General features: G+C 38.6%; 4 protein-coding genes across 6 annotated transcripts; 2 read left to right on the top strand and 2 right to left on the bottom strand.

The window, feature by feature from the left end:
• Positions 1-29,008: 29,008 nt before the first annotated feature.
• Positions 29,009-30,679, top strand: LOC103366927 (alpha-1,3-mannosyl-glycoprotein 4-beta-N-acetylglucosaminyltransferase C-like). The gene is made up of 3 exons (XM_008294798.1): positions 29,009-29,137; positions 29,243-29,390; positions 29,511-30,679. The coding sequence occupies exons 1-3, from the start codon at positions 29,009-29,011 to the stop codon at positions 30,677-30,679; spliced, it is 1,446 nt and encodes a 481-aa protein (XP_008293020.1).
• Positions 30,680-34,902: 4,223 nt separating this feature from the next.
• rnf141 (ring finger protein 141) lies at positions 34,903-40,573 on the top strand. 2 transcript variants are annotated; one of them, XM_008294496.1, is made up of 6 exons: positions 34,903-35,007; positions 36,032-36,241; positions 36,881-36,989; positions 37,833-38,014; positions 38,818-38,925; positions 39,072-40,573. In XM_008294496.1, the coding sequence occupies exons 2-6, from the start codon at positions 36,105-36,107 to the stop codon at positions 39,220-39,222; spliced, it is 687 nt and encodes a 228-aa protein (XP_008292718.1). In that variant the 5' UTR covers positions 34,903-35,007; positions 36,032-36,104; the 3' UTR covers positions 39,223-40,573. The 2 variants fall into 2 exon arrangements, with proteins under 2 accessions (XP_008292718.1, XP_008292728.1); XM_008294506.1 differs by lacking the exon at positions 34,903-35,007 and adding an exon at positions 35,131-35,376.
• Positions 40,574-41,906: 1,333 nt separating this feature from the next.
• ampd3b (adenosine monophosphate deaminase 3b) lies at positions 41,907-64,537 on the bottom strand. Of its 2 annotated transcripts, XM_008294483.1 has the most exons (16): positions 64,317-64,537; positions 58,386-58,454; positions 54,174-54,396; positions 53,837-54,011; positions 53,008-53,173; positions 48,832-49,051; positions 48,514-48,643; positions 48,089-48,283; positions 47,684-47,815; positions 46,923-47,086; positions 46,328-46,454; positions 45,936-46,099; positions 45,325-45,445; positions 44,214-44,387; positions 43,820-43,930; positions 41,907-42,797 (listed from the first exon to the last, which is right to left on the bottom strand). In XM_008294483.1, the coding sequence occupies exons 2-16, from the start codon at positions 58,441-58,443 to the stop codon at positions 42,621-42,623; spliced, it is 2,337 nt and encodes a 778-aa protein (XP_008292705.1). In that variant the 5' UTR covers positions 58,444-58,454; positions 64,317-64,537; the 3' UTR covers positions 41,907-42,620. The 2 variants fall into 2 exon arrangements, with proteins under 2 accessions (XP_008292705.1, XP_008292711.1); XM_008294489.1 differs by lacking the exons at positions 58,386-58,454; positions 64,317-64,537 and adding an exon at positions 56,921-57,305.
• Positions 64,538-67,263: 2,726 nt separating this feature from the next.
• On the bottom strand, positions 67,264-70,584 carry admb (adrenomedullin b). The gene is made up of 4 exons (XM_008294471.1): positions 70,473-70,584; positions 69,986-70,101; positions 69,220-69,354; positions 67,264-68,773 (listed from the first exon to the last, which is right to left on the bottom strand). The coding sequence occupies exons 2-4, from the start codon at positions 70,087-70,089 to the stop codon at positions 68,503-68,505; spliced, it is 510 nt and encodes a 169-aa protein (XP_008292693.1). The 5' UTR covers positions 70,090-70,101; positions 70,473-70,584; the 3' UTR covers positions 67,264-68,502.
• Between the last annotated feature and the right edge of the window lie 904 nt (positions 70,585-71,488).

Below are 71,488 nucleotides of genomic sequence, written 5' to 3'. Positions count from 1 at the left end.
TCCCAGCAGGCAGCTACATACAGTACACAGCTCCAGTCATAATAAGCCCAGCCTGTCTCCTGTGAAGGTGGCAGGTTTGCCAGATATCACCACCTTTTGATGATTTACAGTTTTCTGACAGATTCTTTTGATTATCTTGGATGTCGGTAACATGAAACAAAAAACAAACACCTGAAAGTTATTTTCTACCAGCACAAAGTCTTTGGCTCACCTCATTCCCTGAGTAGCTTCAATATTCAAGATTCAAGTGTTTTTATTTGTCACATGCTCATGCAGCATTTGTGCAGTGAAATGCCAAGTGACTGTTTTCAAGGCTGTGCAATAACACTGAGACCTTATAAAAAAGGACAAATCTTCAAAACAAAAAAAAACAAGCGAAACAAGCGAAAAATAGAAAAATAAAGCCACAATGTCATAAATAATGAGGTAGACATCTTAAACTGTGCAGTTGTGTGTGTGTGCATGTGTGTGTTTGTGTGCGTGTTGTTATGCATTAGACATGGGTGTGTGTGTGTGTGTGTGTGTGAGTGTGCATAGACCTACATGTTATTTATATGCTTGCATTAGTTCAGTGTTTTGTAGTACAGAGGAAGTGCTATATTTTGAGGTTAGAGTTCACAGTCCAGACATCATGAGGAAAGAAGCTCTTGCTGAGTCTCTCTGTGTTCCCCTTGATGTTCCTCAGGCGTCGGCCAGAGTGTAGCCACTCAGACAGTTCATTGCTGGGGTGGAATATTTGAGAAAAAACATGAAACTCCCTGTACTCTAAAAGAGAATTGGTCTTAAAAATGTCTTTTTCTGTTGCCAAATCTGCCTGTGAGGGTCCAGTTGTCTTTAAGCCAAGGTCCCTGTAAAACATAAAAAGAAAATGTCGGCATCTAACCAATGTTAGACCTAAACAGTATGATGATATGGTATTTAAAACTGAACACAGTGACTCATTAAAACATTAAAAGTACGAAAGTCACTCTAGAAATGTTTTCCTATAAATCCACTCTTAATAATGACAAAGGGAAAAGATGCTTTTTTAAATTAATTAAAAATGTTATTTATTTTGTATATATATATCAGTGTATTGGTTTTGAAAAGGGCCTGAATACTTGCAAATCTTTATTGTTGCACCATAAATAGCAGCATTCCTCCAATGTAAAAAGGGTACCGGTCAAATGTCAGATGGTGAAAAACCATTGCCAAAGAGTAGCATTTTTATTTGGCATGTTTTCTTTCAACAGAAATGAGACCATTTATCAGAGGTAGAAAGTGTAAAAATGAAAGAAAAAAGAAGTTTTGTCAGATTTTCAATGTTGAGCCTGCAAACCAGGAAAAAATAACCAAAATTTAAGCTTAACATATTCAACAACTTGTCAAATGTACCTGTAGAAATCTAAAAATTCTGCATGCTTCAGGGTGATTGGAAAGCCATGATTCATGCACCAGCAACCAGGTGACGACACCTGTCAGGTGAACTGCAGGCAGTGTTTTCACAGAGCAAAGAGGAGACAACAAGAGAGACTGTGAGGAAAATGAAACCTACTGAATCAATAAAACAAACGCAGCATGGCACAAAAACAGTATATAGAGAAGCACGTTGTCAGAGAGCTATTGTAAAATAAATAGTTATCTTTTTCTTTTTCTTTTTTTTGTCTTTTCTGATGGTTTATGACACTATAACTTTGGTAGAATGCAGGTTCAGAGCAATAAGTCTGTTGTTCAAACTTCTCCATCTCAACTGAAAACTCAAAACAACTTTATGTTGGATAGTCTGACTCCTCTGTGTTTGATTTTGCAAACTCAAACTGTGCATAAAACCAGGGGGAGGTAAATGCACTCAGTTGTTGTCTCTTGTCTCTCCTGGCTTTCTCTGTGCAGTCTGCAGCAGGGTTTGTTAGCAGGTACTCCTGAAAGATTAGAGAAAAAATAGTATCACAGTGGACGAGACGAGCGCGCTGCATCACTGTCTGTTAACAAGAGAGGTGTCAACTCAAATCCCCAAATGAAAGTGCAAAGCTGCTTTTATGAAACAATGTACATCATACATTATGATCTCAGTCAGAAAATGAGATTTGATTTAACCTCCTACATGCACGCAAAGGTCCAATAAATAAGGTAGCAGAAGAAGAAGAGGGATATGAGAGGAGTATTGACTTCAGGAACAAAATTAGAATTGATCTTGTGAGCAGAGGGAAGATGGTTTACACTTCCTGCAGTGAATTGTTATGCTGGTAGTCGAAGTAAACCTCTGGCAGAGTCGGCCTCTCATTATTCTTCCAGGCAGGCATGCAGTCCTCAGATTGGAAATGAGAGTGACTTCAGATGGCCTAAAAATCTTAATTGATGAAGCTGAGGATGGTGTGGAGGTCCTTCTCTGTCACATTCTCTTCTCATCAAAACAGCTTCTCTGTGAAGAAAAACAGTCAGGGAGCGAGGAGCTGCTGCTGCTGCTGCTGCTGCTGCACTCAGCCAAGAGAGAAATTCAACAAAACAAAATGAAAAATGTTTTCTTCCAGCTCATCCATATCCCCACTTTAAAGGCTGAAAGATAAACTGTGAGACTGAGAGCTGTCCTCAGCTAATCCTTCACGGAAACCAAAAACAAAATCCAACCCCTACAAAAAGCAATGGTAATGTTGATGAAATCTTTAAGAACATGCAGGTTTACTGCAGATAGCTTTTTACTGACTAACTTTTTTTTTTTTTTAATCTCAGTGCTGGTGTTTTATGTTACCTGGCAGGTCATTTTCTAAAGCAGAGCTGTGAGAGGTGATGTGCATCCTGACAGTCTAATCTAGCATTTATTGTTTGTCTTTGAGGACCACAATGGAAACAATGTTTTTTTAATCCTCTTATATCAAATCTGGTTTCTTTTTTTTTTTTTTCTTTAGTTTTTAGGTAATATTTTAGTTTTTTCAGATCAAACTTAATTTAATATAGGTTAGTCCAATCTAATCCAATCCAGTCCACTCCAGCTCCATTTAATCTAAAATAATCCAATCCAATTCATTTCAGGCCTTTTCTATCAAAACAGAGTAAAGCCTCTGTGAGACATTGTCGCACATGTACATGCTCATTTTGCCTCAGAGAAACTGCGTTTACGGATGATTTTTCATGTCAGCATGATGAGAAGATCTGATGTCAGGCATGTTTTCAACAAGGTGACAGGAAGATGTCAAATATAATGACATGCAATGACTTCATTAGGAACGTTTTTCTCTGAGCATTTAAAGTTCAGTCTTGACAGTGGATTATCATAGTTTAAGGTCCAGTTACTAGCTTTTTGATTTTTGAAATTGAAAAGTCTTTTGTGGGGTTTTTGCAGAGATTACCAACAGTGGATGACAATAAAAGGAATTACAAGTAACTATCAGGAAAAAAACTATTGAATAAATGTATTAAAATGATTATTATTCATTTACAGTGCATTTACATTGACTAGAGCAGATGTAAACCTTGATATCTGAGATCTTGTATCCCCTCACTGTTTCTTCTCGTAGCTCTCCATGCCTGGTTGTACCTGGAAAAAATAGTCTCTGAAGTATAATAGAGCATCTCTCCAGAAATATGGGATCCTCCCTAAAATAAAGATGGACATATATGATGATGAAAAAATTTAAGATCTGGAGATTTTGTTGCATTAATGCCGACTAGGCTGCCTGTATTTTTTTTAGTATAGTCAATCTAATCTGTTAGATTATCTGTTTTAGTTTTACACAAGAGCAAATACCCCCCTACTGCTGTACTTAGAAGGGATACACTTACAAAATTTGGATTTATTTGAATGATATTGGGAGTTGCAAATTGTCTGTAGATGTGAATGTGAGTGTGCTTGGTTGTCTGTCTCTAAGTGTAGCCCTGTGATAGACTGGTTACCTGTCCAGGGTGTCCCCTGCCTTCACCCTGAGTCTGCTGGGATAGACTCCAGCCCCCCACGACCACAGTGAGGATTAAGCAGTGTATAGATAATGGATGGATGAATGATATTGCACAGGGGTGTTCTCACTTGGACCTGTTGTCTATCACATATTGCCCAAAGTTTGTACTTGCAATTCTAATAATTTAAAAAAGATTGTAACTTTGAACTGACCTACAAACTCATATTGTGATCTATTGGTGACGTTAAGGAAGTATTCACCTCTTGGCATCAGAGCTAATCTGTGTAGGATTTTCAAAAAAAGAAAAAGAAAAAGCAACCATGTGCCACTGAAACTGTATGTCTATTTATTGTGTTGTTTATTTATCAGTGGCAGGGTTCACTATAAATATTTTTTTATTTTAAAAAAAAGTAATTATCGGGAGCAGTGTCTTCCATAATCATGACAGTTATACTGGCGAAATGACAAAAGCAGCACCTGCTATGTGTCTCTTATTTCTGTTTTGTATGTTGGCCCATACAGTATCAGTGTTCAGTGCAGGTATTCAGATCATTTGCTCAAGTAAAAGTACAAATACAGCTATGTAAAAATTCTCCATTACAAGTAAAAGTCCTGCATTAAAGAGTACAGTAGTATTAGCGGCAAGATGTAGTCAAGTCGTGAAGTAAAATTTTTATATATATTTATCCCTATTTGTTTGATTTACTTTGACTTTGTTGCCTATCTTCACGTCATTGTTGCAGTGCCTGCTCTCGTGCCTTTTTAATTGCCCCCTGGGGGCAAATAAAGTTTTCTGAATCTGAATCTGAATCTAAAAGTACAGGGACGATCCCTCTGACTGATATTATCATGTATGAGAAAAAAAAACACACAAAAGTAATGATCCACAAATCAGTTTTCAGGTTTGGGATTTTTTTTTTCTCCCAAATTTAGATTTTTGGTGGGATATTGGATTATTTTAATATTTATTGAAATTAATCCATCTGAGACGTTTAGAGGGGGAAAAAATCTCTATTTGGTGGAGCTTATTCACCTGAAACATGATTCCAACTACATACTGATTTTTGTCAGATGCCAGAAATTAAAAAGGTTGAAAACTGCTGCATTAGTCTTTAATTATGTGTTATATTTTAAAAGCTTGTAATATTATCCATTGTGTCAAATCTCCATTTTTAAAGTAACTAAAGCTGTGAGATAAATGGCATGGAGTAGAAAATATAATCTTTGGCTTTGAATTCTACTGGAATGAAAGTATAGTTCTGTGGATTACACATATTGGTACTGACATTGACAAGTGTTTTCAAACCTGATGTAACTCACTGACTGTCTATCTAACTGTAAGGTTCCAGGACACTGATTGGTCAGAACTAAACTGGTCAGAAATTACACACAAAGACACGTAAACGGATTTATGCCTCAGGGCTGGTTAAATGAAGCTTCAAAATTATTTCACAAACTTCCCAGTCAGAATCAAAATCACGTGTTTTTCAGTGATATAATATTCCACGTATTTGAGCAACCCGGTCAGGATGACGATAAACAAACCCAAGTTTCTAATTACAACAAGGCAAAGCAGGACATGTCGGAGGAAAATGGGACAGTCTGAACAGCGACACGTTGGAGGAGGGACGTGCTGCCAGTCTGAGTAACAGTGAAGTGGTAAGAGATTGTAGCATTAGTCATCAAATGACAATTATTTACATCAAACTGAGATATTAGAGAAAAACACGAGTGTGGGCTGTACACTAGACGAAGCGAAGCGGTGCTGGAACAAGACGCTTTCCAAGAGCAAGTCAGCCTCTCGCTTGTCTGATTGATGAGCATTCTGGGAAACATCATTCTGAACTCCTGGTGATCTCCAGAGGATTTATTAGCATCCTATTATGTTCATCTTATAGTAGCAGCTTCCCTTGTACACTCTTGGCAGGCGACTGAGTAATGATGGTTTGCTGTTGCTCTGCACTCTCAGGCTACATTTACAATGTGGGTTTTTGGGCTGGGTTCCAAATTACTGCTGCTCCTATCTGATTTTTTGGATCACTGTTCTCGTCTGTGCTTGAATGTAATAAATATCTGATGCCGGTGTGAGTTGACAGCAATGTCAGGAAGTGCTCAGAGGGTAAGAAGAGCCACCACGTTTTCACTGCTGCCAAATTTACGCCCAACTTAGTGAAATCAAAATTATGTGTGCATGTCAAGCAGGAGATGGATGAATAACAGAGTCAAATGAGCACAAGCTCTGAGATGCAGAGTACATACTGAGGACAAATTTTGTCGAAACTGTGCCGCTCCGCTATTAAAGATGCTGGAGCTGCACATGTGTCAAGGTGTTTCACTGGGAAGAAAAACTGCATGCAAGAAGTCAGTTTAATACTTCTACAGTTTTGAGCTTTATCTGACAGAATGTTTACAACTCTGGAAAGTTATCATGCCGGCAACATCATTTTGAAACATTTGCAAAATGATCTGTAGATTTACATAGTTCAAGTTACAGAGTTATCTGCCAAAATGTGAATATCTTAGAATGCAGTGTGTCACTGGATGAAGTCAAGTTGTGTTAAAATATGAATAAAATTGAGAGTGTGGTGAGAGTGCCAATGTGGTCATTTTGTTGGGAAGGCATTGTGTGAAACTATTTTCACATGTTTGTCTGTGAATGTTACGTTATCACAAGCTTACCCTCAGATTCTTCATGAGCTGACCTCCTCCAGTTACTCTGGACTCCTGGTAATAAGCAGTCGAGTTTCTCTTTAAATATTCTTAGTACATATCTCCACAGTGCTATGTCAGCACTAGAGAATGGTCTGTCTTCACCTTAGTATCATTCTGGAAAAAAATGCTTTGGCATGATGCTCCTGCACAATAATGACAGGGGAATTGTTTTGGAGGAACATTTGCATCAAGGGAGGCAAGAAGCATCATTAAAATAGATACAGATGAGAGCCAAATCTTCAGAAAAACCTGCCATTTTTAGCACATAGGTTGCAGCTCGGAGGTTGTTGTTTTAAGTAGCAAAGGGGATTTTGGAAAGGGAAGGAAGGATGCAGGTAGCTGAAGAGGAGAGGAGGGTTGTGTAAAATGTACAGCAGAAATGGTAGGCTTACATTCAAATTCCCCATCGAATGAGTCAAACTGTCAATAAGAAGACAGTGACAGGTTTAACTTCAATCTAAACTGTTCCCAGTTGGAACTGCTATGAAAATAAAGGGTAATAACAACAGACAACCATACGATTATGGTTAGGTATTTTTTTTATGGTGGGAAACATATACTTTCTACCTAAAACTGTAGTGTGCTAATGACATTCTCAAAAACACAGATTCAGACTTCCAGGGTTTCATATGTCACAAACCTAAGGAACCAATCATGTCAACTGGCTGGGTGGGACTTTCTGTATCATTATTCTTTTTCAGAATTGGTTTCTAGTTCAGACATATATGGTTGAATTACTCCAATTTTATAACTTGCCATTGTGTAGTATAGAGTAGTTTTACAGACTCATAAGTGAGCTGGTGTGCTCCAGCTGCAGTGAGTGCAGAGGGGTGCATGGAAAAGGAGTAGGGGACTTCATAGAGCTGCACATTGCAGCTGAAGCAACAGTTATATCTATTTGATATGGAGATTATTGTCATGAAAAAAAAAACAACTAAATATGTAATTTTTTTATACACAGTGATGAGTTTTAAGGAGGTTAAATTAACGACCGAAGAGGGCCTTTAAAGTGGGTGTGTATAATGATAATGAAATCATTTTTGGTGGACTCATAATAATAAAACTTAATTTGACTAGTAATAGAGTGGAATAATTTCTACTAAAAGTCTGTCATCCATGCAATACATTGTGTTCAATGGCTAGAAGACACACTACAAACTGTAAGTTAACATAAACTTAAGCAATTAAAATTAACCTAAAAGCGAGTGAAGAAACTAAGGTTCCAAAAGTAAAGACACTGTGTTGAACACTAGATTTGAAAATGAGTTTGGGTTTACAACTTCCATCTTAGCTGTAATGTTGACACAAGGGGTGAACTTAAATTAATCGATATTCCTGTCACCTGTCATCTAGGGTGGGCACTCTGGCTTGGTGTTTGTATGTGACTTGCCATCCTCGGCTGTCTCTTCAGGAGATACTGTCAGGCTCAGCTTGTGTAAAGTAAAAAAAGATATGACATGTGATGCGGTTGCAAAGAAGTATCTTTGGCATGTTCAGGACAGCACACATCACTTGGTCCTTGTCAGGGTTCTTCTGGCTTCCTTGCAGACACTTGTATATTCCATACAGAGGATGAACGAAGCCAGAAGGTAAAGCTCTTAAATTACCAGTTGATCTTTGGTCACCTCTGGAGCTCTGAGTAGTGATCTAAAGAATGACATCACAGTAAAAAGCAACTGCTCCATATGGTGACTGGGTTCAGCCTGAGAGACAGAATGAGGAGGTCAGACATCCAGCGGGAGCTCAGAGTAGAGTCGCTCCTCCTTCGCATTGAAAGGATCCAGCTGAGGCGGTTTGGGCATCTGATCTGGATGCCTCCTGGGCACTTTCGTTTAACAGGTTTTCTGGGCACGTCCGGCTGGGAGGAAACCCTGGGGATGAACCAGAACTCACTGAAAGGCTGAGATATCTCATTAGGCCTGGCAATGCTTTGGGATCTCTCCAGGAGGAACTGGAAAGCTCTGTTGGGGAGAGGGATGTCTGGAATGATCTGCTGCCACTGCAACCTCTGGATATGTGGAAGAAAATAGACGGATTAAAGATGAAGTAGTATCTCAAGCAGTCCAGATCTTAAATCCATATTTTGCCGGTGTAGATAGTGTTGGATAGTACAGAAAATGCTTCTTTGGTAATGCAAGAAAGGTGACGGACTGTGTGCTTGGTCATCAGTAGCTTTATCCAGTGCAACTCCTTACTTGGGACTGAGAGCACCATTTTCAGCTCAACAGTGATATCTTGATGTTCAAAGCCACCGAAACAGAGAGACATCTTAATTTGGCAATTTATTTAACCTGCTGAGCAACTAACCTCATATAGAGGGATTGTTTTGTATTGAACTGAACGTGGCTGCTTGTATTAGCAGCACACTGTGCTACTGAACTGAATAAGTGATGAACATCAAACTGTTGTATGTACAAAAGAGCCTCTGAATAGTGCCATTACTCTTGTACTTACTATAGTGCATTGGAACTATATTGTGACTGCTTCACTAGGGGGAAAAAAATTTACTGCAAAAGCAGTTGCTATGAATCTTTGAACAAAACTAAACGAGCCAAATCAGAAAAGTGATTTCCCTTTCTTCTGTTCAGCTACGGTCGCATACATTTCCTCCATTCTTTCATTTGAACATTAAACTATGTGTTTTTTTATAGTGTCCTGATGTTCACAAGCTTTTACAATGACACTTTCAATAACATTCTATCACAAAATCTGAATTGGGACACCCTCAGCTGCGTTGAGAATCAAGCCCTGCTTCGTGATTATCATGTCTCTGATTCGTCGTCTCTTGGAAAAAAAAAAAGAAGGAAAATTTAAGCAACTGTGTGAGCTTCAGAACAGAGCTTTGTGCGCCCTGACACCTCTCCCTCCTCTCTCCTCACTCTCTGTAGAGGTGTGGGATGATTATACAGCGAGCTGCATCGTTTCAGAGTCACAAAGATTCTGGGCGTCTTTATGCCACTCTGCCACTGAGCTCGCACTGATGTTTCTATTACACTTGTCGCCATGGAGACCAACATCTTCTCCCCCATATTCCATTGCATCTCTAAATGTCTCTCAGTTTCCCATATATGTACCTCCCAAACTAGCGGCGATGAAACTGCGCCCTTTTTACTGTCGTCTGCTCACCGTGGATTTCCCCTGTTCCTGCAGAACTGAGAGGAGGTGATGGGTTTTGAGAATACTTAATGACTTCTGTATTTCCCTCTCAGGCAGTTTCATTTCAGATGTGAAATCTCAATAACCCCTGTATGGAGATAGCACACATTTTGCGTTGATACGACACACATTGTCATACGTCCGGAGTGACAAATAGCACGCTTCCTCACCTTGGGGCATTGCTGACTTCTCACAGGAGGGCTGTTTGTTATTGAAAATGTGGTTCAGACTAGCTTGACACTTCCCAGTACCCTCCTGGTACTTTCAAGCTGATAGAAATTTATTATTGGCAAGTCCTGGGTGATATCATATCCCTTCACCCTATTGCCCCACAGCAAGTGAAATGCAATAACAGGAGAATTGATTATATGTGGACCACAGAGCAGCACTCAGAAAATGTGTTTACTGTAGTCTCCCTCCCGTCTAAATGCCAAGAATCAGCTCTCAGCAGACGCTCCTCTGCCCGATGAATGATTAATGAGTCGGAGTGCTTCCATAACTGGCCGCACAAACAAATTTCCACCCAGGTAGATCGGTGGCGTGTCAGTCCTGAGGCAGCGAAAAGGAAAATGCTGGGCGTAATTTTCACAGTTAGGCCTGATGGCTGCTGGTTGAAATCCCTGGTACAACTTGGACATTTAAAAGAAAAAAACCTAACAAACAGTTTATTAGATACAAACAGCCAAAACTAATGCATTCTAATGAATCCGCTCATCATGAAGGCTCCTGACTGACCACTGACTGTATGTAAAACTGGATAAAACCACTGTGGCGCCACCCTAAAGTTCCCTGAAGAGCCTCCCATCTTGGCAGTGTGTGACTCCTCCGAACAATCAGCTAATCCAAAAATGAGCAGAGCAGCACTGGAGCTGACACAAAGCGACCACAGCTTTAATTACGACAAACTTTAAGCTGTAATACAATTTTAAGGGTTGAGTTCACTAAAGACAAATTCACCCCCATACAGTTGTCATTAACGGGGAAATAAGTAAAAAAAGACCAAACCTGTTTTTTGTAGCAGGCTGTAAACATGTTTATTTCTGCTGTGAGGTTGGACATGTTAACATGGGGATCTACAAGGACTGAATCCTTTTTGGAGTGGGCCTCATGTGGCCCTTCAAGGTAACAGTTTTTGGGAGGTACTAACCACTGCACAGCAGGACCACCCCACATGACCTGCTGTTTTTTTTAGTCCTGTAGCTGTCTCAATTTGTCACTTATCAAAGTTGCTCAGATTCTTACACTTGCTCATTTTTCCTGCTTCCACCACGTCAACTTCAAGAACCGACTGTTCATTTGCTGCCTAATGTTTCCCTCCTCTTAACAGGTGGCACTGTAATGAAATATTCAGTGTTGTTCACATCACCTGTCAGTGGTTTTAATGTTGCTGCTGACGGGTGTGAATGTGACGCTATAATACGTTCTACAGCTGAAACATGATCAAAGCAGACAAATTGGACAGGGCTTTAAAAAACTATCGGCCTCGGTCCCTACTCACTTACCTGTGTGTCTCTAACATATAAACAACCTTTTACTGTCTGTCAGAGCACGCTAGTAAAACTGCAGGGAATGCAGTTAAAACCGTTATGTGAAACAGCAGCGTGAAATTTGTCAAAATGGAACCAAACCAAATCTCTCTCTCATTTCAAATTTATGCAATTTGGAAGCTCTGAAATGCTCCGATGTGCCTTTGAGCAAGGCACCTGACCCTTTGTCCTTGTCAGCTCCTTGCTTGGAGCCGGTGTTGCTGAAAACAGTACACCAGCCAACTTTCCCTCAACACAAAAAGAAGAAAATATCATCAAAGTCATCAAAGGCTATTAACGTTTCCAAGGCGACCATGGCTCTTAAAATGACCCCGTCACCAACACAATGCCACCCACCTGCTGTCCACCACTTCTCACCCAAATCAGTCACTCTCCGGCGTTCGGCTCAGCTTCAACGTCACGGAGACCTGGAAAAAAGCAGCTGGCTCAGTTAGTAATCATGTCCCACCAGTGAACCTGAACGCTCCATAATAATCAGCCAAGCTGTTTGAATCCTGCTTTGAATAGAAAGAATGACACATATACAGCAGAGTGCAGAGACAATCAAACCGCCGTCATCTTTATTCAAAAGAGAACATTAAGGCTGGTTCAACACTTAAATAATAAAGAAGCAAAGTATTTTTAAGCTTCTTTTATATAATAATAGACACATTTCTGCCAGGACAGGTTTTTCTTTTCTCCGCTGCTCGGCTGAAAGCTCATCACCGACATTCAACATATTGTCTGCAGTGTTGTTCTAACAGACAGAATGATCAAAGACAAATATATTACAAGGGTTTTTATGGTTTTGTTTTTTATTTGAAGGATGCAACACTTTTGCAGTCAGCATTGCATTCTTCTGGAGAGTTTTTGAAACTCCTCCTGTCTTAACTCCACTTGAATCTATATTTTTCCACAAGCAGATGTTTGAACGTTGTTGCAGTTTGTTTGCAATCAACAAAACAAGTCCAATGATTTCTCAGAAAAATGCTTTAGCATGTTAAAAATACAACGTGCAAGACAGCCTTTGACAGTGTAAAGAAACATCGACTGCTCCCTGTACCTTAAAATCACTGGTGTGCTGAAAAAGTATAAATATTTAATCTTTATGATGATTTAATCGATACTGTATGTGTGAGAGCTGTTGACAAGGGACTGAATGAAATCACAAACCAAACCGCTGCTGTTGCTGTCTTTGTGGATTGGATCTTTCACTTCACCTTGTGTAATTCTGGGATGTCTGAGATTAAAGTGGACTAACTAGAGAGAAACAGCTTGAAAATTGTCGATTCAGTGTGAGAAATGTCCGTCAGCAGCAAGATTTAGAGACAAAAAACTTTAATAGTTAGAGAAGTTCCGGACAAAAAAGCAGCACAAATGGAGGACCTTCTGTTTGCATTTAATTATCTGATATTTACATTGAAGTGCTGCTGATCACCTGATTTATTGCACATTTGGATCTGCAGCTGGAAATGCACATCATACAGAGGGTACAGCTGGGGTTTATTCAGGCCACACAGTGTGACATGCAATTAACCTGTAGTTATTATAATCTCACACAATGCTACGCAGGGGCCTTTGGTCACCTGTAGGCTTGAATCAGTGATGAAAGTAAAGACTTTAGACTGTTAGAATCAACCCTAAGGCCTTGCAATGACACAGACCCTACTATCCACCCCTACTATCTAGTTTCTAGTTATTTGAGTGACTATTGTGAATTTTGCCTTTTCTTTAATGGAAAGATATGAATAAATCTGAGGATAACTGTACATATAAACTAACAAGCTATTTTTTCTGGATAACAGTGTTCTGTCTAAATAGTTTTCACTTTGCACAATGATAAATTTAAACACATTTAGCTTGATTGCTGTTTCAAAAACTAGCACTGCTATGTATCTATGCAACAAACAGCTTTCTGGAAACATGTTAATGTCCATTTGAGTAAAAAGTGATTATTTGTTGTTCTGTAGTGCTCAATACTGATTGTCCAGCTAGTCTTATAGTGTGGGAAATGTCAAAGCTGTGGAGATACAGTACAATACTACTACAGAATGAAAACAGGATGCATAACTGTTTGAGTTGGGTCTTTGAGTTAAAGTGACAGACTTGGTATCCAGGCAGTTATATGCACAACTAATCGTGTGATCATATGAGTTCAACTAAATTTAAGGGGAAAATTGTGATTGAGCTCATGGATTGTGATTCTACGCAAAAAGATCGCTATGAAGCTTCTACAGAAACATGCACAAAAGTTTGGTCATGGTATGGTTCAGCATTCAGGGACCTCAAATACCCAACACTTCTTGTTGGCTTGCTTTGACAGACTTGAAACTTGACCCCAAACAGTGCAAGCTGTTGAACAGATTCTTACCTGTGCACCAGATGAGTTTACCAGAAAGACTCCAGGTGACACTTTTGGCATTGAGAGCAAAGCTTTGTGGGCCGTAGCTTAAATCAGTGAGGAGTGACACTGATGGGAGCTTCAGAAGAAGCAGAAAGACACTACAGATTATTACTGTAAGACAAAATAGAAGCTGTAAATATCATTTACTCTCCTCCCCGCTGGATCCCACTTGAGCGAGGCTCCCTGTTACAGTTTGGGGGAGTAGCTGAGAGGCTAACAGGAATGTGTGCAGTAGAATGAGCTGTAGTTATAAATGGTGCCTTAAACAGTACACGTGTTAAGAACTTGCTGCAGACGGCCACCACCATGGTGTCATTTCCCACTTACTTATACAAATCAGGTCCCTGGAGCTGAAAGTTTGTGTTGTCAAGTCTTGTTTTGATCGTTGTTTTTCACTGATACCAAGCCTCAGAAGTGAAACTTGCATCACCGCCTCCCCACTGTGATTCCTTGTCTTCCCTCAGCTACAAAAGAAATCACTGCTGTCAAAGAAAGCACTCGACTTCAATTACCATTTTCTTCCCTCTCCTTACTGAACCACTCGTTTCTGCACTGTTAATTAGAAAGGAAACACTCCTTTCACCACTCCTTAAAGGACCAGAGCCACTATGTGTACAACTTTTATGTTGTTGACAATAAATTAATTGTGATTTTAACTCTGATTTTTGTTGTATTTTCTCTCCTGACTTCACTACTTTTCCGCTGAAGAAGATCAGTTAGATGACACAACTCAACCAATAGTTCTGCAATCTAACTGTATTTGTTATTGTGACCTTGCTGTTGATGATGATGGTTAAACGCTGAGGATTAGGTTCATGTGTTTCTTTCCACAACACCTGGCTTTTTAGGTTGAGTCACTGGCATCAAAAATGATCGAAGGAGTGACTGCCTTAATTGTTGTTTATACAACTATATGATATTGGTAATTTTCATAGGGTGGCTTTTCAAAAGAACATAACTGCATAAATTATAAAGATTTGACATTTTAGAAGTTAGAAAAATAATCTGAGATGTTTAAAGCTGCTCTTGTAGTAAACAGTTGGTGGGGTTTAAACTGAAACTAGTAAGGACCCAGTAATTTAAGTGTCCTCATTAGTAGTAAGTGTAAATTTAAAGATTTTTGATGATCTTGTGACTTTGACCAAGACAGTTATTTGAAAGAGCAACTGTGTCGGGCCCTAGAGTGATTCTTGTTTGTTTAATTCAGAGTTAAAGAATAGATCCTCAATTTTTTTTTTGTGGGTCTACAGAAAATTGACTTTTTTTCAAATTGGGTGTGTGTGTTTTTGTTTTTTTGTGCCTTGCACTTTAGTTTCGCTATAAAAATAAAACCCCTCTTTGTTCTTGATTCCTTTTTGAAAATGTGGTAGGTTTCTTTTCTTTTGCGTCTTTAAATCTCCCTGTTTATGCCTGTGCAAAATCAATTAAAACTGCTTAAAAAGACAGAGAGAGTTTGGAGTGGAGATGATTTGTAGAAAAGTGGCTTTACAAATGCTGAACAACTAGCTTGGACTTGATTAAGAACCTTCTTTCTTGAAGAGCTTCCACGGCAGAGGTGATATGTTGCATCAAATCCAATCCCCCATCTGCTGAGAGAGATGCATTATCTCCGCATGTTGACAACTAAACATGCAACACTGCTGCATAAACACTTGGTGCAGATCTTGCAGCCACACATGTTCCCATGCATTTTTAATCACATCTGCCCCTGTTGTCCAACAGCAGGAAGAGGGTAACTGCTGGAGCCTGGAGTCTGAGAAACTCGCTGGCCCCCTCCACCTTGATGAATAAGTAAACACATCGAACCATGCAGAGATGCAGTCGGTAAAATTCCCAGCTGGAAGCAGGCAGATTTGCTTTCTTCTGGAAGAAATGCTGTTTACTCGCTGATGAGTCCACAGCTCGCTCTCTCTGAACTCTATTAACATTTTCCTTTGAGTCTGAATTCATGCATCAACTTTAATTCCGGCCAGGAGATTGCATTTCAGGGCCTCAATCATACTTGTAGCAACTCTTATTTAAGTGCGTGCAAAGAAAATCTTGCCTCTGCCTTGATTTGCGGCTGGTAATACGGCGGGTTTAAGGTTTTACTTAAGTGCTTCTTTTTCCTTTAGCTGAAATATAGATTTTTTTGTTTTCAACCTGTTGCCTTATTGAATGACTTGTCTTTCAATATTGAATATTTTGTTGGAGAGGTTTCTGAATCTAAGTTTACTCTGGACTCTTGGTTTGAAGTGGGCATAGCAGTGTTGGGAAAAGAGGGTATTTTCACGCAATTTCACACACTGAAAGTATCCGAATCTGATTATAGGTGTTGCTGATGTTGCCATGGAAACAAGGAGAATGACAGAGAGAGATTAGCTCTGAGTTTGCGCTTTATACTAATTGAGATATAACTGTTTTTTGTAAACACAACACCAAATGAACAGTTATGTTGCTTTCTGTCTGCAGGATGTGTACACAATTACAAGTTAGTGTTAGTGTGGTGTTTACAACCTATTGCACGCCCCCAAGTAGCCCAAAAAAATCTACCATTAGACACTTACTGAAGATATAAAACCATGTTTGCCAGTGCTTTAATAGTTTATTTAATGGTTGGAGTATTTTACTTCATTATTTTTTTCTCCTAAACTATCTGTAGTAAGCAATAAATCCATCTCATATCATTTTCAGTCAACAGCAGATTGTATAGGAGCCGTAAAGTCCATGTTTGTCCAACTAATTGCTTTTTAAAGTCGACTAACAGTCTGTACATTCATATTTGTGTTTTCCAATGCGATTCAAAAGCACCAGCACGTCCCTCTCAGTAACTCTTCATCAAAAGCTTTCCTGCTGCCTGTTTTCCTGCCACACCCACACACACAAACACACGGCAGCTCAGCAGTGGCCATGTGGGTTCATACGCTGCCTGGATGTCAACAGGCAAATGAACAATAGTGTTTACCAAATGGCTTTGTTGTTCAACACACAAGCCTATTAAAATGGCATCTCATTACAGGCACTGAGTGGCCATTTTATGAGAGATTAATTGCATTTTTTTGAAAGCACTTTCTCTTCATTATTATTCTGAGTTGCATATGGATTTTGCTGCGACCGTAACAGCGCTTCATTTTACAGAAAGCTTAGTAACGGTCGGGAAATAGGCCAAAGGTGGAGCCGTGTTAGTGTGCAGGCCGACGCTGAGTTTCAAACAAAAGCTTTTCTGTATGTAAAAACACGCTAGATGTGTTTCCTGCTGAATGAAGTATATGTCCAGCAGTTTGTCTTCCACTGGCCACTCCAGCTGTTGGCCTTCTGGTGTCCTTTTCTCAAGCTGTCCAAGGACAATGAGGTTCAAAGTTTGTCCTTTACCTTGAAAACAATCTCACTGCAAGATCTGTTTAATAGCAGTTCTGGAGTTTTCAGGCAAACACATGGTCTTCATCAGTGCTTGAAGTTGGCCAGTTGTTGATAAATTTCAGAAAGTCAAGTTTTCCCGCACACAATAAACACTTCTCAACTATATTGGCTCAGAAACTGAAGTTTAAAGTTTGTCTTACTTAGTTACTTAGTTACTAAAAATGAAACTTCTGATCACACCAGACTTTCAGCTCTTCGGCATCAGTTGAATGTGAAAATGCCCCCAGCACAGCACGTGTTTACATCAAACTGACAAATACTTCTTGTGGTTGCTGGAGTTTTGAGGGAAGAGGTTGGGGTGGATGGAAGAGTCAACAAAACCTCATCGGACTTCAAGATAACAGGCAGTAGTTCATTTCTCATTTTCTACCAACAGTCAACATTACTTCTAATTATGAGGATGATCTTTCCATAACCTCAACCATGCAATTATTAGTGTAACGATGACAACAGCTAAGTTATCGAACCCAAACCACAATCTTTCTCTATATCTAACCAAGTTGTATTTGAGCCTAAATCCAATCAAACCATAACTGTACACCTGAAAACATAAGAAGTTGCATTTTGTTTTCACGTTGTCTGTCCCATTCTTCACTCTATATTATGAGTCTGGACCGACACTGGTGTAAACTGCTACTTCGTTGGTTGGTGGAAGCACACATTAGCAAGAAGGTAATTCTGGTTAACAAAGAGGTTGTACTGCTTAAATTTGGAGGACATTTTTGGACGGTATGTGTCTGCTGTTACAACGGTTTTTAATAAAGCTGGGCTCAAAACAGGCAAAGTGCTAGAATTTGGTCTCATGTTTATATTAGATTAAACTCTGTGCTGCTTGTGAAAGACATTCCTAATACTGATTTTGGGTTGTTGGATGACTGGATTGTAATCTCTCATATTTGCACTCTTTGCGGTATAAAATATATCAAGTGTTTTCCAGTATTGCCCAGCTTTCATATGTGCCCACTACAGAAGTGCAGCAGTTACTGAATTTGCTGAATTTCTTCTTTGCTGTTTCTCAGCTGAAAATATGTATCCTGTAGATCACATATATCTGCTGGCTGTGGCTTCATCTCAATTTCACAGCAGGGAAGACGATGACAGCATTATTATCGCTTAAATTTCTGTATTTTGTTTTTCTGTCACAGGCTTTTATGACAGAACAAGAACATTCAGAAGCATTTTAGTGTATAGAGAAAATGAATAAAAGCCTTATAAAGAGCTGAGATCACGCTCGTCAGAGACATTATCCTGAAAACAATACAGAAGCCATGACAAAAGATGTGAAAAATGTTTTGGAATCTTAATAACATACTTGGACTGACTATTATTTTTAAAGTAATCTGATCTAGTTACATCTCAGCTTTAAAAGCAAAAGAAAAAGTATCCGAAAGAGGAGTCAGACATTCAAACAGCATCTAAATTATCCCCATTATTTTTTGCTATGAAACATTTAAAGCTGCAAATTCTGCACCGTTTTTGTAATAAAGTCTCCATTGACGAGTTAAAGCTTCACAACATCATGATTTCTGTTCACATTGTTGTTTCATGGCTGGTAATTTGTTCCTGACAGACGCTGGGTTATTTGGGCTGACACAGAGCATGCTATTTGGGAATGTAGAAGTGATATATCTGCAATAAATATTTAACAAAATCAAGCATTTAAATTCCTTTATTAGGTTATGAAACAGTTGCTTCCACATATGTGCTGAGCAGGATGTTTTCCAGCTGCTCTTTGGTGAACAAACTATGTGACAGCAATAAATTACCTTAAAGGGAAACTGCACCGATTTTACACATCAAAGTCTGTTTACAGGTTTTGCAGAGGGGGAGAAGACTGCAAGTTTGGAAATGAAAAAAAAAAAAAAAATCTGTGGGTTGGGAGTTGCAATGCTAGAAAGACTTGAGCTTATCTGACTTCTGTAGGCCGCACCTAATCTCTGCTTCAGGCCAGCACGAAGTAGAATGTGTGGAATAGAAAAGATGATATCTGTGGTTCTGCTGCATAGATTTTTGTAGATTTTGCTGACTGTCCATCAGGAGTCTGACAGGAGTGCAGAGCTTAACCCTCTGAACACCAAAACCGGTGCGTTGGAAAGGCATCTTATTCTTATAAAATCAGCAAAAATACATCATTTGCTAGAGTAAGAAACTGTAAAAACATTTCATGGCAGTGAGGATATAGTCAGGTTTTGTTGTTGTTGATACAAAACACAACACACAAAAACATTTATTACAATACAGTGAATCAATGATAAATGAATAACACATTGAAAAGAAGAATCCTTCAAGTGCAGTAAGAAAAAACTGTGAACTGTGGCAACAATTGAAGGACAAAAAATAATAAGGGAACATCATGTGTCAATAATATGGGCAAAACACTGACATTTAAAAAAGAACAAAGTAAAGCAGTATTTATCTCCTGCTCAATGAATCCCTTTATGTACATCAGAATATTAGACCAAGCTTCATAAAACTTTCGCTGGTAATTAGTACTTGCTATTCGAGATTCAAAGGAGGGAATGTCATCATCAGTTTTAACCAGCTGACAAACTCTGGTACTGTTCAGCTCTTCTAGTGGCAATGAACAGTCTTTGAAGCAGCAATAGGGCCAGTTGGTGTGAGTTGAGGTTTTTGTTTGGATACACCTGGTGGTATAAGAGACCGGTCTTCTAAGTACAGCTCAGGAGATTATTGCAAAGACCTCTCGGTTTTATTAGTTATTTCTGAAAAAGGATGAATAATAGAATACTGCCACATTAAATTTAGAAAAGAACTTGTTTCATTTTATCACTTTCAATGGTAATTGCCATTCATGAGTACCTTTTTTTTTTTCCAATTTAAGTGATGTACATTTATCTGTGGAGAATTTTGTAGAATGCCAGTTTGCCTACTGTGTCTCTAACAGCATCTGCCCCATATTTTTAGATTTATCTTCTTCAGATCCCTTTCGCATATTTTCTTTAAGGATTCTGTATGCAACCTGCAGAATTTTTGGATGTCACTCGAGCATCAACATATCAACACCCCTCCCCCTTTGCTTCACTTTTATTTACATCCAGGAAAGTTGTGTAGATGAGACCAAAAAAAATATCCAGCCACAACCATAACCTAAGCTAGCATTGTAAATATCTTGAAAAGTTTGTTCCACTCTGTGTTTGTCTGTTTTCACAAACAGCCCAGAGCAGAACAGACATGGCAGAGAAGGAGAAGCAGAGGAGAGCTACAAAACAGCAGTAAAGACTCTGACACTGAACTGAAATGGAACAAGTAAATAGAAATTATGGGCGGTGTGGGACATCACTCTCAGTCTGTTTGTAAGCAGAGAGATCCAACAGTTTCAAAGGGAGGGTCGTTTGTTAGCACCGTCGCCGCACAGCTAGAAGATCAGTGGTTTGCATCACAGTTAGGAGGCTTGGGATCTTTCTGTGTGGAGTTTGCAAGTTCTCCCTGCGCAGCCAAGTTCTCCGGCTTCCCCCCGCAGTCCAAAAACATGATTCGCTGTGAATGTGAGTGTGCTTGGTTGTCTGTCTCTAAGTGTAGCCCTGTGATAGACTGGTGACCTGTCCAGGGTGTCCCCTGCCTTCACCCTGAGTCTGCTGGGATAGACTCCAGCCCCCCTGTGACCCTAGTGAGGATTAAGTGGTGTATAGATAATGGATGGATGGTTGGATGGAACTCACATGCACTAATGCTAGTGCATGTGATACCAGCTACCAAAACACAGATCATAGAACCAAAACGTTGTCTGCTGAGGGCGCCAGTGATCCAGTATATCTTTACATATCAGATAGTTGTTCTTTGCTGGATTAATGCTATTTGTACGTTTAAAATCTTGCGTCTTGTACCTTTAAATTTTCACAGTTTCCAAACCACAGAGTGCCAACATTTTATAAAAGGGTGATTCTGGTTGTGCGCTCCTAGGCAAGTTAGATAGGATAATACTGTAGTTTGTTCTCCTTTTCACTTGAAATAATCCTCAGACTCTTTATGCAGCTCCTTCCCTCCAGAGCTCCCTCTCCTACTCTAAGCCAAAATCACCTTTAAGCAGTTTCACCCAGATCACTGAAAAATGTATAGCCTTTTAAAAGGCTTTGGAATAAACTCAAAGCTGTTACAAAATACTAGCGCTACCTTGCACCTTCTCAGGTTGCCATTGTTTTAAAATAGTCAGATCTGTGTCATCAGTTATCACAATTGCAGCAAAGTGGAGATGCGCAGTATTCGTGAGTTAAGCAGGCTTTAGCCCAAAGCAGACATAATTCTCGACTTCTAAAGCTTGGCGTTTCTGTGCGGCAGGCCTGCAGTACATGTAAATTGCATCCAGAGAGTATTTACCTTTCAGGTCAAAGACGAACATGAAAGGCTTCTGCGGTCCCAGTGGTGGTGACTGTAATGAGGATGGGCTCTCCTCAGCAGTCAGTGCTTTGACCCACATTAGCTCTCTGCCCGAGGCCCGCCGAGGCAGGATGGAGATGGAGAATAATAGCAGGATATAGTGTCTGAGACGCACATTGTATATTAAATTATATTCACAGAGTTCCACAAGACTGTGTGAAGTTCATAAACTAGAGGGGATTTTAAAAAAAGCCATTAACAGCCCTTGGCACAGATTCCCGAGCACGTCTCAACGCGATGATGATCTGCTCTGAAACAGAAGTGAGACAACCTCACTACAGAGGCCTTGTCATTATTATTATTCAGGCTGCAGTGGACTTTGAACTCTCAAGAAATTTGAAGGAACATCACTCTGCTTTTCTTTATTCAAGGTGACACGCAGAGAAGACCTTCTTTTTCAGGCCGTATACATAGGATAAAAAGATACAACAGCAGGAAACAGTGAGACACATGAATGAAGGGTTTAGCATTTTGAGTCACAGAGGTCACAAAAATATAAAACCATGGTAGAAAAGAAGAGGAACAAATAAAAGCAACATAACCTGCCCTATATTCTATCAGTGTTAATGCTGTTCCTTTATTTATATGAGTAGTGGCAAGGCTGTTTATTTTAGTCAGCACGCACAAACACTAAATATGTACTAATCTGCAGCTGAAAATAGCCCCAACAAACGCTCCGTTTCCACCTGTTAGGAAGTGAGTGTTGACTTTTTTGTCTTCAGTGGAAAGATTTCTTTATACAACAATTCCAGACTGATCTGTTCTGTAACAAATGCTTACAAAAACACAAATTAAATTCCTACCCGGGGATAAAGATTCTTATTATATTTCTTTTTCGATCTAATCGTAGAAATGTAAAATGTGTATTGATTTAAATACATTTTCATCACACACTGAGCCTCTCATACGGTTTTGAACATCCACAGTGGAGCGACTAAGTTGGATCCTAAATGAATCTCACATCTGATATAATTTTGCTTTTTATAAAACTGCACACATTTGCATTCAGACATGCCGCTGATGCTGTAATTAAGCGTAATTATGCTCTCTGGGCTGCACTTAGGTGAACATGCATGGGGATCGCGCTGATATGTTGGTCGAGCTCTTTCACTCATACTTGTATTTAGTACATTGTGGTTGTTGCTGTGTCCGTTTTGCACCTTCTCCCAAAAGAACAGAGTCAACCCGTTGCCTTGTCAGGTCAACAATGAGCAGCTGAGAGTCTATTTGTGTTTGTCTGCTCTTCTGCTACCTACAGCTACCCACGATACCCTGTCTGAGCAGGTTCACACAGATGTTTACATGCATCTTTGGAGAAGCACGAGCCTGCTTTGAAACACAAGATCAGAAAGAAAGAGCAAGAGACCAAATGTCAGAAAAAGCTGGGAATGCAAAGACAGCATTATCTCCATTGCTAAGTGTTTTATTCTGTATGTTTATTTCATTCTGTTAAAAATAGATGAAATTATCATTGAATTTTAGTCAATAGTCTGTTGATAGAATTTAAATTGATCTGTAATATTCAGATTTTAGTGTGTAATATTAATCATTTATTAATATTGATTGAACTTTCACACAATATTGCATTTTTAATTGAATTAATGATGATTTATATTACCATTTTTATAATACAATTACCCAATTTTAATTAATTGCAAATATATTGTTGATAACTATAAAATGACAGTTTTAAAAAATCGCTTGCCCTTTGACGATCCTAATATAAGCAAAATATCTTTTCTTTTAAACAATGGTAAATATTTCTGAAATAATAATATTTTTGGTTAATTTAAATAGTAAAATATTAAAGCCAATTTTTTTTCTTCTTTTTTCCCCCTTGTTTTTTAAAAGTAGCTATACAAAATAAAGATTTTTGATGTGGACTTCTTTTTTTTTTTTTTTACATTTTGGGACATTTTTTTTCTTTTTTTGGTTTTTACAGATAGCATATAAATGTAAACGTTTTTCTGTGATTTCTATTTGTTATCTGTAATTTAACAAACAGGAAAAGTCTGTTCAACAAAATTACAGTTCAAAAAATCTTAAAAACATAACATTTATTTTTATTACAGTGTGCAGTCTTGGATGTACACACTAGAATGCAGACTGTATTATGGACACATGAGTTCACGACGTTTTCACAATGTGGTGCGTCCTCACTGGGTTACATTTTCTCCAAAGTTTTCTCAGCTGCCTTCTTGTACTCAAATTAAATTCAAACAAAGTTAGCACAGAACAAAGGTTTCTGAGGAGGAAGAATGTTTCTACATGCAATTTCTCATGGATTTCCCTCCACAGCAGATGTAGCACAGTCACTACTCGTGTCATTAATTACGTCAAATCATCTGTGTTCACTGAGTCAGTAATGTGAGCCAGCTGTCATATACACTGTATATGTCCCTGTGGAGTCTCACAGCACGTTGGCTCTGCTGCAACAAGTGCCCCATCCATCATTTTCTGTCCAAATTTATTCAGGGAAGGGTTTTGCTGTGCAGGCAGAAACACTTGAATGAGGCACTTTCCCACTTGGGAGCCTCCCAGTACAACCACTGTCTCATACTGGTGGAAATGTTGCTGCTATCACTGATGTAAACGACGATTAAGTGCCTTGCTGAAGGGCACCTTGATGGGCGATGTTGAATTCAAAGCATAACTTCATTCAGTTTCTACATTCACAACACGTCCAGTTATAAGCCACAAGCCTGTCTCCTGTAACCAGTATAGAGGCTGCAGGGCTTCCATGTTGCACAAATGGTTTATATGGCAGGCAAGGACTGTTGAAACTGTGATTCATATTTGGGATGAAAGCCTCTCCAAAGATGCGAAAGCATGCAGAGAGGGGTTTGTGGGTAACAGTGGGTTGAGAAGCTCACAGCAAGACCAGTGCACACACCTTCCAAATGTTAACAACATGTTGTGTAAACCTGTGCGTCAAGCCAGCGGATTAGTTTAGTCAACGGGTGTCAGGAGGCAGGTTCAAAAAGAAAGTGCACTGCTGTTATACAAGTTACAGCCACTGTAACCTCTCTGAATGACCCCTGTGCATGTTCACCTACACAGAAGCATTATTGCAGTTTAACAGTCTCTTGTGTCTAACAAGCCTAAAGCTTTGACTGTGGTCCTGCTTGGCATGTTTTTACATGGACGGCTCCATATTTTGATAAAGAATTTTCTGGAGCATTTTCATGAATCCTTTTTTTTCCTTTTAAAACCCGTCGGAGCTCCTTAAAGTCATCAGGTCATGGATTGCTCCCATTAGGGGAGCCTGGTAATGGACCACTGCATGTTTTCTAATGCTCAGCTCACAGTGAGCGTAATATTCCTGCAGATTCAATGCCTTTGGCTGTTTTGAGTTTAACAATCAGCAAACACATTATTTGCCACAACATTAAAACCACCTGTCTAATATCGTGTAGATCCCCCTCATGCTGCCAAAACACCTCTGATCCACTGGGCCATGAAGGGTGTGTTTAGCCTGCAAACGCATGTTTTGGTGGGTGGCACATGTCAAAGAGACATGCACTTGAATGCCAGGACTCAAGGCAAATTATTCACTTTGCTTGTCAGTGATGGTAATGTTGAGGTTGATCTGTGTACTCTAGTCCCTTCACAGCAAATAATGGAAACTTGCAGAGTTGATATCAATAGCGAAGGAAACCCACTGAGGGAGAGCTGCAAGCTTGAAATACAATGCAAACAAGAGCAGCTGCAAATGCTTCCTTCATCTCACCAAGTCCTTGTATTTCTGCATATATTTAGCATTTTTCATTTTGTCCCTTTTTCATATCGATTGATCTGTTTAGGAAGCATTTTCCACACCTTTTTTTTTTTTTTATCACTAAAGTTGGAATGAGACTGTGGTATTATAAATGATATAAATATTAATTAACTATTAAAAAATACAGTTCACATGAGGAGAAGAAACACTTTCAGCTGCACCATAAACCGAGCGCGTGACTACTGGCAGCCTTAATACGCAATTTAGGAGAGTAGTAATTTAATTTAATAAAATTTGCTGCAGCACTCCCTTGTCTTTGGACAATTTAGCCTGCACATATAATCATTATTTGTCCACAAGCAATTGTTAAAGCAGCTTAGGTGTAGATCCTAGAAAACTGCTTTTTTAAATCATCCAATTCAGATTAATTTTTATTTTTATTTGTTTTTTGTTTTCATCCAGAAGACTTAACCTGTAAGCAGGATAGTCAGGCTTCGACTGCTGTTAAGTACTGTGGCATTTATAAAACAAAAGATTAGCGAGCAAGACAAATCTCTCATTTCTGTTTTGGAGAGACTGTTGTTAATGTGCAGGAGAGAAGATAAACCCTCCGAGGACATATTACAATTTTTAATGCTGCAGCTCATTGGTATTCCCCTCTACCTGTTATTATTTTACTGGCTCTAATCTAAAATGACTTCAGTCATAGAAATGAGCTCGCAGGGCACACACACACTGATAATTTGCTGAGGAAAAAAAAAAAAAAAACAACAAAATAACAACTTGGCAGAGAAGCATTTTAAACTAAAGCAAACAGACTCCAAAAAGCGGCGCTTATTTATTCACAGACGTACCTTCATTTCCATATAAATGTACGTGACCTATAGGAGGCTTGTTTGTTGTTTAGAATCGCTGAGAGAAAGCAAACAAAAATCTAATTTCTTAGCATTTTCCCTCGCGGGCAAAGCATGTGGCCATTATCGTGCCTTGTTAGATATTCTTTGGTCGTCTCAATATCTGATTTTCGCAGGCTGCTATCTCAAATAACGGTGTCTGTGTGAGGGTGTGTGGAGGTGGTTTTTGTGAGGACTTCCATAATATTGACTTACAGCTGTCATTGTCTTTCCACTTACTGTCGCCGCTGCGTCTCTCAGGTGCCAGCGTGGAGCTTTTTCATGACAGAAGCACAAAATGGCTTACTTCTCCGGTGGATGGCAGATGGTTTTTCCACTAAAATGGAACTCAAGCAATGAATAACACAATGAATAATAAGTTGTTTATTCAGTTATTGGGCCCAGCGGCGGGCCTTTGCCGAAATTGTCCCCGTCTCTGGGGAGCTCACGGTTTCTCACATCGAAGGCTGCGTTTTTTTATGTTACGCAACATCAGAATTAGGGAAGGTGTCATGGGATCCCTAGTTTTTTTGTTTTGATGAGGTGCCAAATAGGACAGACAGCGAGCAGGGTAATTCTTTTTAGTTAAAAGACTGTCAACGCGACGAGTGAATATCACACCGAGCATTTGTTTTCTATCAGGAGATGTCACTGGTGTTTAATGAGTTCTGGAACATCATCGTGCTCATCTGACTGCTGCGCGCAAACTGAACAGACGACTGACGTTTCCTCTTGTGAGCAGTTAGATTAACGACCAAAATGATCCCTTACTGGCAGCCATTTTGCTTAATCCAGCGATAAACCTTAAAATCAGCCGTCTGTATCTGTGTCAGTGCCGTTGGCCACATCTGTCACGTTGAGGAGCTCATCAGAACCTAATTAAAGATAAATATCCGTCCAGCTTTGTGATTGATACTTGAGGGCTGCAAATGATTATAATTTTGATTAAAGCTGCACTAATCGATTTTTTTTTTTTTTTTTACATTAACGGATCAAATCAAAATGTGATGAGAATGGAGATGCTCTAAAGAATGAACCTGCAAAGAATTCTAATCTGATTTCACAGTTTTCTCGGCTCTACTGGCCGTTTTAGTGTCTTTTGGCTCATTGTCTTGGCTTTATGGCCCACAACTTCGCTGTTCTGGTTCGTGCTCTCATCTTGCCTGTGCTTCCAGTTAAAGACAAAAATAAACCTGATAAACCCACAGAGCATTACCTTTATGTTACGTTTTTCTCAGAAATTAGTGGACTGAAACACAGGAGGATGAATACAGGTCATAAATTTTTCAAGTTGCATGAAAGACAGCTTCAGTAGAATGCTAATGTTGCTCTGTGCCAGCTCGGTGCACAAATAGGTGACAACACATCAGCCACAACAGCGAGAGAAGGTGATAGCATCTCAATGTTGTGTTTACAGTTTGTTGTTCTGACACCAGAGACCAGAAACATCTATTGGTGCTGCTTTAATGATGTTTTTGATCATTCAATTAACCACTTAGCCTATAAAATGTCAGAAAACTGTGAAAAATGTCCACCTTAAAATTATTGGGGGTGTTCCAAAAAAACAAATATCTACAGCAAACTCCATATTCCTACATTTTGATTCCAGCTACGACCTTTGCTGCATGTCATACCTTATTTCTCTCCTGTTGTTTTCTGTCTCTATTTTTCATAAAGCATAAACAGAAAACCTTGTTTTTTCTGATCAACATACCCAAGCATGTCAGGTACATCATATAACAAGAGAAAAGTTGCAAACAAGCACATCTGAGAAGCTGCAGTGAATCTTTTTTATTTTTTTAATTTATTTTTAATGCCTTTGGAGAAAGTTGTGGCCGGAGACATTATATGTTTGGGGTTATGCATCTCATTCTCATGAGGATTTCTTTGAATTTGGTTCAAACATCCACTTGGACTGAAGGGTGAACTGGTTAGAATTCAGTGGTTACAGGTCTAAGGTCACTGTGGTCTTACAAAACGTGTTTTTGACCACAGCTCAATAATCCATGTGTTAATTATGACAAAGGTTCACACAAATGTCTGATAAGATAAAATTATGAAGTGGTGACATTTTATATCCAAAAGGTCAACATCATAATGTTCTGCAAAAACACTATTCTGGCCATTATTCAACACCATAAATGAAGAACAGTGGGGGAGATTACGTTTCACATTTGATCACATACTAATTTAGTGGCACTAATCTTTGATGTCCACCTTTAAACTGTGACTGTATGTGTAGATCTTCTCTGCTGCTGGGTTTAAGATGTGTGTGAAACCTTCACATTGTACAATTTGTAGCTTTTTTGCAGAAACATCCATGTTTGAAGCATCATCTGCTATCATGGCTACAACTTTGTGTTCTTTCAGAATCTGCTTTATTGACCAAACGTGTGAACACATACAAGAAATCTGACTCTGTTTTTAGTTTTTCTCAGATATTTTACACATTTTCAAGTCTTAACTACATACAATATAGTGTATGAGTCTCAACAGTCATAGCTATAGAGTCCAACTTGACTGGTTGGTGGAATCATACAACTGTGAGGCCATAATTCTAGTTTGATTGATTAATGCCTTATAAAATATGAATACATTGTCAAAGCTCTTGTGGATGAGTTTCCTCTACTCTTTTCAGCACTTTCAGGACTTTTTGTTTTAGTGAAACATCTGTTCTACTTGTTCTGTAGAGCGTGCCAGTCTTCTCAGTGCAGGGTGTGAATTATAGTTCCTGATTAAAGCAGACGACGGGTCTTTGTGAGTCGATGCACAGAGGTCTGCCAGTAATCCTTAATAACAACGGCACAACCCCAATGTTCACAAAGATTGTAATAAGAAAATGACTTAGTCATGTGTGCAAACTCATCATTTTTTCTTTGCTTTTGATGCCCACATTTCTGTTTTATCTGTAATTTCCAGCAGTGAGAGAGGCCATCATGAGGCTAATGTGGAAGTCTGTGGATAAGATGAGGTGCTTCAGGAAACGATCCATGCTTCCATTCCTCGGCTTCCTCGTCACCTTCCTGCTCTTTTTCAACCTGTACATGGATGATGGATATGTGCTGGTAAGTTTCTTACCTTTGAAATGTTGAGACCAAACCATTTCATTGTTTTTTTTTAGTTATAGCTCTTTTGTTCAAAGTGTTCTTACAGACTTATTTGTAATTTAGGAGGCTGAAAAAAGACAGCTGGGAGAGACGCTGATTCATCCTCCAAACTCTGAAAGATACGTCCACACATTCAGAGACTTGTCCAATTTCTCTGGGACCATTAATGTGACGTATCGCTACCTTGCAGGAATTCCTTTGCCACGCAAAAGTAAGTGTTTTTATTAGACGGATACCAGTTTCAATATAATTTATGACTAACAATGAAACATGGTGTAAATAAATGGGAATTGTTCCACACAAAAGTGACTAAAGTGACTTCTTTTCACAGAGTATCTCACCATTGGGCTGTCATCAGTTAAAAGAAAAAGAGGAAACTACCTCCTGGAGACGATCAAATCCATCTTTGATCAGTCCAGTTATGAGGAACTGAAAGAGATTGTGGTTGTGGTGCATCTGGCAGACTTCGACCTGGTCTGGTGTGAAAACTTGGTACAGGAAATCACCAGGAAGTTTGCTCATCACATCATAGCTGGACGCCTCCTGGTAATCCAAGCCCCAGAGGAGTACTATCCATCTCTGGATGGGTTGAAAAGGAATTACAACGACCCGGAGGACCGGGTCCGTTTCCGTTCTAAGCAGAACGTAGACTACGCTTTCCTCCTCAACTTCTGCACAAACCTCTCTCACTTCTACATGATGTTGGAGGACGATGTGCGCTGCTCCAGGAACTTCCTGACGGCGCTGAAGAAGGTGATCACCTCCAGAGAAGGTTCTTACTGGGTGATGCTGGAATTCTCCAAGCTGGGCTACATCGGGAAGCTGTACCACTCCAGGGACCTGCCGCGCCTGGCTCATTTCCTCCTCATGTTCTACCAGGAAATGCCCTGTGACTGGCTCCTCATCCACTTCAGGGGTCTTCTGGCCCAGAAGGACGTGATCCGCTTTAAGCCCTCGCTGTTCCAGCACATGGGCTATTACTCCTCATATAAAGGAGCAGAGAACAAACTGAAGGATGATGACTTTGAGGAAGACTCCATAGACATTCCTGACAACCCCCCTGCCAGCCTTTACACTAACATCAATGTCTTTGAAAACTACGACGCCACTAAAGCTTACAGTAGTATCGTTGATGAGTATTTCTGGGGGAAACCTCCTTGCACAGGAGACTTCTTTATCATTATCTTTAACAAATCAACAAAAATCAGCAGAATTAAAATCGTTACAGGTACAGAGGACCGACAAAATGACATTCTTCACCACGGAGCTCTGGAAGTAGGCCAGAAGTCTGTGGAAACTAAACAGGGAAGACAGTGTACATCCTACATCACACTGGGGGAGTTTAAAGCTGGAAACATTGAGGTTAATAATGTGGACCACAAGATCGGCTTTAACATCGAGTGTGTACGAATAGTTGTCACTGTCAGCCAGAAAGAATGGCTCATCATAAGAACTATCAGTTTATGGACGGCACAACCTGTTAGTCAACTAAATAAGTAACAAAGGAAGTTTTTGAACGATTATCTGTATGTAGTAACTTTGAATGCAGATGCTGTGAGTTCATTTTGGACTTCTGCTGTTTAGTGAATTCAGATCAATCCATATTTTCTTGGGTTGTTCAGAGATTTGCTGTATGTTTTCATTGTGATGTATTGAAATAATCAATGTGTATAGTATGGAATCTTTCTACTTATGTTCATTTTCAGAAAATCTGTATATAAAAATATTCATACTTGGCTGGCATGTTCTTTTTTCGTCTGTCATGATGCCTAAAGGGCTATTTTACACAATCAGGGCTTCAAAACATCATTGCCTAGTTTCAAGCTTTTTAAATCACTGCTATTAAAAACACAAAAATATATATTTTAAGAAGACATGAATATATAATCTGTGGTATTTGAATCTCTGAAAAATGAATAAGGATGGATTCACTGGTGCACCAAACGACTGTGTCTATCATCCAACAGTAAAGACAACCAAAAAAATGTGCAATTAGACTGACTCTATGTGTGACTGAAGTCTTGTGAGTTGTTGAGGTTAGGGCTGTCAGAGCCTTGAAACCTGCTAATGAGATTAAAAAAATAATAATTCTATTTCCCATCCAAAAGTGTAGGACCATGCTCATAAGTTATTTAATATTCTTAATAATAACGAAGCATACATTTCTTCTTCTTTCTGAGTCAAAAATAACCCAGCTGTGCAAAATGACATTTATCTCTTACAAATCAAAAACCGTAAGTCATTCTGCATCGAAAACAATTGCCTAATATGCGTATTCTTAGCTAATTAATTAAGCTAAACTAATTAGTACTGGGCATCCATTTTATGGTTAGCTAAGCTACAGCTCTCTTTTAATGTTTCCATGCTGATGACAGCTGTGATTGTAGCCATCTGTCCATATGTATGTGAACACGATATCTGTTAAACAACTGAAAGAACATTTCTGCACAAACATCCACATGGACTCAAGAAAAAAAGTGGTTAGAATTTGTTGGTAAAAGGTCACTGTGACCTCACAAACACATTTTTGGACATAACTTAATATTTCATGTTGTTGTCATGACAACCCATCAATATTTGATAGAATAAACTTATGATGTGATGACACTTAATATCCCAGAAGTCACAGGTCAACTTTACACCAACATCCTAATGTTGTGCAAAACGTCACTTTCTGCTAATTATTCAGCAAGAAAAGAAAGAGAGATGCATGTAAGCTGCATTTTGACTGCTTGGTGGAAGCATACAACCGCAAGGTAGTAATTCTGACTTAGTCATTAGGACACATCTGTTGAGTTTTACATGAACAGTATTATTCTCCGTGAACTCGGATTTTAACTTCAGCTGAATTCAGTTTGGTGTCCTTTGCTGCCATCTGTTGGTAAATTCAGAAACTGACAAAGAGAGATCAACCATAGGCGTTTATATGCAGTATAAGTGCCCAGATTATTCAATTAAAAATGAAGATTACATTGAAATACAACCTTCAAATAAACTCCTGCTGTTAACTGTGTCATTATTTTTGTGAAATAACTTGTACTCCATTTGACGCCATCATTATGTTTGGCCTTTTCACAGCAGGCATTTTATAAAGATAAGCAAAGGTGTCACTAATCATAATGCATAATACATGATAATGTAGCCCTAATATATAATAACCATGCATAATGCAATCGTAGCTATTTTATTTATTTATTGTATAATTTATTTAAAATATGGTTCTTTCAATAATACATAGCGAATATAAAATGACAACGTATAAACATATTAAAGCAGTAAATCTGTCAGGACATTTTTTATTCATGTAGCTCACAATGAATCACACATTTGCCTCAAAGGTTTTAAAATCTTTGCAACATACGACATCTGCTAAAAACTCTCCCCAGAAACTTTAATGGGAAATAGAACATTTCATTGAGATGAGGAAACCCTCGTTCAGACAGGCAATAAATGTTGTACACAGTAGAAATAACAATAATAAAATCAGGATTATGGAGAAGCAAGCTGGTATCATGAAGTAAATAAACACATTTAAATAAACAATTTGTTAAGATAAATGAACATTTGTGAGTATTTATGGTATAACATATAGGAATCTGTGAAGACTGTGTCAGGTCTGACAGAGTTACAGGTGTCATCTGTGCTGCAGCCTCTTCTCTGTTTGACTGCCCTTCAGGTGTTCTGGTTGCCAGTAAATAGCAGATGGTTTGGCTGCTGACAGAGCCAAACTCAAAATGAGTTTTCAAGTGAGAAATAAACTCACCCACCAGAGATCTAAATTCATCCCACTCCTCTAAGTTTGTCACAATGACACTGACACGTGGATCTGAAGTTAATCCAGACTTTTTAAATCATCCTATGCACGCTGTGAACCTAGTTTTCAGCAGCCACCTTCATGGATTTTCAATCACTTTTCAGTTCATACACGTTTCAGAATTTCTTCACCTTTTGTTCTCTGATGTCTTCCTTTTTAAATCTCATATTATTCTCTTTATAGCTGTCCCCAGATCTCCTGCTCTCCTGCCTTTCAGTCAGATGCAATTTCCCTTGTAGTATTTCTCTCCTCATTACATTCTCTATCACCTCTTGTTTTTTGTTTTTTTTACCACCTACTGCCTCCCTGACCTCCTGCTGATATGTAGTTCAAATCCATCTTTCATCACATTTTCTCTGCATTATTATCTCTTGATCGAAAAAACAACCAAAACAAAACAAATATATATATATATATTTCTTTAAGAGAACTGATTTGTATTTTTATCCATATGTAGGGTGAATCTATTGTTATGTTATACAGTTGCTATCAGTCTATCTATGCTGAAAAAAAGACAGGATGTTCATTATACTTGTTTATCCTCAGAGCAACAGTGGAGATCATTTGAGATTGCTAAAACAAAAGGCTCCCCTCGTTTTGGGTGTATGATCTGTATTTTAAAAGGAATAATGTGTGCTTAGATTTTTTTCAAGAATTTTTTTTGAAAGCCACTGGTTATTGATTAAACCTCTAAAAAGTAATTTCTGTTTATCAAAGTTACATAGTTAAAAGAATAATGATATGTAAACCCTGACAAGTTGACAGGATTGTTTCCTCAGGTTTGTCATTCCAAGGTGGAGATGACATCTTGTATACACACACACACACACACACACACACACACACACAGATAGATGACTAGATTATTTTACTGATCCCCTGTATGAAATTGCAGTGTAGGAGAACAGTTTACATTTTACAAAAACACCCATATAAACACAGAAAAAGACACATTTACTTAAAATAGAATAGAATAATGAAAAGGGATTTAGAATAGGATAAGAAAAAAACTCTGACAGTGTTAAAATTCAGTGTACAAAGTCCTCAGACGATAAGTCTCCTCTTCCTGCACAGAGGGGAGTCATTGAACAGCATTCCTGCAGTGGGTAGGAATGACTTTTTGCTTTCAGTTTTTACGACATCAGAGTTGACGAAGCCTTCAGCTGAAAACACTCTGCTGTCTGATTGGTAGTTCATGCAGGGGATGTGAAGTGTTGTCCATTAGGATGAGCAGATTGTGCAACATACCTCTCTCAACATCCAATTCCAGGGTCTCCAGAGCAGCCCAGAGCCAGGCTTCTTCATGAGCATGTTCAGCTTCTTAGTCAGTGGCAGTTCTACACTGTCTGAGTTTTTACTTATCCTATTCTATTTTTTGTCATAAAAAGAAACAACAACAGCAACAACAACAAAAAAAACCATTTGTTTAATTTTAATATAAGGCTAAAAAAAAAAATTTTTAGTGCTTAAATATTATTGTTGTCGTTTTTTAATGTGCCCCTGTGATTAAACACTGCCCCCCCAGTAAAAGCTTTCTAGCACCACCACTGTTCTTAGTGTCACTGATGCTGCTGCTGCTCCAACAGCTGACTGCCAAGAAAACTGCATTTGCTACAACAGACTGGTAAAGAGCTGGCATCCATTGAAGGCTTCCTTGAGAAACAGTCTGCTGTCTTTTCCTGTGGACAGCTTCCCAGTCAGTCCCAGTCCACTCTGCTGTCCAGGTGAACTCTCAGGTATCTGGAGCTCTGCACTGCCTCCACTTCTTCTCCACAATAGAAATGGTGTTAAAATGAGCCTAGTCCTTCCTAAAGTCCACAACCACCACGTTCCCAAATTTTCTTTCTTTCTTTCTTTCTTTTGAAATTAGAAAATAAAAATAACTTTTCAAACGAGTGACGTGGATCAGCGACGTCATGAAACGGCGCCGCTGCTCTGTCAACACAAACAAGCTAACGGTGAAGCTTTCGGAGAAGTTTGGACTCTGACTCCTGCCTCGGATGAGTACAGTTTGGTAAGAGTCCTCTGTCAGTCACGTCTACTACAGAGGATCGCCTGCATCTGTTTTTCTTGGGAGAAAGATGTAGTCTTTTTCTGTCGGGGCTTGTTGAGTGGTTGGCTAATGCAAAGTAAGGCTGCTCCCTGCTAGCATCGTGTTGCTCAACAGTGTTACGTCGTAGTTCCATTAGAAAATTTTGAATTGAGGTTCATTGGTGGGTTGCGACTAAAATGGTGGCGTTATAAAAGAGTCTCTGAGGGGTTTTTAGAACAACACTTTACGGTAATACTCTAATACTTAACGTCCGCACCGTTAGCTCAGCTGGACGTTATTACATAATGCTAATTTAGCTAATACAGCAGAGATGTAGTACCTGCGAGGAAGGTAAGTGCATGCGGTTGTTTGTCTCCTTAATAAACAAATTCTAACCCAGGTTTGGGTTTTTGTTACGGTTTTATACATCGTTTCTACGGCCTGCATGTAGCTATTGGAAGTATTATTGTTGTTGGTTAGCGTGACAGGATGTGTTTGCTTTACTTTCACTTTCGTGAGCAGTTCTTCAGCTCGTGTTCAGTGGGGTACCCCTGTTCATAAACGTTATTTCTGCTCGCTATTGATGGTCTGTCTTAATTGATTGATTTTATTGTTTTTGTTGACATATGTTCGTTGACATGAGTAGTTTTTAATATAATATTGTGTTGCACACATTATTACTGTGGACAGGACAATCAACCTTAAGACACTATCTGACTTCAGAGAAAGACATGTAGGATACCGAGAGAAAAAACCCTCATCAGTCCAAACTAGACTTCTTGGAGCTTCAGTAGAAAAGCAACTGGACTTCGTTTTAAGGTTTTTGAAGATGTTTCACCTCTCATTCAAGAGGCTTCTTCAGTTTTTCAGATCTGAAGAGAACCTAAATGAGAAGTCCAGCTGCTTTCTACTGAAGCTCCTAGGATTATCATGACCTGGATGACAGAGAATCTACACAGTCATCCAATACACAAAAAATGATGTTCAGCTTTTCATTTTCCACCAGGCTCGGCAGAACTGAATGAGGTGCTGCTTCCTGCCTCTGCTCTTTAGTAAGCCCTGCTGCTGCTGCTGCTGGGATGGGCCAGCAGATCTCAGGTCAGGGGGTCATGACCCGTCTGCCTGAGAAGCTGGCGAAACACGCCGGATTGGTACGTGACAGCGGCTACCTTACCTACGAGGAATTTCTGGCAAGAGTGGCTGAGCTCAATGACGTGTAAGTCTGTGGAGGACACATAGCTGTTCAGGAGCACAAATAGCTTTGCTTTGACAGTTTTTTTGCAAAGAAATTTGAGGAATGGACAGGTGGAAGTGTGTGACCTACTTCACAAAGTATACCTTTTGGCTGTTCACTGTTCAGACTGAGAGCTGACTTTCAATCTTATTCAACCATAAAGGATTTGGCTCATTTTAGTCCCGCAGGTTTAGGCTCTGCTTCTGCCAATTTAATTTTAGCTCACTAGCTGTCAGAGAGTAACTTGGAGGCAGGCTTATATGTCTATATTACATGGAATGACATTGTTTTATAGTGGAAATTTTGAATTATTACATTTGGGTGACAACTTTAAAATTGTATCCACAAAATAAACAGCACAGGACAGTTTTGTTGATGTGGACATATTAGAATAATAGTGGTAACAAAAATAAAGTTTCAGGGTCGATTTTTCATTGTAACATTAAGCACTGTGAATATATATTTTAAATTTAGCATATTTACCTTTCTTTGCCTGTGTTTGCATTCGTTGCCATGTTTGTGTGCTGTTCTGTTAACTACTGTAGCGAGCAGCAGTAAGAATTATGCTGAATTGTTTATGGAGTTAACCATAGACTCCCTACTCTGTTGCATCTCTCTCAGTACGGCCAAGCTAGCTGCTGGACAGCAGAAACACCTACTGTTTGAGGTGCAGCCAGGATCCGATGCCACGGCCTTGTGGAAAGTGGCTGTCAGGATCGTCTGTACTAAGGTGAGCCCAGTGAACCCGCTGCACATGCCAACAGGACCATCTGTTCACACCTTTAATTTTGTGAGAGAGGAAGAAACAGATGCAAGTGAAACCATACACCTGCAAATTGTGTTTATATGTGGGAAATCCTGCAGTACACTTGTGTCTGTTTATTATAGTTGGCCTAGTTTATCAGTTGGAAATAGGCCCATAGTAGACAGATGTTGGCCATTTTTGGAAAAACTCAGCAATGTTTCAATGGAATTGGTATTAGAGATCAGGGTAAGATAGTGCCTGTAATTGCTGGTATTTTTTCTCATTATTAAATGGAATTTGAATCTTGTGAAATTATGGTAAGTGTAATAGATAACGACATTTAGCAGGACAAACCAAAACAGAAACCAGATTCATGTGAATAAACATAAAACAGAGCAGGACTTTCCCACAAACATCAGTTTTTCTCAGTTCAAAGTAAGTCAGCAATAGTTGTCGATATAGCCAATTCCTTTTACACAGATAGAATTTGGTACCAACTAACAATGGTACCAATTTGACAACTAGTAAAGAAATGTCAAGTTTTTAAAAAATACTCACATCTGCCCTCTACACTGCATGAAAATTACTGACCAGGGCTGGCAGTACTGAAGTCACCCTACCTCCCTGAGACAGAGAAATATTGTAATAAATAGCTGATGGCAACAGTCACACACCAGCTTGAAATAAACAAACACAGGTGATAGCTGTAAAAAGCCCACCTTGGTTAAACCCAGTGTGTAAAAGTCACACTGCATGTGTACACACATATACAGTATAATATATCTGTGTGCTGTATGAACGATGTGATTGCCTGTTGCTTCCTCCAAGATCAACAAAGAGAATGGCATGGTGGAAGCATCGCGGATCATGAACCTGTACCAGTTCATCCAGTTGTACCGCGACATCACCAGTCAGGCTGCTGAGGTGTTGTCCACAGAGGGTGCCACCGAGTGTTCGTCTGCACAGCTTCCCTCCACAGACTCCTGCCAGGCCAGCATGTGGATGGGCAGGTGAGCACAAGTAGAGTGGTCTCTGGAGCAGTCAAAGACTCCACAACAAGTGCAGCATTTACGTCAGTGTATTTAAAAAGCATAGTTTTTATTGTTAATTGCGAGTTTATTCTATATCCTGTGTTCAACACCAAAAGTATTTCCCTCCATTCCACACACATTTCCAAAGGCTTTATTTGAGGGTTTTCACTGAGTCTTTTTTTGAACTATTTAACCAGGAGCTTGTTGTTTTTTGTGAGTCTCATAAAAAAAAAGAGTAATAAATAATAATAATAATAAAAAACAAAACCACCAACCCTGTGGTTAATTCTTAGTACATTTTGATCATGAGTTACCTAAACATAGAGAATGTTGGAGTTGTGTTTGCCAGGTGATCACAAACAGTAATGTTCTGTGTGTGCTGGATTTACCATAACAATCAGGTGATAATTTATTAACATATTGTCAACTTCAGGTACAGTACAGAACAAATAATTGATTCTTTATTGTCTCATATGCTGTGTAAGCAATATATTTCATGACTTATTTTTCAGCAGAATGACTGTTTATCCCTCTGGATGATTTCCCAATCATAGGTAGAGCTGAAGAGAGGCTGATGGGATTCAGAATTTTCATGCATTTTTATAACACTGAAGGATATACTGTATTTCTGAGGCAAATCCTTAGATTGCAAGGCATCAAGATCCATCCAACGCAAAGCTTTTCGTTCCATAAGTAGATATCCAGCAGTTAGAAAAAGTATCACCTTCCTGCTTAGAAAATAATTAAAAGTTGAACCTTTTTCTGTGTCTGTTTCCGTACAGAGTGAAGCAGCTGACTGATGCGGAGGAGTGTTGTATCTGCATGGACGGAAAGGCTGACCTCATCCTGCCCTGCGCCCACAGCTTCTGTCAGAAATGTATTGATAAATGGTGAGATAATAGAATAAGGTTGAAGTTGTTTCGGCATTTTACTGCTCTACTACTTTTTAAATCATTAATTTTGTCACCAAAAAGTTTAAGTATCCCACGATGCACAGCAGCTGGTATTTACTACACACTCTCTTCTGTTTCTGCAGGAGTGGGCAGAGCCGAAACTGTCCAATATGTCGTCTGCAAGTAACTGCTGCCAATGAATCCTGGGTAATGTCCGATTTCCCCACAGAGGATGACATAGCTGGCTACATCCTCAACTTGGCTGACGAGGCGGGCCACCCACACAGGCCTTAACACACAGAACACTTGTATCTATTTTTTAAATTTTCCGTTATTCTATTAAGATAATTTAATCTGATTGCTGTAGAAATACTGTAGATTACACGCCCAGCACAGCCATCATTGTCTTTGCTTCGTAATGAAAAAAATAATAATTTAAAGAGGCAGCTTTTCAGTTACACCTGACATCTTGTAGGATTACAGATATGGCAAATGTAAAACCACAAAATAGTTTTAGTTTGAATAAGTACTTCTGTTCTTGTTTCTATATTCAGTAAATCCCCCCATGTCACTTTCAGTTGAAGATGATATGGTTTGGTTTATGAGGAATTCATTCATGCTGATGTATTTCATAAAATGTGAATATGTATTAACCTTAATTTTCATGGTGACGAGTTTCTATATTACTGAAATCTAATGCTTTATTTGAAGCTGTATTGAGATGAATTGTTAATTCAGCTTTTTGTTGTGTGACGTTCGGTGAGTTTATCAGTTTGGCTTTTGATTAAGTTCAGATATTTGAACCAGTTTTCCCAAGTATGAGACAGTAGTGATATAATATTAACTTTCAAATTTTACACAGTAGTCTCTCACTGCATAGCTGTTTGATTTCTGTTTTGTTAATAGCCTATAAAACTGACATTTAATGTGACCAAAATACATTTTTTTGGTTCTCAATTCTGACAAATCGCACTTTGAAACCTCAATGTTGCTTTCCGGGTGTGAATGCAGTACAACAAACAGATGGTTCTATCTCTGTGGTTGGAAAATATAATCTGGCACTGTAATCCTTTCACAGCAGTCAAGGCCATGCACAACAAAATATGTGAGATATCTTTTACCAAGCTGATCAGTGAGAGTCTGATCTTGTGGTTGCATGACTGCATGGTCCATTCAAAAATTATTTTAAAAAACTTGTAATATTTAACATTGAGAGCATATCACTATAAAACATCCAAGCTTACATACACACACTATATGTAGTTTGTTTGACATGCAGTGAACATGCAGGCTGCTGTGTAATGTGACGTTGCAACCTTAAGGTGGTAGTATTCTCCTACAATGCTATTGACACGAGTTCTAGCATTATTAAAGGCATTTCATTTGCAATGCTGAATGACAGGAGGTGTCATTAAAAGGAAGCATTCTTACTGTATTATCCTGAATAAAGTCACACTCACTTTTTGCACTTTATGACTTGTTGTGATGGATTGAATGATTTACACCTCTCTGCTTCCTTCGCGGTGTCTTTCATCTTCTGTTGTTGATAAGCTGTATAACTATATGGTCTAAATATATATATATATAATTATACGTTTTTCTATCCTATGTAAACAGGAATATGCAATAAAAACCTAAATGCTTCCATGTGTGCTTTAGTGGTGTTACATTAGCTCCTATATTGTTTGTTTTTTAAATTATATATATATTTTATTTCATGCATCATTTCAGAGGAGTACTGTGTAATTACAAGTTGCAGCACAGAAAAGCAATAATCCTCAAATTAAATAAAATCTAAACTGCTTTTTTTTTTTCTTCTTTAAATAAAAAAACATGGTTTTTCATATGTTAGCATGCTGCTGAGTTCCTTGTAGAGGGCTTGTGCTCTTCAGAGACTTCAATGAGCTGTTCTGTTGTCACTACGCCTAGTGACCAGTTATTCTTACTGAATGGTATGCTGGCAAATTCATCTTCATTCCGGTGAGTACAATTTGAAATGTTCAATACTGTCTATAAGCCTTTTGTATGGAAAATCGTGGAGTTCACCGGTGCAGCACCTTTGGCTAAGCTAAGCTAGCAGCGTCAGTATCGGTGTACTTGACACCGTTGAGCAGAGTCATAACTAAGCTAGCTAATGGCTTCTCTTCCAGTAAGTTTAGGTCACTGAAGCTACAAAACAAACTACAATGTTCACCCTTTCAAGTTTTTATTTTTTTTTTTTTGAGCTAGAACAGCGTTTTTGTAATTTTTCGACCAATATCCACAAAAAAGGAACCATGTAAAGTTTCAAAAGCTTTCAACCTGCCAAAAGCTAACAAGCTAAATAAGAAATAAGGACTGTCATGGTTGGAAGAGTCCTTTTTTTCTAACCTCTGGTTGGTAAATATATTATTAATGTTATTGTTACTAAGCTACAGACAATATGCTTTTATATCTTTAACTCAAGCTTGTAATGCTGGCTATAGACTCAAAGAAAAGAAATAAAGTTCTTGCCACCTTTACCAAACTGGTCTCTAGTTGACTTCTAGAGTAAACCTGAAGCAAAACTGTAAAAATTACAAGTAAAATCTGGAGAAAGAGTAAGAATTAACAGTAGCATAGGGGTGTCCAGGGAATCTGATGGGTAAAGTTCATTTACTTTGTTCCCTCAACCTGTAGCATTGTCCGGATACCTTTTAGAGTTAATAGAATACAAACAAGTCTGCCATTCAGCACTGATATGATGGAACCAGCCATCTTTTTTTTTTTTTTTTTTAGAACGTCTGCACTCCTTATTATTTAACAAATAAATAGCATTCTGGAATTTGTATATGATGTTGAAACCTTTCTGCAGGCTTCTCAATCACATCACGCTAAGTATTTGCTACACTTTTTTTTTTTGTAGTTTTCGAGATGTTTTGCTAACTTTGAAATAAATCCACATGAACTGTAACCTGAGGGACAGACACACATTTAAAGAAAGTTGTTCAAAAACCTTCTTGACTTTTCTTCAGTCTTTATTTTTGATATGAAAAACTATTAGAAATGACAAACAGAAAAAAAAATCATTCTGATCAGCTAGTTGTTTCAATGTTGTGAGCATAACAATGTTTGAAATTGACTTGACCATACAACTCTCACATAGCTAGCTTTAGGAATCTGTCTCAGTGTCTGAATATTTGCCAAGCTCTCGTTCACTTACGTCAAATTCATGCAAATCAGTGTAATTAGTACAAATACGCTAATCTGATCACAACCTCACATTGTACATTTCTCTTCATTTCATTTTAGACCTATAGTACAGAAACAGTCCTATATCTCATGCATATATTCAAGTGGAAAGAAACTAATTTTCAATGAATATAATTTGCATTTGATATATCTAAATCCACCACTACATTTAACACCCGTGAAAGAAAAATAGACCTATTTCCTGAAAAAACAAGGCACATGGTGATTGGCAAATTTCATAGATACAACACTGAATGTGGTCTAAAAATCAAGTTTGTATTATGCATCATGAAATAGGCAATACATATGTCATGTGTTAACACAGTCATTCATAAACATAAAATAGCAGGCACACTATTTCTTCAACTTTAGGTCAGGAGCACCAATAGCAATATGAAAAAAAACAAGTGTTTGTGCTGCCTCGCCAGTGCCCCTTGATCTATGAGGAAATATACAGGCACAGTTTGTACTAGTGTGGTCATTCACTCAGATGGATTTTGGCCACCCTCTGCTTTCACCGCGTCCACCAGAAAACTGAGTTCATTGCACAGAGTCTCGTGCCGGTAGGCTATACGGATTTGTGCCACATTTGTCCGACGAATGTCATTGCCTTGCGGTCCATCTTGTAGGTAGTTAGAGCCAATGAAGTGTTTCTTCTCCTGTTGAAATAAGAGTTAAAAATATGTAGACCAGACACTGCACATAAAAATAGTTTATGAATTTAGCAAATTGCACGGTTTTAATCCAAATCAGGTACAGATTTAGTGACCTAAACAGGGTATGGCTCAGAGTAAATATACCATCTGAAGACAGTATTTCATTGACTCAAACAGAAAGTCTTTAAGAAAATATTTGACAGATTGATCAGTTTACATCTATTTTGATAGACTGTTTTCCTTGCAAAGAATACTAAACATTCCCTTGTCTAACTCCTCAGTCATGAGGTAACAGTAACAATCACTCATTTGAATGACAATTTGAAAACTTCATCTTGGGCTTTAGAAAATGCTCATTGAAATTTTGTTGACCAACCAGTTAATGCAAAAGTAAGTGATATTAAGAAGCTTAAAGCAAGATTTAAGTCTCCCCAGTGTAGTGTTTGGCAAAATTAAAATTAAAATCACGAGGCAATATATATTTGTCCAACTCAGTTCCATCCATCCATACATATATATCTATACATATCTATACACCGCTTAATCCTCACTAGGGTCATGGGGGGGCTGGAGCCTATCCCAGCTGACTCAGGGTGAAAGCAGGGGACACCCTGGACAGGTCACCAGTCTATCACAGGGCCACACAGACAACCAAGCACACTCACATTCACACCTACAGACAATTTAGAATCACCAATTAACCTCAACATATTTTTGGACTGTGTGAGAGGAAGCCGGAGAACCCGTAGAGAACCCACGCTCCCATGGGGGGAACATGCAAACTCCACTCAGAAAGATCCCGGTGCCCCCACAATGACGCGAACCGGCGACCTTCTTGCTGCGAGGCAACAGTGCTAATTAGCAGGACTACTTTATGGTAATGCTGTTATCTAAAGATTAGGATTTTTAGATTAGAATGTACAAAGTGGGGAAACCTTGTGTTCCTCTGTTGTCTACTTTTCTAGTTCTTAAACTGCAACAGACTGAACAAAAAAAAGAAAGAAAAAAAAAAACTTTGGCTGTACCTGATGTGAGAGACCGCTCTGCAGAACACTGTTCCTGGCAATCTCACACAAATCGCAGGTGCTCAGCTTCCACAGCTGGGCTGCGATGGCATACTCCTCCATCAAGGCCTCCTGAAATGTTTTATCAACAGATGTTGTCAATTGTTTTGTTAAAATTTTACTAGGCTGACGAGTTTAGCACTTTTCAACAAGGCTATACAAATAACTTGTACTGTAGGTGAGATCCTGCACTACATTCTGTGCCATATAGTGATATTTATTACTTGACTCAATGACAAGATGTCTCTGGACAAGTGTGACCACGACAAATTCTAAAATTTAGTTTGATTATTGATTAAAAAGAATCTGAGACGAGGCAAAAAAGTATGATCATCCTCTTTCCTGTGGTTCTGACCTTGGTGTAGTGGAACTGCATGGGATCGTCGGTGGACAGTGACACACACAGTCCTTTCTGTAGAAACTCTCGCAGTGGGTTCTTGGAGTACTGCAAGAACAGGCTGTTGTTGCTCAGGGGGGACATTGCAATCGGGATCTGGCCTAGGTAGTACAGATACTGCAACACTGGACTCTGAGGAGGAGGAAGACATGTAGACACACCACAGTAATGTGAGTAATGCTTTATGCTATTTTGATGGATTACTAGAGAAATTTTAATATTTGAGATTAAAGGAATAACATGGAAACTTTTCATAGAGATAAATATCATAGGGTACTGCAAAGTTTTATTGTGATTCCATCTATATCCACTTCATGGATGCGCGTACTATTGCCGTAGCACTGCAGGCATTTGATAAAGAACTGACAAACAGACGATCGCTGCAGTGAGTATGAACAGTGTTAGTCACCACAGCTGATGAGCACAGAGAAAGTGCTACCCACAGACCCACAGAGATGCAGGACTTGGTTAAAATTCTATTTAAAGCAAAAAGAAACTTCTTTTAACTCTATTCAGGACTTTCATGTTGCCATACGTCCATTGGACCCCAAGAAAGAATAGGTGCAAAATATTTGTTGATAGTCATTACAGACTTTTACACTATATTTAATAAATTTTCTGATAAGTTGACATACTTTTGGTTCCAAATACATGATAAATGTCCCTCTTATTATATTAAAAAATAAATAAAAAAATCTTAAAAAAACAAAAGAAAAAAGCAAAAATAACATTACCTGTCACCTAAACCAAATGGCCTAGGGTCCAAAAGACCCCAAAAGTCCTGGATAGGGTTAAGCTCAAAATTGAGTGAATATTGTTTTGTCTTGCTGAAATATCAGCAGCATTTTGTCCTGTTTTGGATAGGCTTTATGATTGTTTTTTTTGTTTTTTTAAAATTAATATTATGTTCGGCCTTCTGCTGCATCTACTGTGGGATGTGTATGGCTATGCTGATGGCAGTAAACCAATAGTAGCCTTAGTAGTGCCAAATATCATCTGTCAGCACCTTGTGCTGTCAACATTCAAAAGACTTTAAGTATGAAACCCTAGTATGAATTTAGCACTGCACCTTCTTGAGGTTGAGCCCGTGGGAGATGTTGTCGGCTGTTAGGAAGGCAGATACCAAGTGGGTGATGGACCCTGCCTCACCACAATGGGGTCGAAATTGGAAGGTGTTCAGTCCTCGCTCCCTGTTGAAAGACACATAATTATTCAGTGTACTGATAGTAGTTGTAGTAGTTAAGTTGCATTTCAAGAAGTTCATTTATTTCAAGTTGTTCAGATTTCCAAAAAGTTGGCAAAGAAGCTGCTTGTTATTGTGTTTCCATCCTCTAGTGCGCCAGTAGGTCTAACTTCAAATGTAACTCATCTGCACATTTGTGTAATATTAATCTTTTTTTTTTTTTAAGTCAATGAATCAGTGTAAAAACATGTTTGTCAGGCTTCTGACTGACTTGCAGTGAGTGTCCCCAAACACTTTCCAACAACCTGCTACCAATAGCCCACCCATGTGTATCCAAAAAAGAACCAATTGAATTCTGGCCTCTAGAATCATGTACATTTCCTTGAAGAGTATTTTTTACCTCTCAAAATACCTGACTTTGAGATGTTATTGAATTGCAAACAGTGTCATAAAAACACTCAGGAGTATTTCCTTAAGTACAAACAGGCGGGACTTACTTGCGCAGGTTGTTGAGCACCATGATGTTTGCATACATGTAGAACAGGTAGTAGGTGTAGGGAGGGTTGTCATCTGTGGTCCATGCCTCAGGTTTTGGGCTTTTGTAAGAGAACATGTGATCACTGTGTTTGGACTCATCATCCACGCTGTCAAATCCTGTCACCTGCAGAACAACAGTGATAACATCAGCACGTTTGAAAAACTGTTATTGCACAACCATGTAAGTTTCATCAGTGCAACAAGATTCAGCAACATCTTTTACTTCTTCTCTGCTCAGTCACTAAATATCACTGAAATGTCTGGGTTACTACAAGACAAATAAATATGGCCCCTATGGCACATTAAAAGTGTCCCATTTGTTACAGATTTCACTGTTCACAAAAATACTTACGTATTTTAAGAACACATGTGTTGCTTTGTGCTTTTGAGGGTTGACTGTCGCCTCAAAGAGGGGGAGGAAAATGTTTTCCAGCATTTTGGCAAAGTGTGGTACTAATTTCTTTGACCTGAAAATGTCACTGCAAGACAAAAGGGATCCTGTCAGCCCATTCTCTCATACAAGCAACACACACACACCATTTAAGCATTGGTTTACTTATTCAGAACAGCCTATTGATCTGTGTAATTATTCTAAACCAGACTGTGAGGGATATGATACTTGCTGTTTGTCTGAGCTTAGATTAAGAGCCAAAGTTGTGCAACACTGACAAGACAGAATTTATCCATTCAGGATTTCCTAAACTATGACTTTAAAAAAATGAAAGATGAGCTGTATGTTACACGTAAACAAAAACCCATTTCTATCACTTAGTGTGTCAACTGAAATAATTTAACAATTGTTAAGGGGAGACTGTTTTTGTTATGTGTTTACTGTTGCTGTTTCTGGACTCTTGTGGTGCTCTTTTGTTAATGGGCTCATGTTTGCCTAATTGTCAGAAGTGTTTCCTCTGTCTCACAGTTGGTTCCTGTTTTCACTGAATGCTTACTAGATCCTGGGAACTTGGATCATCCATCTCATGTTGGGTGAGTGAACCTTATGCTGAATGAACCAGGTTGCAAGGCTCTCCCACTCGCTGGCAGAGCGGCCGTAAATCGACAGACGGGGCTCAGCGTGCTGGTATTTGCTCTCCTCCAGCTCCTTTGCAACTTCCTGAAACAGGCCACAAACCACAGGAAGTTAGTGGTGTTTCTTGATAAAGCAGAAGTGACTGTTTGTAATCACTAACTGGACAGATAACAGATAATGTCACATGCATGCTTGTTGTACATGCCACCAAAGTGTTCTTTACACTCAAAAGAACAATTGTGGACATTTAGGAAACTTTATGCACTCTGGTAGTGTTTCAGAAGACCACCATCAGTGAGTGCAAGGCTCCTGCCCTCTATCTTAAACCAATAATGAGATATGAATGATACATACGCACAAAATAAACCAACCAAAACAGTTATACACAAAGATCAAGTGTCGCAGTTAGTCATGACAGTGTGATTGTAAGCTATCAAGCACAATGGTTAGTATAATTATTTACACTTGTATTTTTTCTCCTATAACATCAAAATGTCTATAGTTAAAAAGTCAGTTAGGGCACTTTTGAAGACTGGATTAACATTACACAATTCCAACTTTGCAACATCCACTTTGATTCTTTTCATTTTAGGTTTTGTATTAAAAGACATTGAAGAAGACCAGTTATTTTTATTTGGTGCTGATGTATAGATTTTTATACACATCTAACTCATACTACACCTTGATGAGACGTGCAAAGTATTCTCCTTTGATGTAGTTGTCTGTTTTCAGGTAAATCTCTCGCAGTTCACTGGCTCCCACAGGGTTGTATTTGGAGTTGAACTTGTCAAACCGATGAAATGTTTGTCTTCCCTAGAAAAGTCATTTGTGGGAAAATTTGAAACTTGTGTACTGATGATGACAACATTCTTATTCCAACAAAGTAATTATTTTTTGGATTACATTACATACATGGGCCATAGTAAGTGACAGACAACATGGGAATTGCATAATCATCCACAAACTTATCCTACAAGCACATTTATAATGTGATTATCTATAATATTTAGGAATATTTTCTTTTTGGATGAATCATGCAGGGTAAACAGTATGGAAGAAATATTCAAGATTTTAATTTGTTCTTACAGCATGCACGTCCAGAGAGTCCACAGTGAGGTCGTAGGGGTCCATGTGGAGGTTGCTGAAGACTTTCTCGAGTGTCAACTTCTGATTGCCTTTCTCCAAGACCACACGATCTGCCTCTGTCTGGTATGTGGTCTTTATAAATTTTAGCAGATGCTTCTGGTTCATGCAAGCAGCAGCATGTATATGTGTGTCCACCTGTGTTTGACATAAAGCAGTGATAATGTGAATGACTTTATTGGACAGCTTACAATATATCCATTAACTGGTGTTTATTTAGACTGAGGGCACTAAAGTTTAGAATAACTTCAACTGTGGTCAGCCCTTTGCCCAAGACTCTGCCAATCAGATAAACTGCTGTACATAGTGTTTTTTTTCTACCAAGTTAATTAATTGTTTGAATACTAAGTGGAAAAATACCAACCAACCTTTCTAACATTGTAGAAGTCTCTGTGTGGAACGCTTTTCAGCTCTTTTAACTCTGCCATTTCATTCAGCATTTCATGAAGGTAAAATTTCGATTCCAAGAAGTTCAACCTTCTGTGACAGTAGGTTTTCCTGTGAGACAACACAAGATCAGGAAAATGTATGAAATGTCATTTTTAGAAACTCATTTTCATCCAATAATCATCTCCCTGCAGTTCAGGGTGGGGAATCATTTATGTGGTGGGGGGAAATATGAGTCAAAAGCTGTGAAAGATGTCAGTTTTATTGATTGCGTTTTAAGAGTGTATGTGCATACTTACGTTGGGCCATCAGCTATCATTGCAAGTACATGGCTCAGGTCTATAGCAAAGGTCTCAAGGTCAGGGTAAGGGAGGCTGTGGGGTTGCTGCTGTTTCAGGGCCTCTGCATTGTCATAAACATGAACTATCCCATCCTTCATCTGCAGCTCATAGTTCAGGTCTTCAGGAATACCCTCCATGGAATACGGATCCTCTCCTTCATGAGGGGCAGGCCAAATGTCTGCAGATGATTGGAATAGATTTTAAAAATCAAGATACGAGGATGACTAGCAATAGAACTAAGTTAGACTCTTGAATTTTTATCCTAAAAAAATTGCTACAATAAAATGCATTAACACATTTTAAAACAACATTTCATTGCATTTTTTTTTCTGTAGAACATAGAACAGTTAATATTGGAGTTAAGTTATCAAACCTCTAGTCTAGGTTTTTGACATTGAAGTGCTTTTGTTCTCAGCTTTAAAATTTTGGTTAAACTTGCACAAAGTTCTAACCTTACAATATATGAAGGCATAATAAAAATGAAAAATCACACCAAACAAGATGTTTGAAGTGGCCAGTGTATTGTTGTAAATAAACTAATGGGAGACATTTAAACGTGCTGTTTAAACATTGACATGTTTCTTTATTCATTTAATGTTAAATCTGCATTAGGAATGCAACACAAGCTTGACTTAATATTCACAACCTGTAGCTACAACCTGAAAATGGGATCAAATAGAACTTCATTTATCCTCAGAATTTTTGTGCCAACATTTAGCACACATAGTAAAAATACATATTTACATACAGCAACATTCACAATAGTCACTCAAATAACTAGAAACTGAAAAAAATAACATAAATAAAAAGGGTTGTTCAACAAAGTATTAGTTTTTCGGGTCCCATCATCCCTGTTTGCTTGTTTTTGTTTTTTGTTTTTTAAATATTTCGGTTGAACCACAATTCAAAAGCAATGTCCTGATTTTCATTACATTTTTATGTATTATTACTTTTGACAATTTCAACTTATTTCAGTGACAGCTGTTGTTTTCCTTCTTTAATGGGGGGTATGAATACATTTGAGGACGACTGTAGCAGCACAACCTGTCAGACGTTGATTAATAATGCATTTATATGTTAAAATACAAATACCTATTTGATCCAAGTACCAAATGTCCTGTATCTGAACTAGAAGATGAACCAGTTAATTTATTGAGAGATATAAAATTTTAACTGGGACAGTTTAACAGCTGAACTGGATGTGATCAGGTGATGGTTTTATTAGAGATGATGTCTCATTTTGTTGAAGTAGTTGAAACTAAAGAAACAGTCAGTGCACAGTGATGTTACAGAGCCATGTTTCTTTTATGTAAAAGCTTGTTTCCCATCGGTGTGTGGAGAGATGCAAAATCAGTAAAATTTCATTTTGGTTCGTCCTGATGTCAAGTCATTGAATTAAGGATCAACAATCTGCTGAATGTTTTTTACACTAGCCATTGCTAATAAGCAAGTCAGAACTGAATAGTCATTCAAGTTAACAGACTGGTACTTAGATGTATGCTGTAATTAATTAATATTTGCAGTGGGCATCAAACTCTACACTTTAAGTGCTGCAGCAAAAATTTTGATAGCATGAGGAACCCAAACAGTTGCAGTCCAGGGGACTGATTATAGAAAATCTTCAAATATTTTCCACTTAGTCATTAAGTATTGCACAAGTTCATTTCGCAAGTATTGTGACATTTAACTATTCCAGTGTGACTAAGACTTTTTCCACAAGTTAACCACTGATCAAATTAAACTATCTATACTAGTGGATAACAGCATGTGACACATGCTTTGCTAACAGTCTAAGTAGGGATGTATAAGGTGAAGAGTTGTTGTTTTTAAATTGCAGAATTCACTTTTCCTTTCAGGATTGTAACATTAGGTGCAAAGATCTGAACTCATGGTGCAACAGCCAGTGTTTTGTTGTAATCCATAAAACACTCTGCGTGTTATTTCCTTTAGGTCTTTGCCTTCGCGGTCAGATCTCTGTGGTGTTCTTGTACTGCAGTCCTCTGAGATCGTTTCCCAGTCAAATACTATTTTGACTTGCATTTTTGTCACTGAATTTTTTGTTTGGTAGGCATCGTCTATTTGGTCACAGAGAAGAGACCCTGTTGCATATATTAACTGTCCAGGTGTCTGTGAGTAGCTGGTAGCAGTTTGTCTATAAACACCTACTCTAAAAATGTTTCTTTAGACCCATTTGAGCTCATACTACTTTATAGATTGAACATCACAATCTTTATCTTTTTCTAGCCAAAATGTAATTCCTATGCCCAGTGTGATCACATTTAATCGCGGATCTTTCCTCAGGCTTTACCTAAGCTCAAATAACCCGGATAAACGTAGACAGTGAAAAATGGTACGTTTTTTTGTTCCTTTTCGTCAAATTATTTGAAGAAATTTAAATCCACAAAATATATTAAAAAATAATCGGAACTGAGTTGTAGCCCTGTGATAGACTGGCGACCTGTCCAGGGTGTCCCCTGCCTTCGCCTTAAGTCAGCTGGGATAGGCTCCAGCCCCCCGCGACCCTAGTGAGGATTAAGCGGTGTATAGATAATGGATGGATGGAACTGAGTTTTCACATTACTCAGTTACAGACTCATATTAAGAATGCTTGTGATTAATATATGCAAAAAGTAATCAGATAACTAACTTAAATTCGGCAATGCAGCAAATGTAGTGATTACCTTGACATTACATATTGGACAAATGAATACTTATAAGATGACAGTTTTTCTTTCTATATCTCTCTGTTGTTGTGAGCTGGATTATATTTGGCAAAAGCTTCTGGAAACCTATCCTTTTGTTTGTCGTCAGGAATAGTCTGACTGACCTTGGCTCACACTCTTCACACCAACTCTGATATACACATACAGAGAGGTCTTAAAAATAGCCATACAGAATAGCTGATATATAACTGGCTTCATCGTTTGAATGCAATACACAACTAAGCATTGGATCCAACAGTGGAGACTATTTTGAATTTGACTGATTGGCATTGATATTTAGCACATGTTCTGTACATGTGCCTAATTGTTGACATGAAATTATTGTTGCAATTTTTGTTTGCTGAGTTGCTTTTATTGAGCTCTTCTTTTGTTAATGCACCTTCCTTGGCCGCCTTACCTTAGCACTGACATGCTTCGTGTTAAATCTATTGTGGTAATCAGTGACATCTCTGCATTTGGGGCCACCAAATGTCGCTGTGGAGCTCTATGCTGGCTTAAAATAATTAAGTGGAAAAAAATTGGTCTTTATACTGTAATAATCTATGAAGAATATTTTAGCAAGAATAATAATACTCTAAAAAAAGACCAATTATGTTACCAAGACGATTTTGTTATAAACATTTATGCATAACCCAAAGACTTTGCCCACAGAATGCAGACATGTAGCCTAATTGAGAGTAGGGGCCGGCCCGTCAGCATTTGTTTAAGTGATGAACTGCTGAAATCATGGTGTGCGTGTCCAAAACTGCTCTCCGTAGACAGCCGCAGGGCACAGTTATTGTGGCCCCAAGCCAAAGTCATCCAATTAAAATATTGGAATGACATATGTCAATACATAATAAACGTGTACAGTTTTGGCAGATGTTAGTATACAGCAGCTAGGTTGGTTTTCATTGTGAGCGAAACAAGGCAAAAAAAAATAAATTAATGAAGTAGATTATTTGATAACAGCTAAATTTAGCACTTTGCCACAACAATGCTGGTTAGTGACATTCTTTAGTGACCCTTTACTTTTAATGCTATGCATAAAAATAGGTTGTATTCTTGAATTACATTGATATGAAACTGCATTTAGTGTGTAGGTTTTGCCATTTTATGTGGCTCACAGCAGCATCAGTTGCTGCTTATAGTTGAGTGTGTTGTGCACCACTCAACTTTTCATGTCAGAGACACCACTGGTGGTAATCATAACAGTCTCTCAAGATGCCCTTGATTATTTCTTGCCTCAGTCTGCATTGTTTTGTTTAAGAAATGGCTACACTTGTTCAGCTTTATCATGGAGGTATACTGCTTCTAGCTGGATGCCTAGACATTAAAGACTAGACATAAAAAGTACAGAATGACTGCTTTGTGGGAGTATTAACCTGTACAGTTTTTTTCTAAGTAGGGAAAATTTTGTAAAGACCCCCACCTGGCATGACCTCATCCTCCTCCTTCCACTTCTCATCTTCAGCATTGCGAAGGAAACGAGCAGTGGTTCTGGGGAAGCGGTGGTAGGCCAGTCTGGAATACTTCTCTCTGATGAACAGCGCCGTGAGGAGACTCTTGGCTGCTTGCTCGTAATCCTCAACTGTGATCTGGAAACATCACAGGGAATTTTAAAAAGCTGTAAATTTAAGTTGTTAAATGTATTCACTATTGTAAATGAGTTTTTGTTTTGTATTTTCCTTCATCAAGTCAACAAGGTATAAGCATTTTCTCCTGAAATGCTCTTAAAGAAGTGCAGAATTAAATGAAACTGTGGTTCACAGTTTATTAAAGGCTCTGTCTGGTGTTGCATTATATATCAGCTGACATAACACCAGACAGTCATTCTGTAGATTGTCAGCTTTTTAGCAACACTGGCATTTAACAGCAGATTTCAACAAGCACACAGTCGGCAGTCTCAGCAGTATAGAGCTGACATTTATGTGGTTTTTATTAGGATGAAAACATGAACTTCTTTGAGGAAGTCATGGCATTTACTGTGATTACCCTAATGGACCTCTTTCTTTTTAATCCATTATTGGCATTGTTCTAAAAGTCACTCAGCTTTGTTTTCTGATAGGAAATAAAGATTGCAGTTCCACTGGGCCTCTCTCTACTGTGGCTTTAGACTTCAAATCTTACCGTTTCTTGTCTAAATATTGGGTATTTATTTGTGTAGAGGCACTTACTTTCCTCATGGTTCAAAGTTTGATTGCAGGGAGATGTAGAGTGGTGAGTTGTATGTCAACTTCTGAAGTGCTGACGCTGCTTACCCCTGCACAGTAATCCCCGCTGATGGTAACCCTCTGAAATTCTGGGAAGTTCTCTGGAAGACCAGGTTCGGGAGTGGCTGGGCTGAGCAGCGGGGTAACCCCAGAAAGGACCCAGTCAGGGGTGGGTAGCTGCAAAGATACTGACTGTGACCGCTTCAACATAAAGTTCTTCTTCCTAGTGACACACAAGAAGGGACAAGCATTACTCTCCTAACATACTGATAGCTCACATCTGCCCAAATTCCACTTTCAAAAACTAAGAGTATTTTCTGCTGTTGGTTGGTGATTTTTGATGCAAAGGTATTCTTAAAGTGACATGTTTGATCACATTTCTTACTTCTTAGCAGACTCCTGAGACAGCTGCTCAGCCATCTCCTTTTGCAGTGCCCTCTCCCTGTCCTCATGCAGACCGATGGGACAGTCCTCTGGCACGGTGAATAGTGCCATAGCATCCTTGGTGTCTTCCTCCTTCAGGGCAGAGGCGTATACCTTCTCTGCTATCAAACGTACCTTCTCATCCACCTCACTCATTGACATTCTTGGGAAAAGTCGGGGGGTATCTGAGGAGGTCGAGAAAATGCAAGTTTCAGTGAGTCAATTTTTTCTTGCCACTAACAGTTTAATAAGGTGTCATGAAAGATGGAAAGCAGAAGATTTATCTTCTTGACTTGGACAGTTTATTATTTATATACAGAAATTGTGCTTATGCTTGTTCTATTGTAATGTTGTGGGATAATTGTCAGTAGGGCAGTTTTTACTTGAGGTGTCTTTACAGTGGGGGCATGACAGTAATGTATAAAATTCAAACATGTACATATACTTCAGGATGTGGGGCATCCCTGGGAATAATTGGTTTGGATCTAAAATACACTGTTTTTAAAATATGTCTTTAAAAAAAAAAAAAAAAAAAAAGTGTTTTGGCTCAACTTGCCCCCAACAAGGGGTAAACTGAGTCTTTGGAGAAAATATGTAAAATTGAAAATTTTATACCTTTTTATACCTCATGTGATGATATATCAAACACATGTGAAATTGTTTCAAGTGTCTCAATTGTTCAGACACAACACTCATAAAACCAGAAACATGAAAAATTTACTTTGAACAGCAAAAAAACTGTTTTGTTAACTAAAATGTGCTTATATCTTACTCCATGTGCTCCTTCTCTTCACAGGGAGAGTATAATAGATACCTCTTCAAAAATGTTTGGTGACATGACCTTTATATTCTGTGGTTTTCTATAAACAAGGGGTGGTGCAGCTAACCCACAGACTCCTTTTACCCCACTCTCCCCTACTACACATGAGTTGCAGCAGTCAATAGCAGTAGTTAATTAAGTAGATTGATGTTATAATATTGTAATGTCTGAGTGAGCTGCTGACATACTGTCACATTCTATTTCATCATTTTAATGTGAGGAATTATGGCAGCACTTAAAGGAGAAATAATATTTTCTTAGCGATAGCAGTAAATACAATTTCCTGGACGTTAAACTTGAGAAGTATGAGTTTAAAGCAGGGCGGGGGGTATTTTGCAATGCCTCGTCTTATCTTGCACCAGCAAACATGTCCTGAGTGGCTGATTTGTGATGCAGTGCTGACTGCGTATTCTGCCAACTGGTGAGGCAAGTTACAGTACACACAATTAATCACTTTCCCGGCCATCCTAGACCGGCAGTGTGACCTCTTAGGCCCTGGGAGAGCAAGGGTCACCTTTTGTGAGATCACCCAGTACTGAGAATGGTATGTAACACTTGGAAAGCCAAAAGCCTTTTAAGACTTGGACTCTGTATTTTGATGATATAATGTCTCTTTGAATCTTTTCAGTGGGGCAAAATTATTTTTCCCACTTATATTTTTGCAGAAAGTCTGAACCAGCTTGGCTTACACAAAGTCAAAAAAGTAAACATGCCCTAAGTATCTGCAAATATACATCCTGGTAATTCACAGGAATATGATTACTGTAGCTTTTACTGAAAATGGAAAAGGAATGTCTGACCCTGTTGTTAGAACTGCAGTTATGAGCACATCATCATCTTGGTTCCCAAGACCTTTTAGTGGGAAAACAGTCATGTTTATTTGGGTTGAGCTGATTCTGTTATGCACCCATGGCATAGCTCTGATGCTATTTTTAAACTCAAGACCCTGTGAATTTGCAGTTTGATCAGACTAGATGATACACAGCAAAGTTGTTTTTTTAAATAGCTTTGCCTACTCACCTAGTGCCCATGGTGTGAAAACCACTTTTGCTATCGAACATCCCATCAGTAATGGAGAAGTTTGGCTATTCTGGTCACCAGATCATCACTGTTACTAATAATATTAATGTTGCAGTGAGTGTAGGTCATTCGGTCAGTTCCAGAATCAAGCCATGTGCACGTCTTTGAATCAACAAGTACAAGACTGGATGTGCAGCACACTGTATCACGTAACAAGCCTCTCAGCCATATACTGCATTCCTAATCGTTTACAGGCAACTCTATCTGTCTGAAAACATTCAGCGATCTTGGCACCTTTACAGATGACACCATTAACATTTGCCCTCACACTGGCAAAATTTGCTGCTTGTTCATTGGCTAGCACATTTCAGATGCTGTCATTCCTGACAAGTCTGTCAGCACGTGTGACCTCTGTGCTAGAACAGCTGAGCAGCCTCTTGGATGACCTTGACCTATATCTCCCAGCTATTGAAACCTGACATGCACAAAGCATTCTGGGCATGCTGAGGCTTATTATTTGCAAGTAAATTTCTGTCTTTTGTTATTTTAATTTTGTAATATATAACAAGTTTAAAATAATAACAAAAACAGCTTTAGTATTTCAGTTCATAATATTCACTTTTAATATTCTGAATATTCCTCTTTTCCAAGTGTTTTTGTAGGGTTAAAGCTGGTAGATATTCTATACAGTTATCAATATCAATCAGAAAGAAAATTGTCCATCTCTGCCTTTGTGCCTCAGACAGTAGCCATTAAATAATCCTTTGTATTATTTGTAGTTTTTTGTTTGTTTTTTATCACACTGCATCCCAGCATCAATGCACAGTTTGATAATCAGCAGGGATACTGTAGGTCTGTCTGTCTCTTACCTTCTGTCGTGATTTGGGCCATGTTTGGCTTTCTCAGTCTCTGCCTGTTGAGTCAAGTATTTCAGCTTTCATGTGTCTGCTTCTGTCTCTTCTAGACCCCCCTAGCTCTTAGCTTTGGCTCCACTGTTTTCATATGCCTGGGATTTGATGCCAGGTCTCACAGAACACGTTCAAGTGTTGCTGAGTGCTCTTGAAACTGTCAAGATTGTCCTCAGGTCTGGTGTCTGTGTCTCTTGTATCTATGAAGCTTCTCCTCTGGGTTTTCACTCCAACTGACTCCGCCAGGCTTTGCTCTGTTGTTTATGTGGTCCAGTGACTGTATGTATGATGCAGCTGCTAGTTGTTGTGGTCTTGGATATCCTCCTCTATCTCTATTTTAGGGTGTTGTGAGCATCATGGCAACAGGGGCAGCTAATCCAAGCTGGTATGTCACAACTGGCTGCTAACATGTGAGTGGCTTCTGTAAGATGGGGCAATAGGGAGGGAATGAAATACTGTGGTTCTCCAAGTAATATTAAAGCCCTGGAAATGTACCTTTTAAGCGCTTGTGTACTTTCATATGACTCAGTTAAGCATAACTTTAACCACTATTTTAAAAGCCCTTTTCTCAGTGCAGTTAGTGTTTACTGAGGCTGTTTCCGGATTTCTTCTTTTTTTAATGCATTTTTTTACTAAATGCAAATAGCTGAAAAATTGAAAAGATTAGGAATATGAAAATATATTGATAGCCATCTGAAAAACAAATCTCTATGGTTAAGACATCATATACAGATTTATACAGCTGTAGTCACTGTTTTTACTTGTTGAAGCTGACAGTAAGTCAAACACAGGGTGTCATTTAATGAAGTAAATTTCAGGTTAAAAAAAATGCTTGAACTCATTTGTGTTGACACAGAATCATCTGTCCACAAAGGTAGCAGTCTGGGCTTTAGCTGTAGTTCTGTCAGACTTCCTGCTTTAAATCACTGCCATGGATTGTATATATACTTTATATACAGTCTACGACCACTGCTCTGACTTTGAGCACAGTATCTGAAGTGTATACAGTGGAGTAAATCTCCTACTGGGTCCACTGTTTCATTGTTCTTACCTTTCCCATAACAGTTGCAGCCAACAGTACATAACTTTGAAATCCACTGGAATATCTTTGTGAATTTTGATTTTTAAAAAAACAGTCCAAAGTCATTGATGCGCTTCATAGTCTGCTGCCAAAATGTGACTGAAAAATTTTCCTGTGCAGTATTTAGTAATAGGTGGACATGAAAGTTGAGTGGAGGTAATCCTTGTCCAGCACCAGTGACAGAGGTTGATTAGTGTGTCAACAGAGGTATGATCAAGTCTGTTATAACTGACTTCAATAAGAGGAAGTAAGAGTTTGGTCTGAGGTCCTCAAAAAGAGTTTGGTTCTGTGTAAAATCTGTGCCTGTGTATGCTGTGTTTGTCCTACACTGGAGTGTTCACTTACCTTTCCCAAAGCATGGTGTAGACTGCTGCTTATGAAGGGGCGTGTCCCTTCTCTTCATTTTGATTTGATCTAGAAGACAGAAAGCTTTAATTAGCAATGGACTAATCTGGAGTTCACTGATAAAAGAGTAGCTTAAAGGTGAAATGTGGTTAGGCTTCAAGTCGCAAAGAACTGAAGTCAAGGTGTAAATAAATGTCCCCTCCCACAGTGGGTCAGAACACTGATCCGCCGCAACGTTAAAGCCACCGGCCTAGTATTGTGTAGGCCGTGCTTGTGTCACCTGAAAGGGTTGACTTGTCAGGACATGGACGCAGAGCCTCTGGGAGTGCCTTGTGGTGTCTGGTACTGGATTATTAGTAGCAGATCATTTGGGTCCTGCAGGTTGTGGCCTCTGTGTTTTGGGCTTTTTCTAATGAATCCTGTAGATGCTAGCCTGGATTAGGATTTGGGCAGTATGCTGGCCATGTCGACGCTTTGGGCTCTTTGTCATGTTTGTTGACCTGTTTTTGAGCTGTTTTTGGGTGTGGCTGGACAAAGTGTTCTGCTGAGGGAGGCCACTGCCACTGGGTATTGCTGTTACCACTTGCTTCATCTGTAAGTGGTTTTATTGTTGTGGCTGGGAGGTGTATTAGCTTGGCTTTTGAAAAGAGAGCTCCAGTTATGCATTATGTCTGGGTTAACATTTGTTTCACTAGCTTTTGCTTGCAAATATTTTGGTTTAAGGGTGCCGTTAATCTGGCTTTCTAAAAAGTCAAAACAATCCTCGAATAACATTCAATAGCATTGAATAACAAGTTAAATATTAATAATGTGCTAATGTTCAAGAAAGATTGCTGAATGCCAGTTAAGGAATATATTTTTCATCTTGGCTACAATAATAGGTTTTCAGATTTTATTACCCAGTACAGTAGCAGAAAAACATTAGACTTTCATGTTTTCTGTCAACATTCTTTCTCATATTTTAGGTTCTCATTAGGTACACTAAAAGAAAGCATCAGTGGCAATGATGTTTCCTAAAATAACATATTTAATTCAGTACAGAAGGAAGGAGCAAGTGAGAACTGTTTGGTGTTGCAGCAGTGCTTGGTTGCCAGAATGCTAGCTGAACTGACACTTCACTTCAACATGTGGTTGTGATGAATCTGCAGATGCATCATATCTAGCTCGAGGGTCGGTGGAGTTAGAGATTAAAGTGCAGTTCAGCACTACACACCACACACATCTCTCTCAGTCTAGCTAACTAATGCAATCAATGCAGTACAGTCATTCATCGGTTGGTTTGTCTTTACAGCCAGTTCGAAAGTTCTCCACAATGAGAAACCTTTTCACCAAGGAATATTCTAACAGTGTTAATATATTAAGACTTAAATTAGTCTCAGCACTTGCCAAATCATTTCCACTTGAACACATGAAAACTTATTGAGACTCATGATGTGACCTAAACCTATGTGACAAATGCTTCATCAGTGCACGTCATCCCCAACTTTTGAATGTAAATATTTTTTAGTGATGGACTGATTAATCATTTGTCTAGTTAAATGCCATTTTGAGATACGTGGTCAGTAAACAAAAAAAAAAATATTTTGTTTGGGTCATAAGTCATAATGTGCAAATATCCAAAAATGTCTGTGGTTGTAGTGAAAGGTTGTCTTCTAAAAACTTAAATGTTTCTTGTAACTGAATTTTGTTGTCATTCCTACTTTAAATTATATAGCTTTTTGATTTGCAAGGGAAATTGTGCTCTTGCATATCCCAGCTTGATAGGAAGTTGGGATCAGCCCTCGTACGGCGGCCCTTGAACAGGTATACTTATCAGGGTTGTTCAAGGACCAAACTGTGTCATTTTGACCATGTTTGCAGTTTAAAGGCCTGCCATTCAGAATGATTATAGGCTCCACCAGTCTTGTTTACAATGTTGTGCTGTATGTGTTTGATATGTCTAATGTCCTTTTTTAGTAATTAACATGATTTAGAGATGAGTGTCACATATAAAATAAAGACACTATCTCTTTCGCAGTTATTCCAAAAATTATTACTATATTCCCTAAAAAAATATAAGCCTCGTGACTTCTACCAGGTCTTCCTGGTACATTACTAACATCAGTCACACTGTAGGGGTTGGAGTCTCTTTTAGGCAGGGAAAAACCTGCATTATACGAGTTGATTCGATCCTTTAAAGGTATTTCAACAGGTAAAAACAACTGCAGGTGCGATAATGCATGGGGAGGTAAATAACGTTTTGACACAACACTGGCTGCTCAGCGGCCGCATCAAGGGCTGCGGTGGTTGGTCGGCACTAGCTTCTGGGGCTAGACAATCGCTTTCCACGGTACAGAGACGCGCATTCTACTTAGTAAACTTTGACTTCAGTGCAAAACACTACATTTATTATAAATACCCTTATCGCTACAGAAGGCGGAGGACAAACCAAACACGTGTCACACCTGCCGCTCTGCTGGGATAGTTGACCAGAGATAGTACGTTATATTTACATGAAGTATAAAATTAGTCGGGAACTCTGCCAGACATGTGCGTCAGTAGAGCAAGCGTATGTTACAATCTAAAATAGGCCACTGTAAAGACAGATTAATTATTGTTAGACGGGCGAAGACACATCCGTGAACAACAGTACATCATGATGCGACGGTAACAGGAAGTGACGCAACACGCTTACCGCGACTTCTGACGTCAGTACGTAAACGGGGGCGGTGGCAGGAGACGCTGCGAGCTGCTTGTACACCTGTGGTATTTATTCTCTTGATGGTTTCAATTAATTTATAAAAGGTGCACCGCAAACGGAGTACAGATCTACCTAGGCAAACAAAGAAAATGCAATGAATAATAACATTAAATTGTTTTTCATTCAAGTTAATCAATTTTCATTCTATATTTTTGTTATTAATAAATATATTTATTATTTCAGACGCAAAAAAGTAAAATCGACATTATGCTTTGGCTATCAGGCACCCTACTCCCCCAAAATAATTGACATTGCTGTCAGCTATTGAATAACTGGTATCAATTGACTACTAATATCATTCTTCTACAGTTCTTTTGTCATATTCACTTATTAAACTCTCTTCTGCATAATCTTGTAACTATTGCTATCGGGATCCATGATTCCGTTCATTGTTTCAATATTAATGTTAAAAAAAAAGAATATTTACAAATGTGTGGAATTGTAAAATAATTTGAAATATTCTTTTTTCTAGATTTCTAGTATATAGCTTTTTTTTTTCTTTATTTCCTAGTGGACAGGATTAGGAACACACAATGTTACAGCTGCAGATATGGTATTGACTTATCAGAACTTTTAATTGTTGTTATAACTGGATTTCAGATCATAATTATGCTAATTATTATTAAAATAATTCCTAACAGGCATGATTCTGTTTTTTGCTAGGTTAATGTTTAGAAGATGAGCAGCAAACACACAGTTTTGGGTTTTAAATATAAGTCTTGCAATTTTCCTCAGAAATGCATGTTGTGATTTCCAAAGTATTGTTCCAGCTCTCATATAGTATTTGGAGATCTTGAAGTTTCCCTCGGTCACTTATGATTGTTCAGGATAATTTCTTGAGTTTAGGATGGATATAAAGACTGGTTAGCATTGGCAGCCTCAAGTCCTCTTGGGAATGATTCTACAAGCTTGGCATGCCTGTCTTTTGAAAGTGTCTGTCATACCTTAGCAGGATTGTTCTCAAATAGGTTAGATGTGAAGCATTGGCAGACAGCTCCAGAGAAAGGTTTTCACTCAAGATTTGCGCTAGATTTGTCCACATTCATCTTTGATAAGGTGATGCTTCGTGCCTGGTTACCTCCAAACATGCGGTTGGAAATTATGGCAGTTAACAGTTAAATGTTGGTTTCAGACCAGAGGATTTTGCTGATGATGATCTGAAAGTCGCTCAGGTGCTGTTTGGCAAATTCCCAGCAGGCTGTCATGTACATTATAATGACAAATGGCTTCTGTCTGGCTGCTTTACAAGAAAGGCCTGATTAGCAAAGTGCTGCACTACTCGTCCTCCTGTAAGGTCCTCCTGTTTCCAAACTTTGTGAGAACTTTTTGAAAACATTGTAAGCATACGACATTGAGCTGACCAACGTTTGTAAAAGCAAAAAAGTAGAAGGTGAAGATGAAAGAAACCAAGGCTGGCAGCCGGCTGTGAAAGTTTCACATCAAATCTTGTGTTGGTTTTGGAATTTCCTGTTTTTTTCTGCAAGAAGCCAAATGTACACACAACACAACATGGCAACATTGAGTCATGCTGCTCTTTTGGTTGTCTTAAGGCTCTGCACTTTCAGTGTACTGACATCAATGCAAATGATGGAGGCAGTTGTCATGCTATATCAGAATCAGAATCAGAAATACTTTATTGATCCCCTAGGGGAAATTGCTTTCAGTTGCGTTAAGTGATGTGGTTACTTTGACAAGTGGTGTGTTTACTTTGAAAAGCCAGCAAATTTTAGTGTATGTCCCTGGTGTTTTGTAACATTTCTGAACTTTTATTTTGAAGGCATACCTCATTGCATCCTCATAACTTTTTTTTTTTAGCTAGCTATAAGTTTTTATTTTGAAAAGACTACATATATGAAAGTCCTTCTCTTAACCTTAAGTCTTGCTCCTTTTTAAATAAAAAAAACAACAACATGTGAATGTGTGACATAATAGATAGCCCTTTAAGACAACAGGAATACTCGACTAGTTGATGGACTGTCTGAACAACATGTTATCTAAATAAGGGGACTTTGGCAGTTATTATTAATCCCACCTAATCACTGACTTCACTGCTGACTGTTTGCTTTGCAGAATGGTCTTAAACTAACAAAATTAAATGATCAATCATCCTCCTTCACTGTTTTGATGTGTGTTATTGTAAACAGCATGGACAGAAATAGCTTGATTTATAGTACGAAAGCTTTAAAGGCATTTTCATGCTCTTGCACTACAGGTTGTTCCTCAAGACATTCTCAGAACTTGAAAGTCCTGTCTTGGCTGTGTGTTAGTCATTTTTTGTATTGACTCAAACTGTTGAGACATGCAAAGAATGTCATGGCTGGGCAGTTCTATACACGTATGATGTGCAAAGTCTCAGAGATCTTATAGAGTTAAGCATTCCTGTTTTACTTTACTTGAAAGAAACACACAGGCTCCGTGATTGTTTGAAAATGCAAATATTTAACCCCTGTACAAGCAGACGGTTTTAGCGGAAGTTTTTTTTTTTTCTTCAAGCAGGCACACGTAGAAACTGTAATCTGATAGTGAAAAGGGGGATGTTTTTGCCTTCAATTTCTGCTTGAATAGGTCATTGTATTTCAGCCTTTAGTTTTTGGTCAAGTACAAATGAAATGAGTAGTCTAGTCCTACTTTGTACTTTTCACACGATTTATCTTCACAACAAATAGTCTGCATCTTAAACTTGTTGCAAATCTTGCATATTTTGCACATTGCATGTACAAGTTACCTGAGATGCATGTCTGCCTGTGAGTTCTACCTGGCTGTGCTTTGAAAAGTAAGGAAACAAGAGCACGGACACACCCACACTGTGAAAGCTGAGAGAGCTGTGGCTGAGAGCTGAAAATCCTCAACTTTTTGTTGTTTTTAATTCCTGATTATATTAAAATAATATTGTAATTCTTCTATTCTAACATCTTTAGGTGCTTGCTGGTCTGGAAAACAAACAGAGCTAAAAAAAAAACAAAACACTAAACAATAGGTGCCTTTTTACTTCAAAATATGTGGTCTCCATTCACTAAGGCAAATGAATTAACGCAATGGCATTTCAGCAGATACTACACGCTAAGTAGAGCAAGTGCTAAAGAATGCAAGAGTGATGACAATAGTGTGAAGTGATCATAGATAGGATAGTTTAAAGTTGAAGCTTCAAGTTAAAAAAGTATAAAGAATCATTACGACAGCAGTGTACTTACTGTTTGCAGGCTTGTGCACAATGTTAAAACTTCCTGGGACGGTAGAGACCCTTATTAGGTGTCATCGGACAGAAGTCTTGTCAGTTCAGCCTCTTGCAGACGCACAGCTGGTTTACTCTTTCACTGCCAGTCTGAAGTGGAAAGGTGCACAGTGTAAAATACTCCAGTTTCAGGAAGTGATCTGCATCAATGTTGCTTTGCGTGGTAAAGAACGCGCTGCAGGAAGTCTGTGTTTAAACCAGTGCTTGTCTGTGCTTTTATCAAGAGCATGCAAACTATTTATAGACCACGCCCCTCTTCGTTTATACAAGATGAGTGCACTGTTCATCAGGCTGGCAACATCTCGCCATATCCTTCTAGGGCATATGTTTACACAAAAAAAAAAAGCATGAAGACCTTTGTGGGATAGCATTTACAAGCTTCTGTGTTTAACTGAGGGCTTGTGACTTGTTTCTTTAAGTTGACTATGTTTCAAGACCTGTTTGTGAGGGACGTTTTCACAATCACAGGAAGGAAAGTTAGGTTAATTAAAGGTTTTCCTGTGAGACAGGCCAAGATCTGATTTACCCTCACTGGGTCACTTTCCCTTGGATACATCACTTGTAGGGTGTGATGAGCACAGTTCAGAGCAGTATTAGTAAAAGGTGTCAGATTTGCATGGGTTCGCTTTTTCGTGTTCTTTTCCATTTATCATTTATTACCTTTGTTTACTTCGTTTCTAACAAATGTTTGAAATTTGTATAAAATTTTAGACCAAAACAGAGATAATCAAACAGCGCTTAGTAACTTTGCCAAAGTTTCCAGAAAACAGGAATTATTACTAAAAAAGAGAATGGTAGTAAAAAGGCTACTGCCAATGTATGTATTCTTATCATCCTTACCGGAACAAATATGTCTTTGAACTACATTTACCATGCAGGCTTGAGCTGAGCTGGCTCAACAGTGGTGGAGTAAGGCTACAGCACCACCATCTGGACACTGAAGGAATATTTTCTATTGTGTGTGAATCAGAATTTAAATTCTATATACTACCTAACTTTTTCCCTGATTACAATATTTACGGGTATTTAATAGAATAGTATTTTATATGGTACTTTAAGAGACATTGGTATGCTGAAGAAATAAAGTTATTCCATTTGCAGGAAGTAGTCTGTAGCCTGCTACAGTGTGTAGCCACATTGCTGCCTATTGCTTTTCATTGGCTGTTTAATAAATTAATTGTACAGCAAACTATATTATACTATATGTGAAATAATTTACCGCTTGAGTGTCCGTCATTGTTCACTGTTCAAAATTGAGGAACACCACATAAATCACAGCAGAGACTCCTCTTTGAGATCAGTACATGTCATACAGACCTGACGGAAGTAAACTGTCTGATACCTTTTAGCTGTAGTTAGTTTTACAAAATAGATGTTAATGATATATTGGCTGACAGTATTTTTTTAAACAGAAATATGTAGCCTTAAAAAATTATTATTGACATGGATGTTTTAGGGTGGCCCTGCGATAGACTGGCGACCTGTCCAGGGTGTCCCCTGCCTTCACCCTAAGTCAGCTGGGATAGGCTCCAGCCCCCCGCGACCCTAGTGAGGATTAAGTGGTGTATAGATAATGGATAATGGATGCTTTAGGTTCTTTTGAAGAATTGTGATAGATAGAAACTTAGCTGTACATTTTGCAGTTGAACAATTGACCTGTCAGCACTGTCTGGTGGCTAAACTATGTAGTGGTCACTCTGTTTCTGCACGACAACTCCTTGTCAGGTGACATACATTTATCACTACTGATATATCTGCACTATACTGATGAATCAGTCAGGCTTATTTATGTTGTCAGTGGGAGATATCATGAGTTTCTTTGTGGCTACAATATCTGTCACCTGGGAGAAATCTAAATGAATGCAATCTGATTTCAACAGGAATACTTGCTTAGTTCTATATGTATGTAGAAATGTTTTTGAGGTTCAGCTGGTTTTGAAAGGGGTACATTGTACTGGATTTGGCATTGATAAGAAGAAACTACATATGGCAGTGTGTAGTGTGCTGCACAGCATTAAAAATGGCAATAAGTAAAAAAAAAAAAAAAGAAAAGAAAATAAGTGCAAAACAACTTCAACAGTGAAGGGTGGGCTTTTTCTTTAAAATGTCTTAGCAAACTTATATGCAGCAAAGCCATTGAGAGTTCTACCAATAATTTAATGTACTTATTCCAAAGATTTTAATGTTTTAATAAAAATGACCAGATTTATGGAAAATTTGTTAACATTTCAGGACAGAGTGACAGAGTTACCACTTCGAATCCTGTACGTAGAGGTCAAATTCCAAAGTGATGATCTCTGTCTTTTGCTCTATTGGGGCTTCTGATGTGCAGAGGATCACACTCCTCTGTTCTCTTCATTATCTTGGACTGGTCTTGCCAAAGCATATTTCATTTTGCTGAAAGGTCGGGATTGCACAGTTCTAGGAGCATGTTGACCCAAGACAACATTTAATTTTAGCACATGTGCTTCATCATGGTTCACTAGTGCAGCGATGAGTTGTTATTTTTAGACCGGAATGTGCACCACTGGTTCACATATTTTGGATTTGAACATTGGCTCTGTAATTCTCCCCCTCCCTTTCCCCTTGTCCTGTGCATAGGTTTCACTGTATTAGTGTTGTGTGGATCAGTCTGAACGACTTTGTTTCCTCTTTACAGATTCAAAGCTGTATATGAACACCACTTCTTTTTTTGTCAGCACACACACAAAACGTACAGCTAGTTGATCCTGACCAAATTTACTGAATATGACAAAAAGTGTGTTGGATTAAAATCAAGTCCAACTTTAACGTTACTCAGATTTGAATGGTATTACACAAACACATACACACACACACACACACACACACACACACACACACACACACACACAAATTGGATATGGGTCAACAACAACAAATATTTGTTCAGGTTTCATTTGTTCATTTAATTCTGAAAAAAGACAACATTCAGCTAAAAGTGATTACAGTTCCTGGCATTTTCCACAAGACATAAATCAGGTTTAGTAATTCAAGTAATTTCAGCTGAATTGTAAGTAGGTCAGAATTCATAACAAATATGGAAGTAAATAAATGTCAACGTTAAAGCTTTAAAGATGTAACATTTCAAACAACCAAAGTAAGTGCTTTGATTTTGAGACACCTTGGCCTGCATCTGTTACATGTGGCCAACGGTAAAGCTAGATGGCAGCACAACACTTTCATTAGCTCATCAGTCCCTCTGTGTCACAGCAACAAGAGGCTCTCCATCATGGTATCAAAGTTTGGCCACAAACCAGATGAACCCTTTGTTATTAGGTGGCATGGCTTTCTCTGTCCAAACACATGTATGTAACACATCTCTAGTATTAGGTTCCAGTACATACATACATGTTTAATCAATACAATAATGTCAAGGCAATTAGTGTAACTCAGTGATTAGATACTTAATGCACATAAAGAATACAGGACAACACTTGTTTTTTGCACAGTTCAAATACTTCACTTAAGTTAAAATACGAAAAGAGATGTTTTGTGTATATTTTTGTTGTATAAAATTATACATATACCTTGTGCTTAAATATAAGGTATCCCTATATATTTTTACATATAAGCTGACAGTGATATAGTTTTAACTATGCATAAGCTAGCACATATTGTATAAATTGCACCTATCAAGCAGTTCACCACATTGGGTTCACTTGTGAGAGGATCCTGTATTCAACAGTTTGGGGATCGAGTACTGTCAGTTTCTTGAGAAGAGAAAAGGCTCCCCTGTTGCAGAACTGGTTCCTGCTCAGTACATGGATATTTCAGAGAAGGTCCTCAGGAACCGTCTTCTGTCTCAGCTGCCAAGCTCACTTTGGAAGCTGAAGAAGAGGCAGACATTCTCGTCAAGTCTCACAGGTCTGACTTGAATTCATTCATAAATCACACTTGTTCAAGATACACTGAAACCTGCAGTTAAGCATGTGCAAGCAAGAGTCTCAGTGTGTATTATTTGAATCTTGATTTCATCCAGAGTGACCTGAGCTTCCTCTGAAGGGCCGTACAGATGTAGTAGCCCTTCTTTTATTATATGTAGTTGTAAAACTGGGGACTTATCTTCATCTGCCATGAGCAAATAACGCTAACGAAGATTCTCCTTTTGTCTTTCCATGCCTGTCTTAGGCCACTGTGCTTGTGCTTTTGTTTCTGCTGATTCGCCGACCAGCTTTAGTGCTCTGTCTTTGTCTTCCTGTCTGGAAGGCAAGCTGAGCGGCATCCAAGAGTGAGCGCCGGCGGCGTCCGTAGCCCTTCGAGCCTATCTTTTTCTCAGGCGCTTTGGTCTCTTTTCGCTTGTCAGTCATCTTGTTCAGTTGGTCGACCAGGTCATGGTATAAACATGTGACGAGGAGGCAGCCAGATGATCTTTTGGGTCGTATATTTACCCCAAAGCTGGAAAAAGGAAAGATTTATGATTTATTCTTTTTCTTTTTTTATTCTTTTTTTTAATTTTTTTATTTTACAATGTTGTTTAAATCTGACTTAGCAACACGTAATATGTTAATTCAAAGTGTTTCTTCATCTGGATTTGTTTAACTTTATTGATATAGGAAGAAGGAAGAGGATGCATCATATATCTTCTCAAAAATATCTGTTGTCTCACATAGTGGACATTTAATTTTGAGTTTTAACTCCTCGAATGTCAGGCAACATGCACTTGTATGTAATGAAGCACTTTGGGAATAGACAAGCGATTAAGGAGCACATGATATGACTGCTTTGCCCCTGGTTTGCTTGTTTTGTCACAATTTCATCTTATTTTTCTCTTCCCAACTTTCTTGTTGTTCTCTGCAATGTCACCCATTGAGTAAGGTTAAAAATGCAATTTTTCTTTTTACCTTGATGGAGGAGAGAGAGCTTTTGCATGTCTGTCCTGCCGTGGTCCAACATGGATGTCTGAGTCTTGCTCATTGGCTGTCACTAAGCTGTTGCGCAGGTCTCTCTTCATGTGGCTCTGCAACCACACTCTAAACCTGCCGCAAAGAATAGAAAAGGGTTGTGATTGCAGGAACCGACATCACTCCACAATCACTGGCATCAGATGAAAGGATTTAATGTGACTACAGTGTCTCACAGTTTCTTTCAAAATGTTTCAAGAATTTTCTTGAATTGCCTACCATGTCTGTTCTAGAAAACATAACATAATTTTTAACTACCAAAAATTGGCTGACTGATAAATCTGCCAGGTTGACGTATCGGCAGTGTCAGCACATATGTATCTAGGGAGGACTGAAAAATAGCAGTAACCACAGAATGCTGCCAAGTTTGTCAGTTAAAAATACCCTGTTTACAACACATGCTGATCACTGTTCTGTAGTAAAAAAAAACAAAAACTGGAGATCCTCATCATGATTTTTGTAAGTTCAGGCATTGGACACAATGATTTCCATGTTTCGAAACTTTCAAATATCAGTATTGGCGTTCATAATCCTGTGGGATTGCTGGAATATTCTGTCCATTTGTATTAATTTACGAACAGATATAACTTGTCATGTGTTTCTATTTGAGTGCTACAGAACAAAAAAAAAGGGTTTGGGTTTTTTTGGTTTGTTTGTGTAGAATGAACACAGTGTTCTCAGAGTGCTTGTTTATTAGGCAGCTCACCTTTTTTTCAGGCTGGTGCTGGGTTCTCCTGTGGCACCTTTCACCAGTGGCAAGACCGTGGTAAAAACACAGCAGCAGATGACAGTGTGCAGCGATAATCTCATTTTGGCCGGGAGCTGTCAGTGATGAAGATATAAAAAATTATATTGAGGTGGCACGGTCTACTCTGTTGTCTCAACTGTTGCCTAATCAGTTTAAGACATTGAGCTGGCATCTGAACAGTTTTTGCAGCTGCATAGCTGGTTAAGAACATAATGTATTGGTTTGTTAATTGCAAATCAGTATTACTAGTGCTGTAGGCAAGCTATTAAACAAACACCCATGCATCAATACACACAACATCAATAAATTCTAATAAAAATATTTACTGCTAGTTTTTCAGATTATACTCCCAAATTTAACAGAACATAAATTTGTGTTCTTTACTTAATACTGAATAACTCTATATTCTTAAGAAGAATCTTAAAATTATGAAAATCTCACTTACCTCAGGCTCTAGCTTGTAACCTGATGTATAGAACTTGTGGTGTATATCCAAGTGTGTTGTGTACCGTTTAACAATTTTTTTTCCAAAGCTGTAAAGACTTTACCATGAGTTGAAGTCTGAAGTTTACACTGCTAACATGAGAGGCTTTATAGAGGGAGGGAGGGAGCTGTACCTGAATGCCAGACCCAGTGGGAGGGACTGTGGGACAGTTCATGTCAACCCAGTGCACCCCACATGTAGACCGTCAAACCAGAAACATGCAGATAGAGACTATAATCGAGTCCACAATCCGCAAATGGCGTGACTAATACTTAGTTTGTGTGAATCTTAATTCTGATTTATTACAGCCCCGTTTCTTTGACAGTGGTTGTACATTTTAGGGTTTGGTAAATTGACATAACTTTTTTTCAAAGGTTTATTTCTGGCTGCATTAGGAGATTTATGTGCACAAAGCGCATTTACATATCTTTTCTTTCAGCAGTTTTGCAGAAACTAATTATTTAGGGGGTATGAGAGTGGCCATGCATGCTTTAAGGCAGTCAAGTTGTTAACAGCTGAAATAAATCTAAAAATCTCTTTTAGATGGCTCTGTTTCAGCCTGAGGTAGCCATCTACGATTTAAAATAGCTGCAAAGAGCTAACTATGTTTAAATTAGCGCTGTGTTGTTATGGCAACTGCATGCACTTGCATGCCTACCTCATGAACTTAAGAAGGGAACCTGTGCTTTGTGCTGAAGTTGTGCACCTCGGGACGACCTGTTTAATAATTCTACTGCTACTTACACCCACTAGTAGAGACTTCCAAGCATTTTAAAGACGGACCTGTTTAACAATTACCATGCATTGTAGTTTTTGTGAGCCGCTGTGGATTTTCACAGAGATTTAAGACACTGAGAAGCATCAAAAGTGCAAAAGGCTTCATAATTTATTAATCTACTGCAAATGAATGTCAAATTTCATTACAATGTTTATTATCAAATTAAAATATAACTCCAAATGACCAAACTGTGATTAAG

The sequence above is a fragment of the Stegastes partitus genome, unplaced genomic scaffold (assembly GCF_000690725.1).
Source record: "Stegastes partitus isolate 25-593 unplaced genomic scaffold, Stegastes_partitus-1.0.2 Scaffold21, whole genome shotgun sequence".
In the NCBI taxonomy this organism is placed as follows: domain Eukaryota; kingdom Metazoa; phylum Chordata; class Actinopteri; family Pomacentridae; genus Stegastes; species Stegastes partitus.
This window is presented reverse-complemented; position numbering and strand designations above follow the sequence as displayed.

Coding starts and splice junctions, on each gene's coding strand:
- rnf141 (XM_008294496.1), top strand. CDS start 36,105: ATGGGCCAGCAGATCTCAGGTCAGGGGGTCATGACCCGTCTGCCTGAG. Junction 36,990..37,832: donor TCAGGATCGTCTGTACTAAG/GTGAGCCCAGTG, acceptor GCTTCCTCCAAG/ATCAACAAAGAGAATGGCAT. Junction 38,926..39,071: donor CAGAAATGTATTGATAAATG/GTGAGATAATAG, acceptor CTGTTTCTGCAG/GAGTGGGCAGAGCCGAAACT.
- ampd3b (XM_008294483.1), bottom strand. CDS start 58,443: ATGAAGAGAAGGGACACGCCCCTTCATAAGCAGCAGTCTACACCATGC. Junction 47,087..47,683: donor ACTTTGCACGTCTCATCAAG/GTGTAGTATGAG, acceptor GGCCTGTTTCAG/GAAGTTGCAAAGGAGCTGGA. Junction 46,100..46,327: donor CACATGTGTTCTTAAAATAC/GTAAGTATTTTT, acceptor GTTGTTCTGCAG/GTGACAGGATTTGACAGCGT.
- LOC103366927 (XM_008294798.1), top strand. CDS start 29,009: ATGAGGCTAATGTGGAAGTCTGTGGATAAGATGAGGTGCTTCAGGAAA. Junction 29,138..29,242: donor TGGATGATGGATATGTGCTG/GTAAGTTTCTTA, acceptor TTTGTAATTTAG/GAGGCTGAAAAAAGACAGCT. Junction 29,391..29,510: donor AATTCCTTTGCCACGCAAAA/GTAAGTGTTTTT, acceptor TTCTTTTCACAG/AGTATCTCACCATTGGGCTG.
- admb (XM_008294471.1), bottom strand. CDS start 70,089: ATGAGATTATCGCTGCACACTGTCATCTGCTGCTGTGTTTTTACCACG. Junction 69,355..69,985: donor AGCACCAGCCTGAAAAAAAG/GTGAGCTGCCTA, acceptor TCTTTGCGGCAG/GTTTAGAGTGTGGTTGCAGA. Junction 68,774..69,219: donor GCTCTCTCTCCTCCATCAAG/GTAAAAAGAAAA, acceptor TCCTTTTTCCAG/CTTTGGGGTAAATATACGAC.